At 45.1% G+C, this 71,271-nt stretch overlaps 3 protein-coding genes across 3 annotated transcripts in view; 2 read left to right on the forward strand and 1 right to left on the reverse strand.

Annotated features, from left to right (window-relative positions):
* Positions 1–28,323: 28,323 nt before the first annotated feature.
* Positions 28,324–44,885, reverse strand: HIF1AN (hypoxia inducible factor 1 subunit alpha inhibitor). The gene is made up of 10 exons (XM_080641482.1): positions 44,234–44,885; positions 43,972–44,065; positions 39,689–39,907; positions 39,158–39,408; positions 36,267–36,415; positions 33,076–33,221; positions 31,990–32,096; positions 31,617–31,680; positions 31,275–31,385; positions 28,324–30,437 (listed from the first exon to the last, which is right to left on the reverse strand). The coding sequence occupies exons 3-10, from the start codon at positions 39,863–39,865 to the stop codon at positions 30,393–30,395; spliced, it is 1,050 nt and encodes a 349-aa protein (XP_080497608.1). The 5' UTR covers positions 39,866–39,907; positions 43,972–44,065; positions 44,234–44,885; the 3' UTR covers positions 28,324–30,392.
* Positions 44,265–49,237, forward strand: NDUFB8 (NADH:ubiquinone oxidoreductase subunit B8). The gene is made up of 5 exons (XM_080641483.1): positions 44,265–44,403; positions 44,671–44,797; positions 46,322–46,421; positions 46,846–47,001; positions 49,051–49,237. Exons 1-5 carry the CDS (start codon positions 44,319–44,321, stop codon positions 49,141–49,143), a joined length of 561 nt encoding a protein of 186 aa, XP_080497609.1. The 5' UTR covers positions 44,265–44,318; the 3' UTR covers positions 49,144–49,237.
* A 4,942-nt stretch (positions 49,238–54,179) lies between these two features.
* The window catches only part of SEC31B (SEC31 homolog B, COPII coat complex component), a 30,169-nt gene continuing 13,077 nt past the window's right edge, over positions 54,180–71,271 (forward strand). Inside the window, exons 1-10 of the mRNA XM_080688470.1 lie at positions 54,180–54,276; positions 54,650–54,773; positions 63,417–63,612; positions 63,823–63,918; positions 64,834–64,977; positions 65,337–65,479; positions 66,330–66,429; positions 66,560–66,721; positions 67,252–67,386; positions 69,758–69,988. Coding sequence (XP_080544596.1) covers positions 54,198–54,276; positions 54,650–54,773; positions 63,417–63,612; positions 63,823–63,918; positions 64,834–64,977; positions 65,337–65,479; positions 66,330–66,429; positions 66,560–66,721; positions 67,252–67,386; positions 69,758–69,988 — 1,410 coding nt within the window. The 5' untranslated portion in view covers positions 54,180–54,197. The remainder of the gene's footprint in view (positions 54,277–54,649; positions 54,774–63,416; positions 63,613–63,822; positions 63,919–64,833; positions 64,978–65,336; positions 65,480–66,329; positions 66,430–66,559; positions 66,722–67,251; positions 67,387–69,757; positions 69,989–71,271) is intronic.

A 71,271-nucleotide genomic window follows, 5' to 3' on the forward strand; every position in this document is an offset into this window, starting at 1 on the left:
AGACTCTGCCACTTTTACCTTTGTTGCCCTTTCTATGGCACTTAGCTGTGTTGGCTGGTACCTTTTGGGTCTCATCCCCCACATCTTTCATGACAGCAGCATCTCCTTGTTGCCTCCTGCTTCTCTGAAATCTCTTCTTTCTCCCTCTCCAGCTCCCTTTAAGGATGGTGTTCACCACAGTTCCATTGTCAGCCCACAACTCTTTTCTTTCCACATACTCACCCTGGGGACCTCATCAGGCCCATGGCTCCTCTGACCACCTTCACACAAATCACCCACACAGTTCCAACCGCCCCCACCCCCCATCCAGCCTTTCTCAGAACTAAACTCTGAATAACGCAGAGTTCAGCTCTGAATAACTGGCAGTCATAGAACCCAGGCAGTCATACTTCATCTGGATTCCTCAAGAATCTCAGTTTCAACTCAACCACAATGAACTTACCCCCGCCCTCTCCTGAATCCATTTGTATGTTCCCAGAATTAGTCACCCAAACCAGAACCCTGGGAGTCATTGTGGATGCCATCTTTTTCATGCAGTTATAAAAGCTGAGCCCTCTGGACCAACTTTGGGAAAAGGGCCAGTCCAGCTCCAGAGTGCCTCAAGGGGTCAGCTTCTGCCCAGTCCTGATTCCTCCCTCTCCCTCCAAGGTTTAGATTCCAAGAGCTTCCTGATACCGCCCTGCACATTAACCTCCATCTCATAATCTGCTTCCTGGGGAAGCCCCCAGGGCTCGTGTCTCCCCAGCTCAGCTCCGAGCACCCTAAGGACGCAGTGAGCCAGGGCAAGGGCACTACTGGGGAAAGGCAGCAGTCCCCATAAGCCCCAGCCCCAGGGCTACAGCTCTTTAAATGTGGGGCAGTAAGTGATAAAAACTTCTGTCTCCATTGATCCACCTGGTCATGGTTTCTTAACCAGATAATTCATCCCCAGGTGGACTTCCTGACCCCAGGTGGGTCATTAATTTGGCGATTCTTGCTGTCCTCCAGTTTTTACCTGACTCCCACCCTCCAGCAGCCCCTAATTCATACTGTGAGGCCAGAGCATTGATTTCAGAGAGAGGGTGTTTGGCAACAAGGTTGTCACACACTGTGACCACTCTGAAAACAAGTTACTCATACTCAAACTGCTCCCTGCTAAGATAACATGGACCCCCAAAGTACCATCACTCTCAGACCTCACATCCTTGAATTAAAAACTCTAAATCCTATGCTCCGGATCCTAAAATCAAAGAAACAGTGGTGTCTTGGGAAAGGTCCAGATTTGGAATCACGTATATCTGAGTTCAACAATAACAACAGGTTTGAGAACCTGTCAGTAGTTGTCACCTGCCCATTTATTTGTTTTTCTATCTGTTTTTGCGTTATCTAACCATTTAGCTGACCATCCATTTATTCCTCCATCTATAATATACCTGCCTGCCTGTTAGTGATCTATTTTCATCCATATTCATTCATATTCTCTCTCGTTCTCTCTCTCATCCATTTGTCTATTTACTGATCATGCTGTTTCTCTGTTCATCTGTCTGCTGTTGGTATACACATGCACATACTATCTATCTGCCTCTCTTATGGCCTGTCAACCTGCTTGCCAAATTGTCTGTCCATTTCCATTTATATATCTGTACAACATTTTGTCTATATTTCTATTTTCTTCCTTCCTCCCTATGTCCCTCCTTACCTTCCTTCCTTTCTCCCATCATCCAGCTGTTCATTTGATAAATATTTATCCAGCACTTAATGTGTGCTCAGCTTTGTGCTAATCTGGGGATAAGATGTGATTCCTATCCTCAAGGAACATGTGACCTGGAACTTACCATGAAGAAGAGTAACAACAAAACAATTTTCACCACGCAGCGGGTAAGGGCTGATATGGTGTTGTGTAGAGGTGGCTGTGGGAACACTGAGAAGGAGATTTCAAAACAGATTGGGGTCAGGGATGGTTTCTGGAGAAGGTATCGGGGGCCCGTTTGTCTGCATATGTCTCCATCTGTCAGTCCTTCCATTCATCCCTCTATGCTCCAACCCATATTTCCATTTGTCTAATCCAGGGGTGGGGAACGTCCGGCCCAGGGGCCATATAAGGCCCATGGAATCATTTGGTTTAGTCTTGCCAAGGCATTAGGGGTGAGTTAATTAAATGTTTGACCAAATATAGCAGGCTAATTTTTAAGTTGATAATTTTGTATGGCCCGTGAATGATGTTATAAATATCCAAATGGCCCTTGGCAAAAAAAAGGTTCCCCACCCCTGGCCCAATTCACCTCTGTCCATCTGTCTACTTACCTAGTATCCATCTACAAACCATCTGCTTATCTCTTTGTCAGTTGAAGAGTCTTTTTACTAGTATTGTGTAGCTGTTGGTCTACTGGTTATCTGTCTGTATGTCTTTCTGTCTACTGGTTGGTCTCTCCGTTCATGTATCTCCCCAACTCTCCATTATTTGTCTGCCAATTTGTCAGTTGATTTGTATAGTAATTGGGATGCTTTTAGCTGTGAGAAACAGATAACCCTACCCAAAATGGCTAAGATGATTAAAAAAAAATATTATCTCACATAACAAGAAGTTTGGGAGGGAGATTCCCAAATTGGATAATGTGGCCCAGTGGCATCACTCAGCACTCATAATCTTCTCACATCTCTCTTCTGCCATCCTTGGCATGTCAGCTTTTGATTCAGGAGAAACCTCAAGGTTCCAAAAAGGCTGCAGCACCTCAGCACTTTATCTTCACATAGAAAAATCCAAACTCCAGAAGGGGAGAAAGGAGCACATCTCTCCCCTGGGTCCTTCTATAAGTGTGACGTAAAATTTCCCCCAAGGAAGTCTCCTTTACAGACGCCTTCCCACATTAAAATGGTCAGAACTGTATCATCTGTCCATTCTAAAATGAATCCCCAGCAAGGAGAATGGAAATTACCATGATTTTCCTGGATCAATGAAGAGTATCCTCTAAGGCAAGAGAGGGGTTCAACCCTACCTGAAGGAGTTGGTCTGCAAACACCAAACAAAAGAGTGGGTTCCATTAGCAAGGAAGGAGGCTAGAAAGTGGGGCCTGGCTGCATGCTAAGCTATTCATCCATCTTTTCTGTGCAATCAACTGCCCATCTAGCTGGCTGTCGATTGGTCTGCCTGTCTGTTGGTCTGTCATTCACTCCTGGAGATTGTCTGCCTGCCTGACTATTCATGTCAGTCTGTGTGTCTATCTATACATCTATTTATCTGTGTCTCTATTTGTCTTTTGGTCTGTCTATAAATAAATCTATTTATCAGCTTGTGTTTAGTCAGTATGTCTATCTGTCTCTGTCCATCCATCCATCTTCAGTTTCTGTCCATTACTGCCTTTCTCTCCTTTACTTGCCCCACAGTTAACAAAATGGCTAGTTCATTTCCTTGTTTCCACCACAGAACAGTCTGAAATAACTCTTGAAACTCATCGCTCTGAACAAAGCACAGACCACAAGGCCCACATTCCCGTCCAGAGAGATGGCAGCGGGAAAAGATCAGCAGAGTTCCCACCCAACTACCCCATGGTTCAGTGTCTCCCCTCTTTCCAGGTCCTGCCCAGAGTCTGGGCCGCTCATGGTCTCTACCAGTGGTGGTCAGGCTCTCCTAAGCTGCCTGAGTTCCCAGAGTGATTTTGTGTATTCATTCATTCTTGAATGAATCTTTATTGTGTACCTACTATGTGCCAAGCCCTTTCTTAGGTGATGGGGATACAGAATGGATACATGGTTCCTGTCCCTATGCATAGGGGCTTATAGTGTATACATAGACACAGCCACACTCATATAGGCTTATACACCATGATGGATGCTCCCATGTGTGTGCACACATAAGTTCTCCAATATATATTTATAGACATGCACAGCCACACGCAGACCCTGCCAGCCTCTGTTGAGTCTAATATGTGTGTGGCCCTTAAGTTAGTGCTGTTCAAAAGCACATCTTAAAAAAAAAAAAAAAAAGCACATCTTATACACATACGTGCACACATTTACACAGTCGCCTGTTCTGGAACCGCAATAGCATAGCATAGGAAACTGGTAAAGGACTATTTCTGTCCCCACATCTAGTCTTATTTATTTATTATTTTTTAATCCTCACCCCAGGATATTTTTTCCATTGCTTTTAGATAAAGTGGAAGGGAGGGGGTGAGAGAGAGGGAGAGAGAAACATCAATGTGAGAGAGACACATCAACTGGTCACCTCCCTCACGTGCCCCGACTGAGATCAAGGATCGAGCCTGCAACCGAGATACATGCCCTTGACCCAGAATTGAACCCGTGACCCTTTGCTATGCGGGCTCTAACCACTGAACAATCAGCCCGGCCACATCTAGTCTTGGCTCCCTGTATAACCTTGAGTAGTCACTTCTTGACCATGCCATGTACAAAGGGGCAATGCCTGCCCCAGAGATAACCAGCCCCCTCATCCCCTTGAGCTGCTCTACTCATGTTCCTTTATGTGTAAAAGCTGCTTCTGACCTGTCTCTCTCCGGGAGCATGTCTCTCCGTCCTCCCCTCTCTGCCTGTCTCGTTCCCATGTTTGAGTTCATGTCTGAGTATACGTTTGAACTGCTGTATATGCCCATGTGTGTCTGCTGTAGCTCTCTGAGTATTTTTGCCCAAGTTCGGGGCACACACACACACACACACACACACACACACACACACACACACGGATGCGCGCTTGGCTCCCCTAATATGCTGAACGGGCCATTACGCCTCTTGCATGTGGGGCTGGGGGTAGGTGGGGAGGGGGAACACAGGGAGGCAGCAGGATTCTGTAAGAACATTAAATCCCAAATAAAGTAGAAATATTTTTTAAAATTACCGACTTCCCGTTTTCTCCGAAATGGAGTGAAACGAGGCTGGTCCCGAGGCGGGGGCTCCGCGGGGCCAGCCACTGGAAAGGGGCAGCGCTTTATTTTTTATTTTTGTAATAAGAGGAACTGAATTAGAAAAAACCGGGAAGGAAGAGCAGAGTCAGATTGTTAAAGGATTCAATGAGCTGTGGCCAATGTATTCGAAAGGTGCTTAAGGCAGCAGAGCCGCTCACCAAACACACACTCGCACGCAAACGCACACACACACTGTCACACACACAGTCACACACAGCCACACCAAGGCACCACATACCACCATCACACTCACACCACCAAGACAAAGGCACATCAGCCACACTCGCTCTGGGGCACCCCCCGGGAGACACACACAGGACACGGAGACACACAAAAACCACCCCTCACACAGCCAGTGCGCTCCCCAAGATGCACATGTCCATCTCAGGTGCCAGAGAAACTCGCACGCACCTCACAAAACCATCTGCTGCAAACAGATACACACACGAGGCTACCACCCAACGCCAAACACACACAGTCACAGTCACACAAAGATATTCACACTCACCACTCTTGGATCCACACAGATATTTTTGTATCTCTTACTACAACTACCAAATACACATCTAACCCCTGTACACTCACTCGAACAACAAACTCATTGCAAATAGCTCACACTTACTCAAATACACGTCCTCCCACCCAGGCACCCACTATGACTGATACACAAAGACACTGAGTCCCCCAGACACACCCACACCATCGCACTGTCACCCAACAGGCCCCACATGCAGTTATTAACAAGGAAACCGCACTCTCGGAGAGAGATTTACAGTTGAACATTTATTTCCGTCTATTTAAGCCCCATGATTGTCCTGTGAAACAGACACCCTTATCTCTCCTTAGAGGCACTGCCACGCCGCTCAGGGGTTAAGTGACCTGCCCACAGCCGCACTCCTGAACAGGCCCAGCCAGGATGCAAACTCCTGGTTTTAAAATTTAAATTCCCACACGCGGAGAGCTGAACTAACAAAATACGGTCTCATGAACCCAGCCTCGCGCTCATTTCTTCACGCAGATGCACTTTCACGCCCCCGACAATAACCAGTGTGTGGCGCCGCACACAGTGTCACACAACCTCCCGCACAGTCACCCCCTCCTACCTCCCTTTCTGTTTGTCTAGGTGCTGCCTAAGCCTGCCTCCCTGGGTCGGCTAAGCTAAGGTAATGTTTTAGGGGCACAGAGGGGGCATGAGCCAGGCTCTTCCTCTCAGTTACACCTCTGAGCCACATTCCTCCCACTGCCCGAAGGAAAGCCCGCCTGGTGGCGGCCCCAGCCCCCTCCTCCAGGGCCTGGGAAAGGTGAGCTCCAGCGTCCCTCACCCCACCTCCCACACATTCTAACCAGGGGACATTAAAAAGTGCTGACAGGGCTGGGGAGAGGCCACCTGCCTGCCTGCCGGTAGGGCCACTTTCATCTCTGCCGCCTCCTACCACAGCCACTCTCCAGGCCTTCCCTCCCCCAGGTCCCTCTTTATTAATCTGGCCCTGTCTAGCCAACCCGACCCACCCGGTTGCCCCCATCACCCTTCTCCCCGCCAGTGCCAGAGGGGGAGGCTCCTCCCCCCCAACATCCCCAGCCCGGCCAGGCAGAGGCTCCACGCCCCACATCAATCATCCCAGCGGCCATGGCGAGTGCCGCCAACAGCCTCGGAGATGCTCATTCTCCTGCGGATTTACAGCAGGACCTGGGGGCCACGCAAGCCCCCCAGACACAGAGACACTCACACCAGCCGAACCTCCCCAAGTCAGGGCACGAGTGCCACACCGACAGTCCTACGTTCACACTGCACAGCGGCACCCAACCTCCCACCCAGTCAGCCACACCCGCTGTTGTCACACAGAGTTTACACAACACCCACAAGGTCACACACAGTGACACCTCGAGGGGACTTACACCCATACCCATACGTAACAGTGATGACACCCACAGTGGCCATCATTTATAGCACCACAGTCAACACATTCACATACAAGCACTAGAACATATTATCTCCCATCAGGTGGGTTGCCCATAATGATAATCAAACAGTTACTGGGCTCACAGTGGCACTTAATAACTTAATATTTATTGAATGAATAAATGATGGAGTAACAACACATTCACACACTACACTGCACACATATACCTTAGAGCCAAAATGCAATGCCACAAAAAGCAGAAACAAGCCCTGCTGAGAATGCCCCAAGCAGCATGTGACCGATGTAAGTAAAGCGGACAGAAGAAGGAGGTGGAATGAAAGGAACTCAGCTTGGACCGGGTGGGAGACTTTTGCAACTGGAGACATTATTTTTTAATCCTCACCTGGGAATATTTTTTTCATTGATTTTTAGAGAGTGGAAGGGAGGGAGGAGGGGAACATGGGGGGGAAGAGAGAGAGAGAGAGAGAGAGAGAGAGAGAGAGAGAGAGAGAGAGATGACATAAGAGAGACACATAATTGGTTGCCTCCCACACACACCCCAAAGGGGCTGGGGATCAAACCTGAGGTACATGCCCTGCCCTTGTCCAGGAATCAAACTCATGACCATTCAGAGCACAGGTTGACACTAACCACTGAGCCAAACTGGGCAGGGCAAGAGACATCTTTTTGAAACACAAATCTAATCCTAGAATAAAGCTCTTGTACTTCTAAAATATGTATTTTTTTATTGATTTCAGAGAGGAAGTGAGAGGGAGGAGGCAGCCAATCAATGATTCTCTCTCATCATTGATGTTTCTCTCTCTCTCCCTCTCCCTTCCTCTCTGAAATCAATCCTATATAATAAAAGGCTAATATGCAAATTGCCCCCTCAGGAGTTTGACTGACTGGGAGTTCGACCACTCGCTATGATGTGTGCTGACCACCAGGGGGTGGCGTGGAACGAAGGAAGGTCCTGGCCGGCAGCTGGCAGCTGGGGGAAGGGAGGCCCCAGCCTGCAGCCAGCAGCTAAGGAAAGGAAGGCCCCAGCTAGCAGCCGGAAGGCCCTGATAGGCCCTGATCACCAGCCAGGACTAGGGACCCTACCCATGCACAAATTTCGTGCACCGGGCCTCTAGTAAAAAAAAAAAAAATATATATATATATATATATATATATATATATATATATATATATATATATATGACTCCAGAGCCCTCCAGAGACCCTCCCATGATGTGAGGATTCAGTGAGAAGACAGACATCTGTGAACCAAGATGGGCCCTCACCAGACATGAAATCTACTAGTGTCTTGATCTTGGACTTCCCAGCCTCCAGAACTGTGAGAAATCAACTTCTGTTGTTTAGAAGCCACCCAATCTGTTGTTTTTTTCTTGTTCTAGCAGCGGGATCAAACTGACACCCCACTTACAAGCCCTCCTTATCACACTGCTGATCTCTCCTTTATGGCCCTTTTCACAGTAGTTTTCTGGCCCCACTGCTAGACTGGAGCCTTATGAGGGAAGATAGTGTCAGTTTTTACTTCCATTGACTCCCATAACTGGTACCTACTGGTCCTGATGGCCTACTGTGTACCCAGTGCATAGTAGGTGCTCAATGAACATTTGTTAAGGCATGAATGACAATCACAAAGTATATAAACGAACACTAGAGGAACAGCTCAGCTAGAAGTTAATAAGTCCTAGAATGCTAGAACTGAGAGGAATTTGGGACAATCCTGAGTTTTTGTGAACTTGTGCAAGTCCCTTCATCTCTCTGGACCTCAGTAAATTTTCTCATCTGTAAATAAAGACATCAGACTTTCAGGATGTGCTCTGTGGAGCTCTAGGGGTTGCCAGGAGCATCCAGAGCTGCTATGGACAAGAGCTGGAGCAAAGGTAAGTGTAGGGAGCGGTTATAGGGTTAAGCCTTGGACTGACCTGCTGGCAAAGCCACAAACAAGTCCCAGTTTAGGGGGCACAGCCCTCTTAGCATAATTAAGCTTGATCTTGTGACTGCTCCCTAGATCTTTCCTGGGTAGCTAATGGGCTGTGGGAGGTGCAGCAAGAGCTGCCAAAACAAGTGAAACTTACAAGAACATTGTAAATTACCTTGTTTACCTCTGACTATAAAATAAAGCATCAGCTTGCAGTCTGGATCTGTTCTGTGGTCTCAGTCACACACAGAAGATCCACTAGACCCAGTTTATTCTCTTTGTCTGTTTTTTCTTCATCCTTCGCCCGCCCTCCTTCAGGCTCGCTGAACCCTTGGCTGTGCTGGCGCGGCACAGGTAAGCAGGCTGCAGCCACAGCATTTCTGCTTTTATCTCTGTGAGTGCACGGATGTGTGTTTTCAGAGTTGAATAGAGGTCCTAAAGTTTAAAATATTCTTTGAAATCCCTGGGCTAGGTGATCTCTAGTTCCCTTTCAGAATATGAAGCAAAATGGTTCTGAAACAGTAAGATACCAGAGCACCTGCTGCTTTTTATCTGCAACATTATCTAAGTGGACCCCCCATCTGCAGAATCGACAGAGGAAAGGAGCAATAAGAATTGAATGAGCCCAATTGGAGGAGGAGTCCTAGAGGAGAGGAGTTTTCAACATCTTCTGCTGATTCCTGACTCTGGTGACAGACTCAAAGAGACCAGGGAGCTGGGGGGAGGGACCAGGGCATTGCTTCCCAGAGGGGCTGTGATCAAAGCAACAACCAAAAAAGGCAAGTCTGGCCTGAGTAGGAGCAGAAGATGTGGGGGGAGGGGAAGAGGGCACAGGGTGGTTCACACGCTTTCTAAAAGGCCCACATGCACAGAGGATGGCCAACATGAAAACTCTAGGCACATTGCCTTCCAGGAGCTGAACTCTCTTGGGGAGGGAAAGCTAAGGGCGCAGGAGTTGGAATTGCTGAGTCTGGAGGGCAGGATAGGAAAGTCAGAAAAACCAGGATAGTTACAGAACAGGGCTGTTTTTCCGTGTTCCCTGAGGCTGGGACAGGGGGATTAGCCTAAACTGGGTACTTGGGGGATGGGGGATGGGGGTGGGGGAGGGGGTGGAGCACAGAAAGGCCAGAGAATTTAATTGAAGAAATCCTCTACTTTGTACCTTAGTAGGGGAAGATGGGGGTGGTACCTTGGGAGCCCCTTAGCTCAGAGAACCACCCCCTCTCCTACTCCTTTCCCTCTATCAGCTTCAATGTCTCCTCTCTCATATACATCCTCTTCAACCTGCCTTCAGAATCACACTCCTTCCTTCTTTCCTTGAACTCCTCCAGCCCACCAGCCATCTTCACCAACCGCCTCCTTCCTTCTGTGGCTCCACTGTCTATCTCTGCCTCCACCTTACCCTTGTCTGGAAGTCACTTGTTTTGGAAGCAGCCAGCCCCTAGGCCTCTTCTCTGCTGTGATGTCCTTCTGGAAGCTCTCTGCCCCCTCCTAGTTCTCTGACCTTACTGATTCTCTCCCAGCAGCTCTTCCTCCCTCATCTGCATAAAGGGCCCGGCTCAGTCTGAAGGTTTTCAGTGCTTCCCCCTCCACACTCTCTTCCCATGACCAACTTATCTACAAGCAGGACTTCAAATTCAACTAGCAACCAATAGGAATGACCCTCAAAGGGCCCTATTTTACTTTATTATTAGTTTTTGGATTTTATTTTATTTTAAATCTTTATTGTCGAAAGTATTACATATGTCTCCCCATTTCCCCCCTCATTGACCCCTTCCAACCACCCCCACCCCAGGCCTTCACCACTGTATTATCTGTGTCCATGGGTCATGCATATATGTATACAAGGTCTTTGATTGATTACCTCCCACCCACGCATCCTCCCCCACCTTCCCTCAGAGATTCCGAACTCTGTTCCATGCTTCCATGTCTCTAGATCCACTCCATTCATCAGTTTATTTTATTCATTAGATTCCACATATGAGTGAGATCATGTGATACTTATCTTTCTCTGACTAACTTATTTCATTTAGTATGATACTCTCCAGGTCCCTCCATGCTGTCTCAAAGGGTAAGAGATCCTTCCTTTTTATTGCTGCATAGTATTCCATGGTGTAAATGTACCACAGCTTTTTTATAAAGGGCCATATTTTATATGTATATTGAGCATCATGGGTCCTCAATGGATGTGGATTAATGACTTCCAAATTGGCACTTCGGTCCTGACTTCCAATTGGCATCTCCAGCTCCTCACCAGACCTTCCCTCACCAGACATCTCCCAGACTCTCCATCATCACCGTAAACTCACTGTGGTCACTTAAGCCATTAACAAGCCCATCTCTCCCAGAATTCCCTCCCAGGTCAGGCACCTACCAGATTTGGCCCAGCCCCCTCTCCATTCATGCATCTTTACACTGGGCTTTCTTTCAAGCGACCCACATTATTGCTACTTATCTGCACACTCCAACCCCAAACCCAGCCCAAGTGCCTTTCCTGCCAGGGTTTGGCCCCACTCTCCTAGTTGGTGCCTAGATTCTCCCCTCCCTTGAGTGATCTTCCTAAATATGTCATGCCCCTTGTCCAGAACCACATGGCTCTCTACCTGGAACACTTTTCTCTCTTCTAGTCTCCTACTTTACCGTTAGCTCCTGGTTCCAGGTCACTTTCTAACTAAATGCTACAGACTGAATGGTGTGTCCCCCAAAATTCATGTTGAATTCTGCTCCCTGTCCAGACCCCTCAGCCTGGCCTTCTGGGTTTGGTTCCAGCCTACTTTTGCAGCCTTCCCCCAGCCCTCCCCTCCAGGAAGCTTTTCTTCCAATGGGGTCTGACTCTTCCCAGCCCTTTATAGACCTCCAAACTCATTTCAAATGCCCAACACTTGCTCAAGCTGCTCTAATCTCTGAAACTGCTACCCTTCTGAGGAGTTAAATCCCGAGCATCCTTTCCTGTTGAGTTTCTCCTGCACATTCTCAACTGGGACATGACTGACCACTGGCTCCTGGCTCCTGCCCACTGAACACCAGTAGCTCCTCCAGGCCATTGCGACAACAAAAATGTCCCTGTTTGAGAACCACTGGTTGGATGCTATTCTCTCACCTTTCCCTCACTAAATTACCAACATGAAGATATTGAAACTACTGGAAAGGGCAGATATGGAGAATAGTCAAGTTCTAAAAGGGAAAGGAAGGACAGAGAACCTCTCAAAATTACCAATATGCACCAGAACCTTCTTTCACTTTCCTCAGAGTCCTTAGCTTCTGGCTGGAGTAATGATAATAATAACAATAACAACAGTTATAATGATAGTAATAATAATACATAGCATCCCCTTAAGTAGCACTTTCACTAGATACTGTTTTAAGTCATATATATATATATATATATATATATATATACATATATATATATATATATATATATATATATATATGATTTAATCCTTACAAAAATCTATGTAATAGTATTACTATTAGTCTCACTTTTCAGATAAGAAAAGTGAGGGAGAAATTAAGTACTTGCCCAAGGCCTACCTACCTAGTAAGTAGTTGATAAAAAAGGCATATCAGCCAGGCCAGTGTGGTTCAGTGGTTGAGCATTGACCTATGAACCAGGAGGTCATGGTTCCATTCCTGGTCAGGGTACATGCCCAGGTTACGGGCTCAATCCCCAATAGGGGGCAGCCGATCAATGATTCTCTCTCATCATTGATGTTTTTATCTCTCCCTCTCCCTTCTTCTCCGTAATCAATAGAAATAAAAGAAATAAATAAAAAGAATAATTTTTATAAAGGCATATCAGAAAGCACAGACTTTGGAGTCAGAAAAACCTTTCAAATGCCACCAACTGGCTGTGTGACCTTGGCCAACTTACTTCTTCTCTCTGAACCTCAATTTCCTCATTTGCAAAATGGTAATAACAATACCTAATTCAAGCACTGTTTATGCCTGGTGTTCTCTAAAGTGAGATGGCAACCCAGCACCTCCTCTCTGAAGAGTGTAGCATTGCTATTAATCACGTGGCATCTTATGAGCAGCACGTCAGTGATGCTTATTTACCTGTGGCCTGTTATTACATTGAAGGCCCAGGAGAACCTCTTTTTGCCACATTCTTTGAAGACCAAGCTGAGGTGAAGACGGAATATGGAAAGCAATTCATAAGACATCTAAGAGGACATGCGAGTAAAATCTGCCTTCCGGTGATTAAGAGGCCTGAGATAGATGAACCGGCATAAAACTAGAGTCTGCTCTGGAACTGGAGAACAAGTTTCCCAAGCTCCTGCTGGGCCTGGTGACCACAGCTTCTGCCAACAATGAATCTGATCTCTTACACTTCATAGGAAAGCACCTGGATAAACAGAAGAGGAACACAAACTACCTGAAACGCCAGCTTGTACAGCCAAACTTCGATTCTCGAACGTCTCCCATCTCGAACAATTTGCTTCTCAACCTGACAATCCTTTCATGCTGATACCTGTACGACCAGTCACGTGTCTCAGGCAACAAACAAAGGAGAGAATGCAGAAGTATGAATCAGTTTACCACTGTTAAGATTGTAGGATATTGTGCTGTGCATGTTTTCATGTTGTTTTGCTTTTGTTGCTGCTTATAATTATTATTAAATTTTCATTTTTTACTGTACATTTTCTTTCCTTTTTGTTAAATTTTCATTTATATTTCATGTCCTTTTTGTTTTTAAAACGTTTATTTATAGATTAAACAGTACATTAGACATGTACTGTATATAAGAAAGGTTAAAACAGGGAATCATGTGGGAGTCTGGAATGGGTTAATTCAATTTATATTATTTCAAATGGGAAAAAATTATTTGGTTTTTGAACACCCTTCCGGAATGATTTAAGTTCGAGAAATGAGGTTCCACTGTATATCATAAGGAATTAGAAAAGCAGGCCCAGGAGGAGGAAGATCCATTTAAAAACCCTGTAGAAGTGTCAGGTGAACAGACCTAACATCCGAAGGCAACAAAGCAAGTCTTCCCATTGCCGTGGGCCCCAAATCAGCTCCTTAAGAATCTTAATCTTCTCTATTTGACAGAAGACTGCTTTCCTTCATTGGTGTGTATACAAATAAATCTGGTTTTGCATTATAAAAAAAAAATCTAATTCATGGGGGGGGGGGTGTCTTGTGAGGATTGTTAGTTAATATAGAACAATGTTGGGCACAAAGCATTGCTTCCTTCCTGCATCTCTTCATGTTCTTCTCTCCTCTCAGAGCCCACCTCAGATACTTTAAAATAGTAATGGTAATGCCTCACATTTGAACTCAGATTCTTGACCCCCACACTGCATGGCCACCCACATTGTTCCATGAAGCCCTCCAGGCTGGGCTCTGGAAGCTGCCCCTCCTTTTCCCAGGGCAGGGGGGTAGGGCGGGGGGGCACTCACTGCTCTCATGGTGTCCTGGCCTCTGGGCTTCTGAGACTATTGTAATTTGGTTGTACCGTGGCTTGCTGCTCCATCCTTCCACCCAAATGCAGAGCATCAGACCTGGTCCAAGGCAAATCCCAGTCCAGCTCCACTGGGTCCTTGGCCTACTAGGTAATACATTGGATGTCCAGACTGCTGCTTTGATTCCAGCTCTTCTTCTGTGTCCTTCCAGCCTAGCCCTACCCTGGCCACCCTTACATGAAGGACAGACCTCAACCTTGACTCCTACTTTTAGACCAAAGCCTTCGTTCAACCAGAGCCCCAGGACTTCACCCCTTTCTTCCCACCCTGAAGCATTGACCTCTTCCAGGCCCTGGCTCCCTATTCTTCCTTTTCCTTCTACAACTTGGCTATTGTCCGTGTCTGCTCTTTCTAGTAGTTTCAATATCTTCCTTTCCAATGGCTCCTTCTCCTCTGTCCTCTGTCCTCTTTCCACACATTTGCTCCTCTCCTGTTGACTAACAAAGCTTTGCTGCCAACTTCTTTTTTAAAATATAAGCCTGTCTCCAGTCCTCTGTGTATTTCCCAAAGGATAACTTACAGTTGTCTACACTTGCTGCCCACATTTCTTCTCCACCAACTCACTCTTTAACCCCTACCATTCTGTTGACCTCTTAATCGCCAACTCTAACAACCTTCACTGGGTCTTCAGCCCCACCCTCTTACACCAAACTCTTCTCCAGAGTTTGAGCCTGTGACCATCCTCCTGTGTCCCCCTCCATTTCAATGATCTCCAGACTCTTGGTTCCACTCCTGCTTATCTGGGAAGTGCTTCTCTGGCATGTTCATACCTGCCCCTGAAACCCTCTTCTCTCCATCTCTGTGGGTGCTCTCACCTGATCCTCTAGTTCCAATCCTCACTGCCCATACTATGAGCCCAACCCTGAGTTTCTTTCCTCTTGCTTCCAGCCTGTACCTCCTGCTGTAGCCAGATCTCTCTGCCCTCTTTCTCACTCTGCTCTAACAGTGGTCCCAGCCCCCTACCCTAGCTGATCTCTTTACTGTCCTCCAAACCTCAGATGAATTGAGAGCTCTATAGCTTTCCTCCCCTGTAGACAGACCAACATGCCCCATTTTTTCACCCCAATATATTTTTCCTTCATTTTCCATAAAATCATAGGGAAAAAAAAACCACTAAAAAGAAATCCTTTCCATTTTAAGGTGCAGCTCCAGTTGCCCTTGCTCTACGAGGCCTTCCTATGTAGGTGCTCAACACCTCTGACCTCCTAGGTGTTTACTGGCAGAGCCCACAGCCTACTACTGATTCTACTCTCCCTCCTACACCAAAAAATAACAGTCATAAGGCTGGGCTCAAGTCTTCACCAGGAACCACAAAGCATGGCTGCCCCCATGGGGCTTCATTGAGCATTGCAGTCTCCGTCACTCTGTCTTCTTGGCTACATCATGATACAACAACCCCCCATCTCTAGCCCCCCAAGAAAATGCCAATGTGCTCCCCCTTATCCTGTCAGCTCCTTTCTCTCCCTGTACAGTCTGATCTCATGTCCTTCAACAACCCATTTAACTCAACACTCCAGTATACCAACACAACCCCATTGCTCCACCACTATGTGTCCCTCATCCTTGGTGCCAGCACCCCAACGACTCTATGGACTTCAGTACATTCAGTCTTTCCATTTTGTCTTAAACATCCATTTGAAGTTAAATATTGTGTCCCATTTCCAGACCCTCTTCCCACCATCTTGGCTAAGTCCCCTGGGGAGCAAGCCTGTGGACTCTTGTCAGCTCACCACCATGATCGCCATCCCATCCCTCCTGTGGGCTCCAAGAAAGAGAATTAAAGCCTTGTATGTCCTAGGTCAGTTTCTCAATATGTGATCAGAGGACCATGGACATTAGAACCATCTGGAAAAACTGTTTTAAATGACAAATTTCTGAGCTCCATCCAGAACTACTTTAATGACTGATGGCAAGGCCAGAAATCTGCAATTTCAAAAAGCTCTTCTGGTGATTCCTGTAACAGTCATTGCCTTAGATGCCTTATTCATTCAGTCCTCACAACTCCATGGACTTGGAAGTGTTGTTCTACTTCAGACAATTAAGGAATGCAGGGAATTCGGGCTTGTGCATGGCCCCACAGAGAGGTGCCAGGGGGAACCCTCCTGCCATAGGAGCAGCCCTCTGCACCCTGGGCTCTGCGTTGGGGCAGACAAGAGGCCCCGTGCAGAGTAGCTCAGGCAGAATGCATGGCCCTAACAGTGGCCACATCTGGATTCCATGTGTCTGTGCTGCTGGCAAGCTTTTCCATGCCCAGTCATCTTGCCACACTAGAGGTACCCTACCCCCACCCTCCCCACCGCACCTAAGCAGAGGCCCCACGGGCTCCCCCCAGTGGGGAGTGCGGGAAGTACAGCTGCGGCCTAGCGGCCCAATCCTTTCCTGCCACAGGCTCAAGATCCCCGCATGGAGCGAGGGCGCCACACTGTGACCAAAGTGAGAACTGCACGAGCCGGGGGAGAGTGCTGGAAAGATAGTACTTGAGGTCCAAGTTTGCAGGTTCCTCCTCACTTCACGCCCCATTTTCAGCTCACTCCCACACTGAACCCCATCCTTAGTAACTCCTAATCCCCTGACTTCAGGAAGGCCTGGGATGAGATTCACAGACCAATGCCTTTGGGTATCCACAGGAAGTGAGGAAAAGCAGCCCCCATATCTTCTCCCAAATCCCAGAAAATTGCTTCAGATACAATTGTATTTCCCCCCCACCCAGGGAGCGGGGTGTGTGTGTCAGATTACACAACACTGCCCTTCATTCCAGAACCTTAGTACTACAGAATTTCTGGAAATTTTCTGGTAGTATTCAGGACCATTGCCATGCTGGCTGCTTGTCCAAAATATTCTCTCATTTGTCACTGACCTTTATAAAAAGGACCTCAGCATTGGACCCAGTATTCCAGAGGTAGTCAGACAATCTCAGAAAGCGCCTCCCTTGATCTGGCTGCTCCTTTTTGGTTAATGCAATTCATGACTGTATTAGAGGTTTTAGCAGTCACATCACACCATTGACTCATATTGAGCTTGCAGTCAACTAAACCCCCCAAGTCTTTTCATCATGAACTGCTGTTAGGCTGGGCCCACCCCCCACCCAGTACTTATGTCATTGATTTTGTTTTAACCTAAGTGCAGGACTCTACATTTATCCCTATTAAATTTAATCTTGTTGGTTCCAGCCTGTTGAAATCGTTTTGAATCCTGGCTCCTTCATGCAAAGTATTAGCTGCCCCTCCTAGCTCTATCACCTGCAAACTTGATGAGCCTGCTGCCTCAGTCAGTTGTCAATAAAAATGTCAGACAGGACACAGGCCCAGACTGAGCCCTAAGGCATACTGCTGGAGACTTCTCTCTAGTCTAGGCTGACATGGCTCCATTAATCAACTCTCACTGGGTCTGGCTCTTTACCAAGCTACATCATCATTTGATTCAGATGTTTCTGCTACATCTACAGATATTTTGAGAGGCTGTTGGCTGCAATGCTGGAAATTTCTTCTGCCCCAGGCTGTGGCCCCAACATCATGGACATGTCCTCTTTCTATTCTCCAAATCTTTATCATCATTTATTTAACCATACCTTCAGGAGATTATAGATTTCCAATGGTGCTTCCTCTGGGATCTCTTGAGTTGTTAAGATGTTTCTGAGCTTCAGGATCTCCCTGGTTATAAACAACTGTTGCTACTTCCTATCCCATCACCCTGGTGCCTCCTCTGAGGCCTTATTCGCATGCGTAAAAATGCTCTCCTGCCGCCTTCTCCTCTGCCTACAAATAGGTGCGGTGGCCTCTCTTACCTAAACAGCCTTCTACTAGCTGCCCTCTTAGACTATCTTGGCTTCTGTCTCCCAATCCAATAACTTCCAACCTCATCTCCCATGTCTCTTGAACCTTCAGCAATCTTCCAAGCCTCAGTTGAGTAACCACATTGCCCAGTGAGCAGTGATGGTGAAGATGGGTTCGGGCTTGAGAGTCAGTCAGAAGATTCACAACCAAACTTGAGAGATCAGGTATAATTAGGTATGGGAGCTTCATAAAGCAGAGAGCCTGGGAGCCCTCACATACCAAAGTGAGGCTGTGGTCAAATTATGAGGTGATCAGGAAGCTCACAGGAACTGAGACATGGGGTTGGAGCCTAGGCAAACTGTCTGGGCACGGACAAGTGCAGCAAACATGTAGAAGTCCAAGCCTGGAAACTTTTTTCTTTCCCCTTTTTCAATCATTATTGTGGAAAGTATTACATATGTACCCTTCTTTCCCCCCTACCCCCACATTTTCCCCCTTCCATAGGAACTTCTTACATACTTCCTATAGAGTTGACACCGGTCCTGGGCCCAGGGCAGATGGGAAAAGACAGCCCAGCTGGAGTAGGGAAAAAAATATAGAGGAAGGCAGGGCCTGGCACTTTTCTCAAGCCCTTATCCCAGGCTATAAATCAGCTGTTAGGAACCTCAGAGAACCTCTAGTTCAGGGGTCACACATTCAAAAATCTATGTGGGACAGACAGGTCACAAAAGTCAGACAAACCAGATATAAAGTACCAAAATGAGGAGTGGTGACAGTGGTAAGCTGGAAGGAACATGCCCAAAGGAGTAGTAGCTACTCAGCTCCAGCCAACTGTAGTTGCATGGGAAATGGGATTTTATTGTTGCAGATCTTCTGATTTTTCAGAGAAGCCAAAAATCTAATTTTTTAGATGAAAAGTTTATCTTAAACGTTGCCAAGTACTTGGACAAGCTTAGTGACGGGTTTGTGGTAATAGTGTACTTGAATTTCCATGTGAGAAATAACTCTGACATCGTAAGAGTTATTTTTGTGCATAGAAATAATTATCCAGAAATTACTTGGTTTTAAAAGTTATATGCAATTTTCAAAGTTACATATTCAAAATCCTAGTTCTTGTCTAAGCTTTTAAGTTCACCTTTTACAAACTTTGTTTATAAAACAAAGCAGTTTAAGATTAATATATTTTATGTCCTTAAGTACTTCATTTATCAGACTAAAACAAATCTTTGCAAATAATTACTGTATCTCCAATAAATTAAGTTTATTAAGTGTAGCAAATCTTTAATCATTTTAAATATTCCAAAAGTATATAGAAGACTTCAACTTAAAATTCAAGTAAAAATAAATTACTCAACACTCTTTAGTTGGTATTACAAGGTAAACCTATTAAACTTGAGGCAAATTCTCTTCCACATGTCAAGGATATAAAATACAAGCAGTATATATTTCTTAAAGCGAAGAGTAATACTGTGGATTAGATGTTCTTAAACATGTCTATCCATCATTTTAAGTCCTCCAGCATTAAAAGATGCTTATTGACCAAGGAAACAATTGATGGAGATCTTTTGAACATTGCCTTCTCAGATGGCTGAGGTTGTAAAGCAATCAGAAACATGGGCCAGGCCACTGACTGGATTCTAAGAAGGGACCCAGAAAGTCATCGTTGTGGGCCTGTGTAAAGCCCTATCACAGGGCCTCCATTACTTAGTGAGGTGGTCACCCAAATCATACTCCTGGGTTTGATGCTCTTCAATACCTAATTGCATTTTCTCACAGAAGCCTAGAATCCCACCTAGGCTTCCATATACCTTCATTGGGGATGCATTTCCTTGGCTCTGAAAACACAAATCTTTTCATCTTGATTTCTGCTTTATTTTTATATTTTTCCTTTAGAGGAAGACCACTCTTCCCGGTATTAAGATGACAGCGGGTTGAATGCAGCACTTCTCTCACAACTGACTTGTAGTCACAAATCCTAAGATTCTCCCACAGATCTGCCCTGTCCTCTATTCTACACTGCCCCTTGACTGGCTTTTCCCTCTTGCACTCAGCACCTACCTTCTTTCTGAAAACTCTTGTCTCTCAACAGCCTCCTTTCTTCACCCACCCCCATGCCACCTAGATGACCATAATAAGACCCCTACTCTATCTCCAATATTGTAGAGTCCTGCCCCCTGTCTCCATGATTCTTCCCCATTCACACTCCTATTCCTTTAGGGCAGTGGTTGGCAAACACATTAGTCAACAGAGCCAAATATCAACAGTACAACGATTGAAATTTATTTTGAGAGCCAAAATTTTTAAATTTAAACTTCTTCTAACGCCACTTCAAAATAGACTCGCCCAGGCCGTGGTATTTTGTGGAAGAGCCACACTCAAGGGGCCAAAGAGCCGCATGTGGCTCACGAGCCGCGGTTTGCTGACCACTGCCTTAGGGCAGCAAATGTCAACCTTTTTCATCTCATGCCTAATTATTAAAGTTCTGTGGAACACCAAAAAAATATATTTTTGCTGATCTGACCAAAAAAAAGGGTATAATTTTGATTCATTCACACTGGACAGCTATTGTTGTGTTGGCTGTTGTCATGTTTAATTTGACAATGTAACGGAAAAGAGGTCAGTGCCCCTAAGTAGTCAGGTATTGCATGTTTTAAAAATTCTTGTGACACACTGGTTGAAAATCGCTGCTTTAGGGCAACTGATCTCACCTTAAAAAAGGGAACCCCTAGCTGATGTTGCTCAGTGGGTAGAACGTCAACCTGTGGACTGAAGGGTCCCGGGTTCAATTCCAATCAAGGGCACATGCCTGAGTTGCATCCTCAATCCCCAGTGTGGGGCGTGCAAGAGGTAGCCAATCAATGATTCTGTCTCATCATTGATGTTTCTCTCTCTCCCTGAAGTCAGTAAAAAATTTTTATTATTATTAAGGGAAAATTGGTATTACTTGTTTACACCAAGGCATGGGCAACGAAGCCCCTTTTATGCTGGGTCAATTGGATGCATCACAAGGAGAAATAAAAGAAATGGAGCTAACATTTACTGGACACTTCCTAGGTCGGCACTAGGTACTGGGTTATTTCACTTAAGGTGCATCATTCATTCCCAAGTCACATGAAACCTGTTGAGAAATCAAAGCTCAGAGATGGTAAGTAATCAGACTATCTCAATTTTGGAATGATGAACACAAGATTCAAATCTAGGCCATGTAATTCCAAAACTTATGCTCTGACCACGCTGCTTTTTCTTCTTACATAAAAACAAAATCCTTGCTAGTCAAATGTTAGCAAAGTGGAAGAACAATGTTGTGGTGGGAAATGCCACTTTACTATTTCCTACCAAAAGTGTGGGAGGCTTGAGTCTGTGAACTCCTGCAATTCTGTGGCCCACCCACTCTGGAAAGAGCTCTCCTAAACCCCAAGGTTCACTGTCCCAAACCTTGTTTTTTATTTTTGTTTAAAGTATTACATATAGCAGTACATATATCTCCTTTTTTTTCCCCACAGCCTCCCCTACCCCGTCGCATGCCCTCATCCCACCTCCTGCCCAGTGTCTTGTGTCCACTGGTTGTGCTTATATGCATGCATACAAGTCCTTTGGTTGATCTCTTTCCCCCCATCCCCAACACTCCCACTGTATCTATCTTTTTGTTCATCAGGTTATAATGTTCTTTATTTTCCATAAATGAGATAATGTGTTATTTTTCTTTCATTGTCTGGCTTATTTCACTTAGCATAATGCTCTCCAGGTCCATCCATGCTGCTGCAAATGGTAAGAATTCCTTCTTTTTTATAGCAGTGTAGTACTCCATTGTGTAGATATACCATAGTTTTCTAATCCACTCATCTGCTGATGGGCATTTAGGCTGTTTCTAAATCTTAGCTATGGTGAATTGTGCTGCTATGAACATAGGGGTGCATATATCCTTTCTCATTGGTGTTTCTAGTTTCTTGGGATATATTCCTAGAAGTGGGATTATTGGGTCAAATGGGAGTTCCATTTTTAGTTTTTTGAGGAAACTCCATACTGTTCTCCACAGTGGCTGCACCAGTCTGCATTCCCACCAGCAGTGCACGAGGGTTCCTTTTTCTCCGCATTCTCCAAACCTTGTGTTCTTTCCACTCAACCCTAGCGTCTTCCTCAGACCCCCTCCTGCCCCACTGTCTTTGTCCTTCTGGGGACTAGGTGGTAACCTAGAGCCTAGGTCTCTGCTTCTGCTCAAGACCCCATCTAAGCATCTTCGTCCCATCATTCATGGATTTTCAGTCCTTTCCACAACCCTAGGATCTTTACCATTTAAAAAAAAAAATTTTTTTTATTGATTTCAGAAAGGGAGAGGGATAGAGAGAGAGAGAAGCATCAATGATGAGAATCATTGATCAGCTGCCTCCTGCAGGCCCCACTCTGAGGATGGAGCCCATAACCCAGGCATGTGTCCTCACTGGGAATTGAACCTGGACCTCCTGGTTCATAGGTCAACGTTCAACCACTGAGCCACGCTGACTGGGGCTCTTTCCCGCTTTGCTTCCCCCACCCCAAGTCATCTCCTCTGTGATTCCACTTTGAGCATCTTGAGAGTCAGAGTAGGATCAAAAAAGCCCCGTTGCTAGCACTTTCTTTCTATTCAAGCACTAAACACTGTTTAGACAGTTTTTCTAATAATCTATTTTCTAGTGCCCACACTGAACAGGATGTTTTAAAACATTATCCTAGGCCTAGCTGGTTTGGCTCAGTGGATAGAGTTGGTCTGCAGACTGAAGGTTCCAGGGTTCAATTCCAGTCAAGGGTGCATGCCCTGATTTTGGGCTCAATCCATAGTGGGGGGCGTGCAGGAGGCAGCTGATCAATTATTCTCTCTCATCAATGTTTCTCTCTCCTTTCCTCTCTAAAATTAATAAAAATATATTTTAAATAAAACATAATCATAATCCTCAAAACAATGTTGCAAGCCATTTGCTATTTCCCACACCTCACAGGTGAAGTGGCCAAGACCTAGACACTTTAACTTTCCTAGGATTGGTCAGGGAAGAGGCAAACGGAGATTGCATCTCAGGAGTCATATCTAAGGCCTCATTCTTCTCATGACATCACACAAACCCTTGTGGGACAATGACCACACTGATTATAAAGTGTGTGGGGTTTTGCTCCAACAATATAGTCAAAGGCTCACTATTCAAAAACTTGAAGGGGAGCATTTGAGATCTTGCTTCCTAGCATGTCATCATTTTGACTCAAACTCATATACAAAACTTAAAGGGAACCTCCTCAAGCCGTTCTGTGGTACACTCTAGACCAGCATGGCAGCCTCTGCACCAACCTCAATTCCTGTGTCTCCGCCTGCTGTGTGCCAGCTTGCACACACCTTCAGTGCCTCTTATCCAGTAGTGGCAGCAGGTCTGATGCCTTCTATTTTCAGTGGCAGAGTGGTTCACATATTTTTTTTTAATTTCAATGTTAATCCTTTCTCACCCAAGGACATTTTTTAGATGGATTTTTAGAGAGTGGGAGAGGGAAAGACAGAAAAACATTGAGGTGAGACAGACACATCAATTGGTTGCCTCCCCCATGTGCCCTGACCAGGGCTGGGGATTGAGCCTGCAACAGAGGTACGTGCCCTTGACTGGAATCGACCCCCGGACCCTTCAGTCCAAGGGCTGACACTCTATCCACTGAGCCAAACTGACTAGGGCTGGTTCACATATTTTTAACATTAAAAAAATTTTGGGAGAACATTCCCTAAATGATCACTAAGAAGGGATAGGGACTGATAACATAAGCAGGAAAGTTAACCTCATCCCTCTGCTTTGCTGATAAGCTGACAACTACACTTGCCCTGATACTAGAAGCAGGACCTTAAGTCAGGAAGCTAGATAGGAAAGAAAGGTAAAGGCTTTGAGAGAGAGAGGGCTGGCGCCACTAGAAGCCATTGATGACTGGGCCCTTCCTATGGAAGTCACTCTGTTAAGTCCTTAACACACTTCATGTAACCCTGACAAGGTAGGTAATGTTACCCCATACATATGAAGGTGAGCTTCAGGCAGTTTGTCATTTGCCCAAGGTCACATAGCAAACAGATCTAGGATTCAAAGACAGGTATGTACAGCCCTCATTTTTAACCAATATCCTATATTGCTATATACTCAAGGTAATAAAAACCTCAGATGTAGCTTAGATTTTGGGTTAAAGAGCAGAGCTTCCTTGAAGGGCAGGATTGACCTCAATGACTACATGAATAGATTTTAAACAATGTCTTCTGGGGCCAAAGAAATCTAGAAGTAAACAGGTGAATGCAAAGTGACTTACAGAATAGCCTATAGTCCACAATTAGAGGGGTCCTTTTCACCTATGGCTAGGGACCAGAGTCAGAGGCAAGAGGATGTGAGTAGCCACAGAGGGGAACTGTAAAGAGGCTTAGTCCGGAGTGGGGAGGGGAGAGTGGCTACTGGTGGGAACAGAACCTAAGAGATCAGAACCTAAGAGTGGGGTACGTGTGGAAGAGGCAGAGAAACTCAGGCAGCCAGAATATATCTCCAGTTGAATTCTGAATTCACTGAGTCCAGCAGCTCTTCCAAGTAGGATGGCAGGGCAGCTCCAGAGGCCAGTCTTCTGAGGAAGAGGGACTGCAAACGACCAAGTCCAATCCACCTGCACCCCAGGATGAACCTGGGCCAAAAACCAAAATGACTTACAAAGATTTCTTTGGCTAACCAAAAGGCTTTCTTTTTGAGGTCCATTGCCTGGCTGACAGTCCCTTCCCAAGAGTGATTAACAAAACCCTTAAACATAGAGGAACAGAGTGTTTATTTTGGAACTGGGAGAGAAGTCAGAGGAGAAATTCGTGCCTTTTACTACTCCCCAACCCCTGGTTATCTTTCAAGCATATCAGCTTAAATATATTACTTCCTGCAGGAAGCCTACTGAGCTTGTCAGGTGTTTCTCCTCTGTGCACCTGTAATGCTAATTGCCTGCTTGTTGGCCCCACTGAACTGCAAGCACAGGGTCTGAAATAAAAATGCTCCAGGGCGCTCCACAAATGGTAGCTATCAAGACCCCTGTCTTATATTTTTCTGAATTCTCTTCTGAATGCCCCTCTGTCCTAGAACAATCCAACTTAAATACATCGCGGGGCATGGGATAAAAATGAACCAAGGGGACTGGATTTGACTGCCAACGTGTCTCACAGTGTGAGGCTGGCAACAGCTTCACCAGGTGTAAGGGGAACTCATTCAGTGTAAAGAGCACTCTTACCTGAGGCTTCCCACCCTGTCCCCGGGCTGGTGTAGAGAGCAGTAAAGCCTGGCTGACAAGGCAGAAGAAATCAGACACGTTCCTTTTTTCCCTCCCTCTGGAACAGGGTTAGGTAACAAGGCTCTTCTGTCTGACCCCAGCTCAACACGGGTTTCTCCAGGGTATTTTCCTTATTCTTCCCTATGCTTTAATTAAGGAAGGAATCACTGAAATCGAGTTTCTAAATAAGTCACACAATATAACCACCACCACCATTACCCTTCCCTACCACACATACCATTATAGTTGAGGAAACAGGCTCAGAGAGGTTAAGTCAAACCCAGCTGGCAAGTTAGCAAAGCTAGAAATCTGAACGAAAATCATCGGATTCCAAAATCCATGATTTTAAACACTGTGTTAGAATCTTTCTCACTGAAGTTAAAGGACACATTCTGCTTCCCAAAATGTTACTCGAAGACCAGATTTTAGGCCCATAGTCAGCTACTGTAATTAAACACTTGGGAGGAGTGAAGACAGTGTGGGTATAAGCTAACCACTGGGTCCCTGTTGCCTGCTGCCCAGCTTCCAGGGCCTTTCTCACCCAAGATCTCCACTCCTGACACAGGACTGCTCAATATGCCGTTTCCTTCCAGAAAACACTGAAATGAAAGGTAAGCTAAACTTGGTGACGCGGGGCATCGCCAAAAACACCTGAGAGCCCTGGCTGGTGTTTAGAGCATTGGCCCATGCACTTAAGGGTCATGGGTTCAATTCCCAGTCAAGGGCACATACCTGGGTTGCAGGTTTTGATCCCCAGCTTGTTGGGGTGCAGAAGATAACCAATCTATGTCTCTCAAATTGATGGATGTCTTGTCTGTCTCTCTCTCCCCTCCCTCCCTCCTACTCTATCTAAAAATCAATAGAAAATAATATCCTTGAGTGAGGATTAACGACAAAAACAAATTTTTAAAAACACATCTGAGAAATGCCCCCATCCCTGAAATGCTTGACCTTAAGGCACAGATGCATTTAAATGGAAAAACAAACTGGTTCTTCCTCTCTCCCTGACTTGCCAGGCCTTACTACCGGGAAGTCTCCTACCCAATACCCTCTCATTGGTTCTCCACTGTTCACAACTCTTTAAGCACCCTCCCTCACCCATCTCTGGAGGCCTCACTGACCATCAGCCCCTGGACTTCAAGGCTGCCAATATCTGAGGCTTCATCCCCCAGAAATGCACCAAATGTTTTCAGCAGGACTCTGCTGAGGATCTCAACACCTGTGAGGATTAAACAGAGCTGGCTGAAGACTAGCAGAAAGAACCACCAGAGTTAGAAAAGCTAAACTGGGAGGTACAGAATGGACAAAACAGCAAGAGGACAGAGCACACAGAGAACAGATGGACTAACCTTGAGTAAAGAAACAGAACTATCACAGGTCAGAAAAGTAAGAAGATCCAAACTGGCACTCTCCACTCCAAAACTGAGCCTTTTAGTTAATCTTATTACCTGCTCACACATCTGGGCAGGGGCCTCAGTGCCTTCCATGTAACTAAGCTGTACTGTGGGGGGGATCAATGTTGCTGGGAGGCCCAGAATCCCTTTCTGGGGAGTCCAGGTGCTTGGAGAAGCCTGGAGGAAGAGCTCTGCTTTCTGCTGGTCTCCCTCCTTCCTCAACAGCCTCTAATCTTGTCCTCAGAGCGCACACTATCCATGCTCTTGTAACTTCCGGTGGTTTCTTCTCCAACTAGGCAGAAGCTCAAGGATAAAGACCAGGTTTCCTCCGCTCTGCAGGGTTGGAATGTAATAATTACTTGCCACGGGTTGGGCACCTGGAGAGTTGATTACAAAAACATTTTTCACAAATAACACATTATCAAAAGTACTCCATATTCTTTGCTCTATGGTGCACTTGACACCCATCTCTCCGTGCTGGCTCACGCCTGTACATGTCTTTCTGTGTCTACCTCAGGCTGGGGACTGGGCCCAATCATCTGTCTTAAGAAATACCACCTCAGCCTGCTTGTGGGAACAATAAAAGGGTGTATCTCTGGGGGGCAGAAGGAGGGTCTCCCCATACTGGCTGGCCCACTGATAAGGATCCTTCCCCTCTCTGTCTCCTAACAGATTCAGATTAATGATGGCTCATTCCTAATTGTCAAATTTCTTTTCCTTCATCCTGTGTCTAATCACCAGTGACAGAAACCATTACGCAAATGAGCGCAGACGACGTCCCCCAACTGTTCGCGTTGGTAAAAACCTTGTAATTTAGAGCTCTGATTTGTAGGGGAAGCTGGTCTCCCCCAGGCATCCTGGGCATCTGCTCAACTGATGCCCACAACAGCCCCTCCTCCATCCCCCAAACTCCAATCCCCCAACAAGTATCTGACTTCACAAAAGAGTAGTTTCCTCTGTACCTACTGGTGTAAAAATGGAAGCCTGCAACATGGCTGACCTCCATACAGACACAAACCCCCACCTTCCCATGGCGTCTGCCTCCACAATAGGGGCAACACAGCACAAACGATTCCTCTGTCCCAAGTAGAATTTGAGCCCCTGTGGCCCTAACCTAGGCAAGTAAAGGCAAGAGACTCAACCTCCTCCTTGGGGGATAAGGAGACAGCAGAACATGAATCAAGGTTCTTAGTGAGCACCTACAACTGGGTCTTCTATTCTATCAACGCAGAAGCAAGCTGGGAGAAGTTACGAACCTCCTCAGGGACACACTAGGAACACAAGGGCATCTAGAACTTGTCTCCCCAGAGCTCCTTGCAGCACCCTGAACTCATTATACGGTTCCCCGGCAGTTTTCCCCAGATGTCTTTAGCTGGAGCCCAGGAGAGCTGTCACCCCCTGCTGTATCTTCTGCACTCTCTTGGGCTAAACTTGCCAGCACCAGACAGTGTCCAGTGGAATGAGATCTGAGGTAGCACAAGGGAGGAGGTAAAAGAATCAACATTGGTGGAAAAAGAGCAGCAGGGGTTTGTAGCCAAACAACACAGGTTGGAATCCTGATTGCCTCAAATCACTTAACCTCTCTAAGCCCATTTCTTTAGCTATAAAATGAGAACATCTATCTTGCAGGATAGTGAGGAACACAGATAAAAGCATTACGCACACATGAGGTGTCTGATAATCAGGGGTCACTATTATATTACCCAAGGATCACAACCAATCCTGTGCAGGCCCCTGCCCCCCATTCCCTGTAGGTCAGCACAGCACCCAGCAAGGACCAGCTTGAGTGGCACACACCTCCCTATAGCACACCACCCACATCTTTGCAGGCTGATCCAGGAATGCAGCAGACTTGCTAAGGAGAACAAAAACAATCTGCTATCTTTCCAAGTGTGGTTGTGATCCAGTTTACCCTCCGTTTGCCTTGGTTTCTTTGTGTGCTCCTCTTTCCCAAGAAGAGATGGAGAGATGGAGATCACTGCAATCACATTTTCCAGCATTGGCTATATTTGAAAGAACTACACTTGAGAAGGTACCGTGTTTGCACGCACACACACATTGCATCAGAGAACCCAGAATCGGGTACTAAAAATAAACACCCCTCCCTAAAATACATCCACAGATGCACACATACAAAAACACGCATCCTCAGTCCATCAGTGCACTGTTAACTGTAAACTGAGCTTTGGGGGTTAAGAGCCATAGCTCAGACACTGGAAGTAAACCTTTGGTAGGAAAAAAGAAAAAAAACACATAAATCCCAATACTCCAACTCCTCTTTCCTTCCAGAGAGAAGGGACATGAGATGGAAGTGGAGGTGACAAGACACAGGGCCACCACACTGCCCAATTCCACTGAATAGATGTGAATGACAGCCCTTCGAGTTGTGCAGTGCACAGCTGCCCAGTTGTAAGCTGCAGCCCTGAGGGGTTCCCCTAAGTAGCTGTGAAAAGGAAATTATACTTCTGTGCTCCACCAGTTGCCCTGACTTTTGAGGGTGTTTGTGGAACATTACAGTGGGGTCTGGCAGAGGTGCTGGCTTTAAGAGACAAGGCTACATTTTTGTCCTTGCCATGAGGTGGATGACAGGTGTTGAGTTAGCTGCTAAAGCTTGACCCCATTTTGTCTACTGAGCCAGGAAGCTCCACAGACACAGAGCATGTAACCTGCCTAGGCAGAAAAGGTTCTAGCCAGTCAGCCTCAGGCAGGTTGCAGTGAGAGCTGACCAACATCCAATGGCTGAAACTGAGTTTAAAATCTTTAGGTTAGGTCAGGCAGTATTGCCCTGGGGTTCCCACTGCAGTAGAGTTAAGCAGTAGAGAGACTTGGTAAGCAGAGGCAGGCCAGTGTGAAAACATGTGCGCACACGTGCACGCACACACACATACACACACCACACTGCACAGAGGTGTGCACCCACAGAACCTAGAGAAGCCAATGCTAGGAGGACTCCCTTAGTACTCAGCACAGGGAGTAAGAGCTGGTGCTGAAAGAGAGGAGCTGTATGTATCTGCAATTTGAAACTTATGCACAATCCTTGGTTCTTGTGTCCCAAGGCTCCTTTCTATGTATGGCTTGAGCATGAAGGTCCAAGTTGGAACCTAATTCTCACTCATAGGAAGCTCTCCAGGCTCTCAAAGCAAACCTCCTTCTCACTCTCCCTAGTAGAGTCCCAGTAGCTAGCCATTCCCACCCACCCTAGAACCTGATTCTGTGAAACCTGAAGGAAGCCGACCAACCTAAACATCAGGATAGCTCTGGCCCTGTAGCCCTGATGTAGCGGGCATCCAAGAGCATCTCCTCTATCTCAGGCTGAGGCACGGAGGTTGCAGGAGATAGGTCTGAGCCAGAGTGGGGTCCTGATCCAGAAGGGCGCAAGGAAGAGACACACATGGGTGTGCATGCACACACACGCATACACACATCCCAAGGTTGACGGACTGACACACACAGACATGATGAAAACCAGAAGCTGGAACTCCACACACTGAATGCAGAACTTTAGGGGGGCAGGGAGAGAAGGTGCTGGGGCACAGAGGCAAGGGCACCAAGTCCCTCCAAATGGGAGTGGCTTGCCAACCACCCTGCCTTGTCCCAAACACCTGCCTCCAGGGCCATGGCAAGAGTCCAGTCCATTAAGTGCTTCGTGCAATACTAGTGCTTGGAGTCTCCTGTCCTCATCAATGAAGCGGTGTGGATGAGCTAGCAGTCACCTGGCAGGAGGCCTCAACTCCTGGCAGGCTAGTTGTATCGGCCCTTGATCATTGTGTTCAACAAGGGCCCCACCTGCAAAAAGACATGAGGAGCCAGTTAGAACTGCCTGTTCCCAGACCCTGGAGCCGGACAGGGGTGTGTCTAGAAACATTCAATGTCTAGCCAAGGGCAGGGAGAAGGCTTTCATTCAATCTTGTAAACCCTCTAACCAACTCTCTTCCTGAAGGTCAACCCAGTGTTCGGGGGCATGGCTCTCTTCTTTGTGTTCACGTGTATTATCTTCCCTCTCACAATACCCTGTATCTGTAAGCAGCACCAAACTGACAGACAGAAGGTCAGAGGACTAATAATCCTCAAACACCTAAGAGTGTTTGCATGTTTCTTAAACGTGCCTTAGGAATGTTACATGCCTTTATATACTGAAAAGATCACCTGCAATCGAGGGTAATGCCATCTCGAAACCCCACAGGTCCTTTGGATGCTGAGGATATCCACAGGATAGAGGCAAGAGTGTTATGAATACAAACCTCCCCCATTTGCCTGATGAGCCACTGGCACACCTATGTGGGAAGCAGGTCTCAACCTAGAAGAGCCTTGGCACAGCTGGGAGAGTGTGAGGAGATGCTTTACTGCTCACTTCCTGTTCCAGAAGAATCCCCTCGGGGTCCCCAGCTGGCACACAAGCCTCATGGGGAACATTACTACTAGCATGGAACAGATTATAATTGATCCGCCAGTCAAGCCCAGCTCTCAGCAGAAAACAAGGCTTTTCTGAACATAACCATAACCTCTATGGAGAGGATACCAGATATGAAACAGAGGAGCTATGGAGAATGTGACACCAATCCTGACTTCCCCTGATCACTGCCCACTGAACCATAGGAGTGCCACCTTGGGGCAGCCACATACCTCTTGTGGGTTCCCCAAGGCCTCTCCAAGCATCTTCTCAATGTTTCTCATTATGGCCACTTTCTGATGGGCTTTGAGAGGATATTCAATTCTCTTAGGGGTGGGGGCTCCCTGCAAAGGAAGCAGCAGCTCAGGAAATGTCTTTAGCAGGAACCTTCAGTGTCACCCACTATTCCTAGGCACCATCCTCCCTTCTAAGAAATACAGTTCAAGCCCATTCCTCTTCCTCTCCCCAAAGACCTGGGATCACTCCAGAAATAGCCAACCTCCCCACCCTGCCCCCAAATAATCTATTACACCTACCTCACCCCAGCCCCATCTAGGGAAAAAACCCGTATTCACCTTATACCAGAAGTTCACAGTGATGGTAATCCCCCCATTTAGTAATGATTCTATGTGATGCCACCTGCAAGAAAATAAACAGGCTCCTGTTTGCCACCAATACTTTTGAGAGGGAGGGATGGAAAACTAGGTAGAGTCCAGCTAAGAGAAATAAAGAAGACAGTCTCTTCATGCTCATCCTCTCAAACACACCATGGGGCTAGAGACAGGGTTGTGATTTCCCCATGTTCAGTATGTTCACATCTGGATATGCCAACCTTCCTGTAGATCACATAAGACCAATCCTGTCACAACTCAAGGGACACAGATAAGGCTTTTCAGGGAATGGGAAAGAAAGCTCCCAAGAAGTCCTCAGTCCTAGCCCCTTCCTCACCAGTACATTGGGATGTAAAGAACATCACCAGGACCAACCACTGTTTCGTAACCAACCACGTTCTGGAAATTGGGGAACCTCTCGTAGTCAGGATTGTCAAAGTCCACCTGAGAGGTTCAAGAGAAAGAAAAAAAAAATCAGTCGATCACCAAATTTTTATCATTAAGGCCTATGTGAAAGTTACTCTGGTAGTCTACAAAGATGCCTTAAAAAAAAAAAAGACTTAAAATTTATATCCAGCAGAAAACACAACATACATTAAAAATACATCGAGTCTCTCAGAGGACAATGTAAGATAGGCCATACTCAATACTGAGTGGTAAAGAATCCTAGGCTTCAGGGCTCCTGAGGTCAGAAGCCAAACATCACAGCTTGCAGGTCAGAAAACCTACTCATTGCCTGCAGATATGAAGAATGAGGACTCATCCTTCACTCAAACCTTCAGGAACTTTCTCCCAAACACACACTCTAACCAGTCAAAACTCCTACATGAAGTAACTAGGCAGCTTTCAATTTAAGAAGTAAAGGACCTCTTTGTTTGGCCACAAAGTCAACCATATACTTCACTTGGATCCAGAAAAGGCATTAAGTGACATATCTCAATTCTATTCATCCTCCTTTTTATCAAAAAGTGATACCATCCATGACAAAAGAAAACAATTATTAAATCCAATAGAGACATAAACACATTTTGTTCCATGAACTCATAATCCAATCAAACAGGTGGTGATCTGACTCCATCTGCATCAAAGATAGGGTCTGCCCTCCAGAATTAGCTATACGGGGCTGTTTATATTTATAAGCATGTGGGGACTGCCACAGAGGCCTGAAATATACAGGTTGGGACAAAAGTAGGTTTAGAGTTGTATGTCAAACAGTTTATTCTTGTATTATTATTTATTAATTACTGTATTATTTTCCATATGAACAACTGTAAACCTACTTTTGCCCCACCCTGTATGAGCTACACTGTGAAATTATCCTCTGAGTTTGTCCAAACCTAGTGTACCACTACAAGGAAAGGGAAAGTCATGACAACCTTGTATCCCCAAGGAGTTCTATACCTTCCTCAGATCAGGAGCTCACCTGGCTCTGTCTGTCACATGGATGATGAACAGGATATGGGTAGAGGCATTCAAACTGATCCGGAGGGAATAAAATGCATCGCTTGTAGCCCTTTATCTGAGCAAAGAAGTTCTGTTGTTCATCATAGTGAGCAGGTGTCACATTTCCTGGAAGAAGAAAGACATTTTCTTATTCAGAGCAGTGCCTCTATTGCACAGGCTGAACACAGGGCCCAGTGCTGGAGAGAATCCGGCCTGCCCACTCAGCTAAGGCTTCCTAATAAAAAAATCAGGCAGAATCAGGGAGGTGGCAATTAAACTCTCAGCGAATTAGGTGTTACACTTTTTTAAAAATACATATATTTGAGGAAGTATTTTTTAAAAATATATTTTTATTGATTTTTGAAGAGGAAGGGATAAGGAGAGTGAAAGAAAAACAGGTGTGAGAACAAATCATCAATCGGCAATCCTGGCATCAGTCCTGACTGAGAATCAAACCACCGGGAATCAAACCAATAATTTTTCGGTGCATGGGACCATGCTCAAACAACTGAGCCACACTGGCCAGGGTGGTGTTACACTTTTAATCAGTAATAAGTCCAGCAATAAGGATTCAACATTAATTAGCAAAGTAGACTTTCTTAAATGATGGCTGTTGCCCTTTATTTTTTATTTTGAGAATACGTTTATTAAAGCTGGGGACAGTGAAACAAAGAAGGGCCTACTAGAGAAGAAGCAATAGGAGAAAGACTAGGCAGGGATGCTTTGGCTCTCTAGAAACGTTATGAGAAAGAACTGAGCCAAGGCACAGCTGCTGTCAGCTCACTGGAGAGTCAGAGAAGAGGAGACAGGTTCTGGGGGTTAGCCCAGGATGAGCTGCAGCTGCCCACTGCTCCCCTGGCTGCAAGTCTCATGGGAACCTTTAGAGTTTGGGAGATAGACACCTGTGGGGGAAGAAGAGAGGGGAACGCAAAGGCCCGAACATACTCCCAGGAGAGCGCGCCTGAGTAGCCCTTTTGGAGGGCAAAGATTCTCAACCTTTCCTCCCACTTCAACACACCTGTGAGGTGCAACACTTCTTAGAGCAACACTGGAGATGCTGATTCTCATAGGGCAGTGGTCGGCAAACTTATTAGTCAACAGAGCGGCAAACCGCGGCTCGCAAGCTGCATGTGGCTCGCGAGCCGCAGTTTGCCGACCACTGTCATAGGGGTATGAGTCAGATTCCTAAAAGAGAGCTATACAACTTGAATAAGGAAAATTATTTTAAGTACCACCTTAAATTAGTTTTGCCCTAGTATGTGCTCTATCTACTCATTATAACTGGGGCCACGTATGTTGTTTATCCTTCCCACAATCCTTAAAAACTTAAGGGCTCCTGCAGGGCATGGAGTGTAGAAGACATTCTCCAGGTCTACCTGGGTGGGTCAAGATAGCTGCCTTCTGAAATGCTGAGAGTCCCTGGCATCCCCAAAGGGAGTCTACTCTCTCAACTCTACCTGACAAATCCACTTGCCTACACTCTACCAGAGGATAAGGCAACAGAAAAATGCAGTAAAAAAAACAAACAAAACAAAAAAACCCCAGCTGATGTGGCTCAGTGGTTGAGCGTTGACCCATGAACCGAGAGATCTCAGTTCGACTCCTGGTCAGGGCACACATGCCCAGGTTGTGGGCTTGATCCCCAGTGTAGGGCGTGCAGGAGGCAGCTGATCAATGATTCTCTATCAACATTAATGTTCTATCCTTTTCTCCTCTCCCTGAAATTAACAAAAATATATTTAAAAGCCGTGACCGGTTTGGCTCAGTGGACAGAGCATCAGCCTGCGGACTGAAGGGTCCCAGGTTCTATTCCGGTCAAAGGCATGTACCTTGGTTGCGGGCACATCCCCAGTGGCGGGGTGTGCAAAAGGAAGCTGATCGATGTTTCTCTCTCATCGATGTTTCTAGCTCTCTATCCCTTTCCCTTCCTCTCTGTAAAAAAACAATAAAATATATATTTAAAAACACACACACACTGAGTGGCCAGATTATTATGATCTCTGAACGCATAATAATCTGGCCACTCGTGTATAGCCTATATAATAAAAGGCTAATATGCAAATTGGCCCCTCGACCAGGAGTTCAACCAGCAGGCCAGCCAACCACCCATGTCCCCTCCCCCTGGCCAGGCTGACCGGACCCCACCCATGCACGAATTCATGCACCGGGCCTCTAAAAATACATACATACACACACACACACACACACACACACATATTGAGTGGCCATATTATTATGTGTTCAGAGATCATAATAATCTGGCCACTCAGTGTATTTAAAAGAAAAAAAAAATGCAGACTCAAGTAAACTAGAACTGGCTCCTGACAGGTCAACCAAGGTTGGTTTCCAAGGGACAGGTTAAGAGTCAATCCATAAACTGCGCCTAAATCTGAAGAAAGGATAATCAAAGGGTGGAGAGATCTGAGTCCAGCAGTGAACAACAATGAATAATTACTCTGCTTCCTTGTTCAACCCAATTTATTCACCATTTATTTAGTATGAGCCTGACACCAAGCTAGGGCTGGAAATAATAAGAATGAGATAAGTAGCTCTCCTTTTTCTGACTGGAATTTAAAGGCTTCTCATTTTATTCAAAAGAAAAAAAAACACACACAAAAGAACACATTCACATATTTGCTTGTGTGTGCCTAAAATCCTCTAGCAGGATACACAGTCAATTAATAACGTGGTGCTTCCAGGGAGAGAAACTGGGAGTGGAAGAGAGATTTATCATTACATACCTATTTATACCTTTTGAATTTAACCCCATGAATGTATTATTTGTTCAGAAGTTAAGGTTCAGCTTATATTGGAAAAATACATTCCCTCTTCTACTGGATAAAAATCTTCTGAATACAAACAGATACAATAGAGAAGAGCAATACTGCAGAGATCCCTAATATCTGAGTATACACATTCACACAATAACTAAGGAAGGGAAAAGAAAACTTTTTAGAGGACATGAAACTAGCTTAAAAACAACATAAATTATCTTATTTCACCTTCACAGCTACTTATAAAATACTATCATGGTCCTTTTGCAGATGAGGTGGCTGAGGCTTGAGAAGTTAAGTGACCTGTTCAAAGTCAAGGAGGGAATATAGTGGACACAGGATTAGGAACCGGGTTTGTATGACTTCAAGCTATGCTGCTTTCTGAAAGATTTCTTACCTTCCATGCCGATGAGCAGCAGATTGGACGTCAGCTGCCCCCAGCCACGCTTTCCCTGTTGCTTATTAATCCAGTTCCAGTTAAAACCCAAGAAGTCCATGACAATCTTCCTGCCCACAGTGTCATTGAGTGTTTGCTGCAGATACAACCTATGTTCCCCAAGAAGAAGATCCCATTAGTGCATGTACACACAGTCCCTTGGCATGGCCTCCCACATCTGGAAATCTAAGCTAAACCCACGTTATCATCGCCCACAGAGAACCACCACTATCACGCGAATCTTAACCAACATGGATTCTCACAGAACTGAATCCTTAACTATCCTTCTTTGGACACCAAACTTATTAAAGAAGTGATTAAGTTTTTCTGGGTCACAGCATAAATCCTTTAAGAATCCAAGGAACGTTCCCCAGAAAAATGCACATACACAGAACTTTCATACAATTTCTTTCATAGATTCCTCAAAGTCTATCCACAGACCCTACAATGATGGATCACCCTTGTTCCAGAGAATCTCAGGACTCAAGGCATCCCCTTTGGCCCTCAATGGCCATTGTAACAAATCATATTACTATTCACCAAGAATATTACTAGTTCCTTCCCTGTGGGAGAGTTATTCTTCTGTACCCTCTTGAAGCCATTTAACTTGCTTTGATCATTTAATTTGCTTTGGCCAAGGAAATGTCCACAGAAGTGACTTGTGTTGCTTCCAAACTGTAATTTTAAGAACCAGTACACACTACCACCACAGCAACTCTGCCACAGCAACTGCAGTCTCAGATAGTAGCTACTGGGCCTATCTGGGCCCCGAAGCGAAAAAGATGATGTTAAGAGCAGAGCTTCCTCCTATGTTCGCTTAAGCAGCACATAAACTAAAACTGGAACGATACTGAGATTAGCATGCCCCTGCACAAGGATGACACACAAATTTGTGAAGCATTTCATATTTTTTAGAAAAGAGCACAGCCTATTCCAGGTGACCCGTGATGAACATACAGTGTGAGTGAGAAATAAAGTTGCGGAGCTCTGGCTTGAAGCCTAGTTTATCTTAATTGATTCAGCCACCTCTCTGTAGCAGCTTTCTACAGCTGAAGGAAGATGCCTCACCAGGCTTTCTGCAGGCCCAAGGCTCCTCACACACCTAAGGAAGATCAGAAGTTACTTAAGATATATGAAAACCCAGACACACTTAATCAAGCCCACAAGACACATTAATAAGGGGACAAGCTGGAAGTTAAGATACAGAAGCAGTCCTTTCCTGGTCCTGAGAATATTACTTCAAAAGGCTCAAAGGTATCAGTGCCTAGAAGCATGATGTTTAAGGCCACTTTAACTAGAAATCTCAATAAGCTAGAAACATTAGCTACCTTTTTGGGGACAAGGAGCCCTCATGACTCAAATGCAACCTCTGGACTCTTCCCAGAGATTATAATATACATACACATACAAAAATTTTGCAAGTAACTTTAAAAGAGGCATGACCATTCATGAAACATTATACCTAAACAGTAAATATCAAAAGAGCTCAAAGAGGATGTTAATAGCCTTCATCCCAGAATCACAACAACCTGTACAATTATGCAGTGGAGTTGGTTGATGCTCAAGTCAGCGGATAGGGTAAAACTTGCACATAGGAAAATTTTCCTTGAATCACCCATAAAGGACAGACTACACTCATAGCTCATACTTAGTGAGGGGAAAATGCTCTCACTTATAGGATAAGAAATTTAAAGTGAATGAGGAACCAGGGGATTCATGTATTTTATCTCATGCTTATTCTAGTACATATGTTCATTAAATGGAATTACACTCCACCAGCACTATTTAAATAGCTCTCAATCTGAACGTTGGATGTGTCTATGTGTATGCACGCCCATGTACATGTGTTAATTTTGAGGAAATTAATGCATGAGACAACTCAACTAAATCAGTTATAAGACAAAAATAACAGCTCAATCATAGTTTAGACCCTGGAAACTCTTTTAGTCAAAGTCCTATCATTGTGTAACTGCTAAGTGTCAGGAAGATGGAAAAAAGATATTTCAAATTCATTCACTCAGCCACATACTGTTAACAGGGAGTAAGAAAGAGAACCGAGGCAGGAAGGTTAAGATTGGGCACCAAATGTGAGATAGAGAGGGTCATTCACCATGAACTACCTAGTGAAAGCAATTCCCCATATGCAATGCTGTCTGGGACCTACCTAAGAGGCTGTCTTCATACATAGGCATAAAAGCAAAAGAAAGAAACACCTCTGTGTGTGTTGCATTTGCTATTGCCAGTACAACCTGGAACATCAATATATGCCCCTCCCCCAATCTAATCTGATCTTCCCTAAACTAGAGGATCCTTATATCCTTCACCCCAGAATCACATTTATATAACTCTTCAGCCTTAACTATCCCCAGCCATTAGGCTGCAAACTGATCATCGCAAGGCTAAATCCAACAACAGACATTTCTGTTTGGCTCCTCGAAGCATTTTTAAAGATTTGAATTACCTGTGCACAGTTAAGTAAAAAGATCTTAAATAAAAATCCTCGATTTCTGGCTTCTCTTGAAAAATCTGAATATCTGGCAATCCTAAAACTGAACTCCCAACGGATTCAAGTCAAGTAATGACTTCTGACTTTGAATGGGGTGTATACATTTAGCCTCATGGTAGTTTTTACCCAAACAACTTCATTTTGTTCACCTACCTGACCCTTGTAGGCAACTGTGACTCTCACTTTATGAAGATGACAAAGAACCAGAGAATCACTGTTCACGTGTCATCATGCTCTCATCCCTCAACTTTGAGAACTCACCCAACTCCTCCATATCCTCTAACAAGTACAGGCAAAGAAAACATATGCCTTAGAGCCAACAGAAAACCATCATCTGAGAACTTACCTCTCTTCTCCTCCTCGCTGCTGTATATCCTGCAGTTTCTCAACAAACTCATGGAATTTCATTTCCTCCCTGTTGGACCTTGGCTTAAAGTTCTGGAAATTAGCCATCTTCTTCTCATCATAGTACAAGAACTTGTGAGTACTGGCACTATATACAGAGAAGTCTCCATGGCCAATATTCTCTTGCAAGTATTCAAGGTCCCATTTCAGGGCAGGATACACAAGATTAGTGTCGGTCAGCACCACAGGCTCCTAAGGGAAAACATCAGGTGAAAAAACACAAATGAAGTCGTCCTGAGGACTGGTGGGTTCTGGTTCCATAATTCCAACTATTTCCCAACTTCAGAATAATTTCATGTTAACCAACATGAAGCCCTCAAGTCCCATTTCTCCTCGCCTCCCTCTCTAGCTCTTCTCAGGTCCTAGTCCACCGCCCAGCCAGGTCCCCACCTCCATCAACGTTCGCCTTTGACCTCTCATCCCAACCTGCTCCCTCCCCCGCTCCCGCTGGGGACACGGCCCCGCCCCCTACCTCATTCTCGATGAACTCCTCCGCCCGGGGGTCGCTCTGACTCAGACGCGGGATGGGCCGCGTCGGGAAGCTATAACTTCGCAGTTGGGACTCATTCCAGGCGGGGCTGGGGGCTTCAGCCTCTTCCCGGGGTCCCGCAGAGCCTGAGGCCGCGGCCTCCGCCGCTGTAGCCGCCATTTCCGCCGCTAGGGACGGCCCCGCCGGAACCGGAAGCTCCGCCTATTACAGATAAAACACAACGGAAACCATAGAGATGGGCTGCGAGAAAGAGCGGCCGAGAAGCACAAAAACAAAAACAAAAACGCGGAGCCAAGATGTGGGGGAGCTCCTCCTAATGGTGACCAACAGCTCTACACCCTAGGCTCCGCCCCCGAAGACCTGGGCTAGATGTTAGTCCCACTGATTAGATTTGCTAACCTGGTTAACCAATTCACAAAATATTATTGCTGCCTCAGTGTGCCCAGGCCTACACAAAAGGCAAAGAAGGAGGCAAGTTTAGTGAGGAGAGAAACAAATTATTGACATACTTAAGGAAGTCAGAAGGAAAAGCAGTTGTCAGATTGATAGATGCTGTGGAGAGGGGAGGATGGGGCGGGGGTGGGGGGGTGGGGGGGCAGCATGTGGGCAAAGGTTGCTTTGAAGGCCTTTGCAAAAGATATATGGCAAGTTGAATTCTTTTAAGCAACGACAGGGTTGCTTGTTTGTTTGTTTAGCATCATTTGATTTTTCTACCTGTATCACCATCTCTCCTACTTGAAGGTATTTTTGCTATGGGACCAATGTTATAGTCAAGCATGAGCATCCCACATATTCAAAAAATTTATATTGATTATTAAAGGCCCTATTGATTACCTCTATTGCTTACTTAGTTTTTTTTTTAATATATTTTATTGATTTTTTACAGAGAGGAAGGAAGAGGGATGGATAGTCAGAAACATTGATGAGAGAGAAACATCGATCAGCTGCCTCCTGCACACCTCCTACTGGGGATGTGCCTGCAACCAAGTTACATGCCCTTGACCGGAATCGAACCTGGGACCTTTCAGTCCGCAGGTTGACGCTCTATCCACTGAGCCAAACCGGTTTTGGCGCTTACTTAGTTCTTATGGCTGGCTGTTTAAGGTCAAATTCTAAGATAGATCCAAAGACTTCCATCCCATGGGTTACATGCCCTATATAATAAGCCTCTCCCCTTGAAGAAGTGCAGGACTTATGACTATGATAGGCTATCATTCTGGCAATGAGGTTGTATAGCAAAAATATAATCAATGTCCCCAATAAGTTCACTCTGAGTTCATCAAATGGGAGATTTACCCTGGGTGGGCCTGACCTAATCACTAGCTCTTTAAATCTGAGTCTAGAAGGCAGAGACAGAAGTTAGAGAGATTTGAAGGCATAGATGATGTCCTGTTGGCCTTTAAGAAACAAACTATATGTGGCAGAGAATGACAGATAGATTCTAGGAGATGAAAAAGGCTCCTGGTTGAGGCACGTCCAGGAAGCAACTGATCAATGTTTCTCTCTTTCCCTCTCTCTAAAAATCAATAAAACAAACCCTCAGCAGAGGATTAAAAAAAAATAAACACCACAATGAGATACAATTTATATCCACTAGGATAGTGATAATAAAAAAGATAGACAGTGACAAGTATTGTTGAGAATTTGGAGAAATTGGAACCCTCATATATTGCTAGCAGACATATAAAATGGTGTTTCTTTGAAAAATAGTTTTGTAGTTCTGCATAAAGTTAAACAGAGTTACCCTATGACCCAGACATTTTACTACTACTACAAGAGAACTGAAAACATACATCCACACAAAAACTTATGCAAGAATGTTAACAGAAACATTATTCACAATAGTCAAAAGTAGAAATAATCTAAATGCCCATCAACTGATGAATGTATAAACAAAACGTTATATATCCATATAATGAAGTATTATTTAGCCATAAAAATTAATGAAGAACTGACACATGCTACAACATGAACAAACCTGGAAAACATTATAAATGAAATGTGACACAAAAGGCCACATATTATTATTCCATTTATATAAAATGTCCAAAATAGGCAAATTCACAGAGGCAGAGAGTAGATTAGTGGTTGTTGAGAGGGGAACGGGGTGGGGGGGAGGGGTGGGAAGGGGAAGAGAGAAAGGGAGGGCAGGATGTGCTAATGGTATGGGGTTTCCTTTTGGGGTGCTAAAATTTTTTAGAGTTAGTGGTATAATTGCGCAACTTTGTAAATATACTAAAAATAACTTTATTATATACTTTAAAAGGGGGAATTTTATGGCATGCAAATTATATCTTAAAAATAAATTAGCCAAAACCGGTTTGGCTCAGTGGATAGAGCGTCAGCCTGCGGACTGAAGGGTCCCGGGTTTGATTCCGGTCAAGGGCATGTACCTTGGTTGCGGGCACATCCCCAGTGGGAGGTGTGCAGGAGGCAGCTGATCGATGTTTCTCTCTTATCGATGTTTCTAGCTCTCTATCCCTCTCCCTTCCTCTCTGTAAAATATCAATAAAATACATTAAAAAAAAATAAATTAGACCAACTCTGTTTTTTGACCCAAATTGGATCAGTTGACTACAGATGGTGTCCAATTATCCTGAACATCAACTATTGATACTTATTTACTAACCAGAGGCCCAGTGCACGACATTCGTGCACTGCGGGGTGGGGGTTCCCCTCAGCCTGGCCTTTGCCCTTTCACAGTTTGGGACCCCTTGGCAGACGTCCCCTGAGGGGTTCTTAGCACTACTGCGAAAGTGGGAGAAGCTCCTGCCACCGCTGCTGTGCTTGCCAGCCACGTTGTGCTTGCCAGCCGAGAGCTCTGCTTCTGGCTGAGCAGCATTCCGGCGATCAGGCCAATCTGTGGGGTGACCGGCAGGGTGATTGGTGGGCGGCCGGGGGGAGGCTCCTGCTGGCACCCACCTTGGCTGGCCTGGGGCTTGCGGGCTGGGGGCAGCTCCTGAGTTGAGCATCTGCCCCCTGGTGGTCAGTGTGCATCATTTCAGTTGGTCCATACCGTTCAGTTGATTTGTACATTAGGCTTTTATTATATAGGAAGGGCAAGTTGCTGTGATATAGTCCTCCCCAAAATTTATATACCAAATAGTATATATCAGTTGTTATTGCTCTGATATATATTTGAGAATGTCTATAATAATGAATTCTGCTCCAAAACAGTAATCACCCTAAAAGTTCCTGGGAATATGTGCATATTTACACTGTGTAAACCAAGCATGTCAAACTCGAGGCCCACAATGAATATTTTTGTGGCCCAGCCAATATAATGGTAAGAAACATTTTAATAAAATTTATATAACTTAATTTTTACAATATCCATGTTTACATAATTATTAATAACAAACTACAACGTTCGCTAATGACTGATTACTGTAATTGTGTTGCATTCATTTCCCTTACATGCCTTATGCGCAGGCACACCATTTCTCTCCACTAATACTAGCAGCGAATATTTTAGCAGCTGATTGTCACGTCATTAGTCTTGAACTGACTTGTTTGGTGTGCGCAACAGGAAATATTTCACTTTTGGAGAACAAGAAAAATAGGTTTATTTGCGTTATGTTTATTAATTTGTGCAGTTATTCAGTGTCTGGTAAGTTAATGTTCAAGAAAAATATTATTTTTTATTAAAATGATCTATTATTTTATGTTAACGATTACTCATTTATTTCACCCCTTGGATTCAGCATGTCTCTATGGAAATAAACCTACGTTTCTATGAAAATTTAAGCTTTTTTTTTTTTTTGCGGCCTACATAAACTTAAACCTTGTTTATTTGGCCCGGATTAGCCTATGAGTTTGACATGCTTGGTGTAAACTATGCAAATTCCACTTGTTTAAATAAAATGAAAACATATTCATATGCAGACATAATAATGTTCCCTCCCCCCATTCTTCTAATATTTGTTAATTGTGTTAGTAATGTAATTATCTGAATACTGGCAAATCTGAGCCTTTATTCGAGCTCCTAAAAGCTGCCTCTGGTGATAGCATTGGTTTTACATTTGTTGGGTAGAGGTGACTGGGACATTCCTAAATTAACACGGACTGAAAATGAGGAACCAATTCGAGGCCTATTTACCTGTTGCACCGCGCATCAGGTGAAAGATATCAACCAATTTGGAAAACAACAAAAACAAGCAGGACCAAGGGCTGAATGTGAAGAATGATCATGTTTGGGGATGAATGGAGCAAGTGCCAGTAAAGGAGAGGAAAAAGCAAGCAGTCAGAGATGAACACAGGCTCACTTCTCTTGTACTGCTCTTGCTGGAGGTGGGTCAGCTGTCCACATGCGATGCTCAGGTTCTGAGTCCTCATTATTCTTGGATGCGTCTAAGTTAACTTAGAGAGAAAAAGAGACACAACAATCTGAAATATCAAAGCAATGACCTGCTTGGTTTTCTCCAAGTTTTCCCTCTCCGCCTCTGTCCCTCTGCACATCTTGCCTCTGGCTTCTCAACACCCTTTAAGCCCCACCCTTGTTGAACCCTTAAGACTTTTCTTCACTACCTGCTGTCTCCGTCGCGTTTGGCCCAGCTCAGCCGCCGTGACAGGCCTTTGCGCATGTGCGGAGTGAAACATCAAGAAGGTCAAGATGGCGGCGGCCAGGGCGGGGGTCCTGGGAGTCCGATGGCTGCAAAGGGCAGGCCGGAACGTGGTACCGCTGGGTGCACGGACAGGTCTGCGAGAAAGGGCGAGGCCTCAGTGTGGGAAGGGGATGTCTGAGGGTTGGTGTGTCGTGCGGGAGGTGGGTATCGTGGATACCGCGGCGGCCGTGTCGGGGCTGGGGGGCGGAGGTGGAGTTCGTGTATCCAGAAAAGCGGGCGGAGGGTCTCGCTGGTCCCTGGAAGACTCGGGCTCCGGCCTCCGCTGCCACTGCAGCTGGAAATCTTCGGGGAGGCAGGCGGAACGGGGTGCCCTCTGACCTGCCCTCGTCTGCCCTCTAGCCTCCCACATTACCAAGGACATGCTCCCGGGGCCCTATCCCAGGACCCCAGAAGAACGGGCCGCCGCCGCCAAGAAGTATAATATGCGGGTGGAAGACTACGAGCCGTACCCAGATGATGGCATGGGGTGAGATAGAGAGGGTCTGCTCGCACTGGGTAGTGATGGGAGAAGGCGACTGGGTTAGGTGGCTCGACTCTGACCCTTCCCCCCTCTCCCCCCCCAACCTTCCCATGACCCCTCAGAGTCAATGGTGTGGGTGCTTTTCTCGGTGGAGGGAGGTGGGAGGGGGTGGGTGAGCAGCTGCAGCCGAGAGGACTTCAATTTTCTCCTTGGCTCGGGTTATTTCCTCAAATGAGGAAGCGAGGTTTTAATAGCTCCCCGAGGACCCGTGAATAGCAGGAATCTTCCTTGGCTCCATCCAGAGCGCAAGGTTTCATTTGGATTGAGCATCTGCTGGGCTCAGGTGCTGTCATCCAGGCACGTGACCGGGCTGGAACTGGACTCCTGTCTTGAGAACCTTATTTGTAGATGGAGTACTCTATATTTGTGTATATCTCTCTTTTAAAAAAATCCGCTATCATTGCCGTTGGGGCTGTGGAAATCCTAGCAACTGTAGAGCCGATTAAATAGCAGATTAAATTCCCTTGCTTCAATTAATGTTACTCCCTCCTCCTCTCCTGTCCCCATAGCTACCGCACATCTAACATCTCTCGGGTTAATTATCTGAAGTGATTGCCAGCACCCTCATTTTCTATCCTAGCATCACTCTTTCTGTGTGATTTCAGCAGCTCCTATTCGTCTTGTTGTTTTCCAAGCACTTTTTGTAGTATATGTCTAGTTGTCATCATTCCCTATGTCTTTTATTGTGTTGTGGACAAGAGCAGCCTTGACAGCCATCTGTATAAGTTGAACCTGGATTGGTTGGAGGAAAACCCGGCTTGGCAAGAAGTCCCATGAGGTGTTTGGAACATGAAGATGTATGCCAACTCGGCTGAGGAACATAGATGCTATGAAAATAATACTTTTCTAATCTGTACCCTTTTTGTTTTTATTCCAATTAGTCACGGGTTTAGACCCCATACTTCAGTTTCATTTTCTGCTCATGAAGAAATCAGAGTGACTGATAACGCCTTCCAGGCCTAGCATTATAACACTATGTGACTTTTTTCTTTTTATTGAAAGAAGGTGAGAAAAGCTTATGATGTTATAATATTTCAGAGTTTGATGTGAACCTTTTTTGAAAAAAATGTATTTTTATTGATTTCAGAGAGGAAGGAAAGGGAGAGAGAGATAGAAACATCAGTGATGAGAGAGAACCACTGATCGGCTGCCTCCTGCACACCCACACTGGGGATAGAGACCAAAACCCAGGCATATGCCCTGACTGGGAATCAAACCATGATCACCTGGTTCATAGGTCAACACTCAACCACTGAGCCGTACCAGTTGGGCTGACGAACTTTTAATTACAATTTGGGCTTCTGTGGTTAATTCTTTGCTTAGTGACTAGAAATTGAGATCTTGATTTGAAAGTCAGTTCCTCTGTCCTTAGGTGAGGCAGTTATTTCTGTCAGTTGGTTTCTTATCTTTGAGATGAGGATACTCTGAATTATCTGAGAGACACTGTTCAGAATTCTTGCTATCTCTCAGGTATGGCGACTACCCAAAGCTCCCTGACCGCTCACAGCATGAGAGGGATCCATGGTATGACTGGGACCACTCAGAGCTGAGATTGAACTGGGGTGAACCGGTGAGAGAACTATATCCCATTTAACCTTTCTTCCTTCTCCCTAATGTACTCCTGGGGATTTTTTTGTGTTTTTTTTTAAGCTCAAATAGCACTTCTCTGTCCAAATAACACTAAGGTTTTCTGCGCAAGGAAGCCAAATCCATTGATCTGAGATCTGATGTTCCATGTGTGGCATGTGGAATGGGACCCCTGGAAATTAACAAGCTCTGCAAATTTCCATGATTGAGCTGTCTCTGGTCAGTGGAAACTAACCATAAACCAGCATCTAGTCCTGTGGGCCAGAGTATCTCAGACCTGGCTCTCAGAATATTGTTCAGGGCAGTAGAATGCCTTTGTCAAGCCCTGTATCGGGCTCTGACCACTCTGGACTGGCTACTTTCGTAGGAAGAGCGTCATGTGACATTTATCTGTCTTTCTGCCTTAGCTTCACTGGGACCTAGATATGTATATCAGGAACCGTGTGGACACGTCCCCCACACCTGTTTCTTGGGATGTCATGTGTAAGCACCTGTTCGGCTTCGTGGCCTTCATGCTGTTCATGTTTTGGGTGGGCGAGATTTATCCCACCTACCAGCCAGTGGTGAGTATCTGAAAAGTGCTTTCTTGTGCACATTTACTTAGCCCTGTTTCCTGAGGGAATGAAGTCTCTGGAGTAGGGACAGCCTATGGAGGGCCTTACACATTGGCCTGGCACAAGTACCAGAGCACTGCTCCATGCCTACATCTTGGATCAGTCTGAGTGAGGAGAAACAGTTCAGGACTCTGTGAGGAAGGAGAATATGGAAGCCATCTAGTCTCTAGAGTTGCCATTTGGGGACTGTACTTATCAATTATATTTCCTCAAGTGATTCACGCTAAGGTAGAGCCATGGAATCTGGAGTTGAAGCCTTATCCTTTTTGAAGGTGTGAAGAGCACCTCCTATGAGGTATTGGACGCAATTAAATGTTTACTATAAGCATAGACGGTTATATTTTGGAGAACGTGAAAGAAAAAAATACTGTCTAGCTTTAATGAAGTTGAGTTTGAATAATAAGAAAATTCAAATGAGCAACGTTTGAACAAATACAGGAATTTGGCAGATTTTGTGTATATATATGTGTGTAGTGAATGTACTAATGGATATGAGGTGCTGTTAAGGAGAAGGGTTACCTAGTAAACTAGATGCTACAAATACATATACACTTTGGGTGGTAGGGAGAATTTGGAGAGAACATGTGGGGCAAGAGAAAACAGAAGGAAGGAAGGACAAGGAGAGAGTTAGCTGGAGTGGAGCAGGCATATAAAATAATTCCTAGATAACTGGCTGCATTGGTTACCTGGAGAGCTGCTAAAAATTCAGATTCCTGGGCTCCACTTCCTGGAAAGCCTAATTCAGTAGCTCCACAGTGGGACTCTAGAATCAATATTTAACAAGTCCCCAGGTAATTCTGATGTCCTGGGAAATCAGATGTGGAAATTGCTCCCTTAAAAATTATTGTGAGGTGAGCTGATCAGTTTAGGTTGGACAGCTTTTACTGTATTGCTAAGGGATTTGGACTTGATGGTGTAGTAACACATTAATTCAACAAATATTTATGAAGCCCCTGTTGTGTACCAGTCCAGACCATGCTAGGGGTTGGGGATACAGTGATGACTTGGTCTGCCTCTAGGCAACCAGAAGCCATGTTGAGTTTTTGAACAGAAGAATGACATAGTGAAAGCTAGGTTTTTAGAAAGGTTAATCTGGGTGTAGCCTGCAGCAGCGGTCGCCAACCTTTCAGACCTCACGGACCACCAGTGCTCCGTGGACCACTGGTTGGCGACTGCTGATCTACAGGATAGATTGTAAGGAAAGGAACGGAAAGCAGGGAAGCTGCTGTGTTTGCAGTTGGCTGCTCAGTGCTACCTCTGCAGAGATAATCAATGTCCTGATGGTAGCTGGTATGTCTGTGTGCACTGACACGAGCCTTCCTACCAAGCCCCAGGGGCCTCAGGCTGGAAAGTGCACGTAGGGCTGGTGTGAGCACTAACTTCACTTCAGGAGAGCAAGAAACACAGTGTGGCTCTTCCATTTTTCAGTTCTGTAAGCACATCACCCTTTTCTCCTCCCCTTGAGCTGTGTTCTCTGACAGCTGTTTGTTGGTAAAGCCAGCAGCCCCTAAAGCACGTCCCAGCCGTGTCTCCTCTGTGCTTTCCCTCACTGCTGCTCCTGCACGCCTCATTTGCTAGGCCACTTTAGTGGTGGAACCATTAGAGGCTGAGTGACTTAAAGGAGATTGAGTCTGTCTCGACCCCGAGAGAGTGGGATGGATGGATGCATCGTCTCATTTAGAAAGCTCTCCCTGGTGCTCTCCCTCATTCATTCTCTCTCTCTCTCTCTCTCTCTCTCTCTCGCTCTCTCACACACACACACACACACACACACACACACACACACAGTGTAGGCACCATTTCTCTTACAGTCTAGGCTTTCTCTCTGCCTTGGGCTGAGCAGCGAAGAGGAGTGCTCTTCCTGCCATTCTAGCCCAGCTGGGTCTGACCAGAGGCTACCGCATACCCATTTACTGTGCGTGACTGTTAAACTCAGAGTGGGATGTAGCCAGGTATTGGCTGGATGTATGTTCTTGCTGACCTGTGTTTTTTCCTTAGGGGCCAAAGCAGTATCCTTATAATAACCTGTACCTGGAACGAGGCGGCGATCCCACCAAAGAGCCTGAGCCTGTGGTTCACTATGAAATCTGAGGAGGCTTCATGGGCTTTGTGCCCGCTGACTGACAATCCCTCATTCCTAGAGATTTAACCTTAATGAAATCCCTGATTAAACAGTGCTGTGGTATCTGTGCCTCATTTCCCCAGGATTAGCCACTGCCTGAGGAACCTCTCCTTCTTCTGTCTGCTGTCGCCCCTCCTTTCCCCCCAGAGATTGGAAGGATGGGAGGGTGGGGGGAGTTAAGCACAAGAAGATGTTAATTTGTCGTCGCTGGGATTGTGAAAGTAGTTGAGGGTTTCATTTGTACAGCAGGTGCTAAGAGTAGCTTCTTATTTATAGGGTTGAAGAAGAAGGAAGATATGTTCCTAACTTCCCAAGTTGGAACAAGAATTATGTCCCATTAAAAAACCTTTTTAATAATGGTGGTTAGCTAACAAAAAAATTGTACTCTAACATGTTGTAAGTATATTATAGGACAAATAGGTAGTGTTTTTGGACTGGGCTAGGACTGTGACTGCCTCTTAATTTTACTTCTGTTATATAAACATGTATTTCTCATTCCAAAGCAACTTCTGAATCCTAGATTCTTATAAGCTAGCATTACCTATATTTATGAATTAGAGGACAGTTCAGTGAGTTACTACTGAACCTATGGCTTTTGTTGCTTTAATTCATCCAAGCTCCTATATAGCCTTAGAAAGAGGAAAACCATATTTTTGAGAGTCTATCTCAATGTATCTGTTTTTAAGTGAACCAACTTATGTTCTTCCTTTGGAGACATTTTCTTAAATTACAATAATATTGCCAAAAATCTGACCCATTGAAAAGCATACATTCAACAGACCTATAGAAGCAAGTCTATTCAAGTTAGTTAAGGGGTCCTTTAATGGTTGTCCAGGCAATGAAAGACTTTTATGAGATCAGGGAGTGAGTACTTCTCATGAAATGCCTTTCTTTTAAAATCTCCACTGTCTTTTTCTGTCTTCATTCTCTGTCCTTTAGAGCAGTGGTCGCCAACCTTTCGGACCTCACGGACCACCAGTGGTCTGCGGGCCACCAGTTGGCAACCTTGGCGACTGCTGCTTTAGAGCATTGCTAATCATTTAACATTAGTGTGCATCATATATAACAGACACTGATAGGCCCTGGGGATATAAAGTTAAAACAAGACAAAATAATTTTCTTTTTAAGTAGTTACCTAGAAGAGGAGACACAGTTAAAAAAAAAAAAACAAGGTGAAAAGAATTAGGGAAGAGTACACTTAAAAAAAAAATCCTGCTTGAAACTGACCTTATGCCTTTGGTTCAAATTTCTTTCAGAGAATTTGATCAGTAACATTTCTGCCTCATTCCCCAATTTGAGGTATTGCCTGAGGTTCAGTTATCAATCCTGTTTACTTTCCTCAGGTCTCATCCACTGTTGTGGTGCTAAATTCAAGAAATAGTACAAGGAATGGGCAGGCATAGACAATGCCCTAAATGGTCTTCTGTCCTGAATTGGAAACTCCCAAGTCCACATGAAAGGAAATCTAGGGTTGTGTCACAATGACTTGGGGGCTGTCATAAGGTAACCCGGTCACCACCTTTGGAGGCTATCAAGCAGGAATACAGTGGGATTTATGCATTAAATGGAAGTTTTGAATCAAAGAATTTAGATCTAAGGCCTACAGGTCATTTTTATTTGGAAATGCCATAATTCCCTCAATGAGCATAAGAAATATCTTTTCACCTCCAATTCCTTTATCACTCACAAAAGCCTGTCCAATTTTGCTTTACAAACATTGCCACTGTATTAATCCAGGCTTTCATCGCCTGATACCTAGGTTCTATTAGTCTCCTAATTTGAGTCCATGCCTCTAGCCCTCTCTTGTACCTCCCAGAGTGGATCCATATTGCTAGTCTCAAAATACAATCTATATCTTATTGCATCCCTACCCATAATTTTCAATAACTCCCTATTACCTGAGTTGAATTGGTATTTCTCAGTCTGTAACCAGCCTACTCCCCCAACTTCTAGCCTCTCATTCATGTTATGAGAAATGGCAGGGTGGCTATTAGCCCGTTGGGCCCCTTTCTCCTCGCTGAGACATTACCTAGGGGGCAACTCCAAGGTATACGGCCTGTTTCATGTCCCTGAAACCTTCCAGCAAGCCCCTGGTTTACAGTACCTTGCTCTCCGCACACCTATAGCCTTTATCAACCAATAGTTTTGGGCACTGGTTACCGGGCTGTGTGTGTCACAGGTAATTATGGCCTCGATTGCTTTTTACCTTTTCAGTTAGGGTTCTGCTGAGCCCCAGTCTTAGCTACTTAAGTAGGTAATGAATTAGTGTTTTCCCTTTTTAAGAGGCTGGCTCCAGGTCTAGCTCAAATTGAATAAATCAGAATTTCCTGGTGGTCGGATCTGAACCCCTGTGGCAGAACTGGGCAATCAGGACAGGTGAGGGAGGCCCATTAAAAGCCATCGTCTTATTACATCCTCTCGGTGGGTCGGCTCGGCCCGGCCCGGTTTTCCGCTCCCTGCTCCGCCGCGCGCAAGGGCTGCGATGCCCTGCCGGCCAGGACTACTTTTGGCCCTCCACAGCCGCCGTCCGCAGCGCCCGCGGAGCCCCGAAGCCCTTCCAGAAGACCGGCCCGGTTCGCCGCCTGACCCCTGACCTGGGCTCCCCCGGCAGGTTGGTTTCCTCGCCAGTCTAGGGCCCTGATAGCAGACAAAGCCCGAGACTCGGCCGCTGCTCGCCGCGGTGGGAGCGTGACCTCCGCGGAGACCCTGGCCCGCCGGCTCCAACCCTCGCATTGGACCCAGCTCCACGCCACCTGTCGCCAGGTCGCTCTTCAGCGCAGCCCCCGCACTTCCCCGGTCCGGGCCGCTCTGAGTCTGCGTCCCGCTGGACAGAGGCCAGTCATCACTGACCCCCACGCGCCGCGTCGGGGAAGGCGGGGAGAAGCTGTGCTGACCGCCCTCCGTGGGGACGGGACTGCCAGGGTAGCTGGCGCCCTCCGTCACTGCAAGTCTGTTCAGCTCTTGCTTGAAGGGTCATAGCTCTCCCAACTTCAACGCCCCGTCCCCCAGCCATTCTGACCCCATCCAGGGCCCTATTTGTGAACAGATGTCTCTGAACAAAGTAGATTAAAAGCCCATTTCCCCAATTTCTAGACTGTCAGGATTTAAACACTTTACGGAGTTTCGTTTACTTTAGACCAGTAGAATGGTTAAAAGTACTGGGATATGGAGGCTGATAGGGGTTCACATCTTGACCTACCCTGTTTTCTTCTTTGTAAAATGAGGGTGATAATAGTATTTATCGAAAAAAAAAAACAACCATAGTGAGAATTAAGTCAGTGATACATGTCAAGTGCACAGTGCTAATAGCAACTCCTACTTTTGTTACGGGATCTTTTCCCAGAAACATGAAAATGGCTTTGACCAGCAGGTGGCACTGGTAACTATAGTATGATGTGTAGCGAGCTGATTAGAAGATTCCTGGTGTAGCCTCAAGTGTTCAAAGGCCTCCTGGAAATGTCGGCTAAACTTAAAGCTGGAAAGTACATTAGAAATTAAGTAAGACTACTCCCTGGTTTGGTAAGTTGAGAGTAATCTGAGTGTGACTTGCTAAAGCAGGTTGCAGTAGGTCCCAAGTTTCTTCCCACAAGTTCAGTGTCACTTTTTTTCCTTTTAAAAAAAAAAAACCTTTTCTGCCTCCTTGTGAGCTCATTGGGATGGTACCTTGAATGTGTGTTAGAATGGATTGGAAGCCACAGAGTTGAAATGGATGTCTTCATTCATTCAGCAAATATTATGAAGCACTTACTATGTGTCACGTTGCTCTGGCACTACATGATGAACAAAGCAGACAACAGTGCTAGCTCTCATGATGTTTACTTAGTGGATGAGACCACTGTAAATGTAGATAAATATATGATTATAAATTGCTACAAAGAAAAATATTGAGGCTGTTTTTGATTGGGTGGCTTACCTCTGTCATGAGATGAGAAGCTGAGCCCAGAAAGAGGGAATAAAGAGCCAGTCAGGCAAAGATTGAAGAGGAGAGCATTCAAAGTATAAGGAACAGATTAAAAAGGCTCTAAGGTGGGAAAAAGGCAGGAAATGCACAAAGGCTAATGCAGCTGGAGCACAATGAGTAAGGAGGAAAGTAGCGAGAGATAATGTTGAAGTAGGCTGGAGCTTTTGAGTAGGGCCATACTAAGGGGTTTGAATTTTATTCTGAATGTGGTAGAAGCCATTGAAAGATTTTAAGTATGGAACGCCAAAATCCCATTTTTTATTTTAAAAGTTCACTCCTGATGCTATGTAGAGAATGAATTGAGTGATGGTATGGGTAACAGGGAGATGACCAATTGGAAGATTATTGACGTAACCCAGGTGAGAGATTTTATCTTCAAATAGAGTGGTGATGGTAGAGATGAAGAAAAGTAGATAGATTAAGATATACTTTGAAGGTAAAGTCTGGAAGACTCAATAATGGGTTAGAAGGAAATAAGGGAGGAGGGAATCGGGTGATTTTCAGGTTTCTGGATTGAGCAATTAAGTGAATAGTGGTATCATTTACTGAGCTAAAGAAGACTAGAGAAGAACAGATTTTGGGGGGAGAAGATGTGTAATAGAGAATTCCATTTTAGATAGACTAACTTGGTCTGCTATATCCAAGTGGAAATATTTGATTAGCTGTTTGTATGTAAAAACTTGGAGCTCAAAGGAGAGATTTGTATTGGTCTTATAAATTTTGGAGTCATCAACATATGGATGATATTTAAAGCCAAGGGAATTGATAAAGTCACTGAGAGATTATCTGGTTTCATGGTTATCATTACCATGGGGCCTGTGGCAACCATACTTTTTGGATTTAAAGCATTAGATTTTAGTAATTGAACTGTCCTTACAGACATGCAAATGGTCATGTGTTTGTCACTCTGTGTTGCCCTGAGATGCCCCATCCCGTGATGTTGAGAGTGAAACAAGATCTTGTGTTCACAGGTGCTCCCTGGATCAGGCCCTTAAGCTTGCTGGTTTCTATTTTCAGTGAGCTGAGGGCCATGTCAGATTTCTGCCACCTACAGGTCAGACCATGAAGTTGAAGGAAATTGAGAGGCCAGCTGTCCAAGTGTGGAGCCCAGCCAGCCAGTACCCTGTGTATCTGGCCACAGGTATGGTGATTCTGTGGACTAGGAGCCAGGGGAAGTACATAGGTCCAGGGAAGCTTAATATGCAGAATTCTTTATTGAACATCAGAGGAAGCTTTAGAGTCATGGGGTTGGCTCGCAGCAAAGCAAGGGGATGTCAGCTGGTTTGGGTACCTGACGGTAGCCTTGGACTATGGCTCAAGGCTAGGCACCTCATGCTTTTTTGCAGTTACCATTTGAAAAAGGACCTTTCTTTGCAGTTGCCATTTGAAAAAGGGTGTATGTACTCAGTCTTTTCTTGTTTCTCCTCCTCTCCACTCCCTATATAAATATACCCCAAATCCATGCATATTCTGTTGCTCATATGCTGCCTCTTCCTAATTTTTCTTGTGCCTAGGAACATCTGCCCAGCAGCTAGATGCCTCCTTTAGCACAAATGGCACATTGGAAATCTTTGAGGTTGATTTCAGGGACCTTTCTTTGGACTTGAAACGCAAGGGAGTCCTTTCTGCCTCAAGCAGGTACTATGTCTGAAGTGCTGATGGGTATGCAGGGCAGATCCTGATGTAGACCCTGATGGGGAATCCTGGGAGTAGTGTGTGCTTCTCAGGGTTCATGAGGAGACAAGTGAGGGGAGAAGGATCCTCACCAAGTTGGAGAGAAGTTAACTCTGGGTTTATTTTGCAAAACTATTTTAAAAGCACCCACTCCTTTCTGGTCAGCAGCAGCAGCAATGTTAAGCAGAATCATGTGATAGAGATGCCTCCCACAGGCCTAGACCTAGGAGTATCTGATCTCTCTGAATCCAAAGATGTTGACTCCTTCCTCCGTTGGCTCTTGTGAAGATAAATACCTTACACAATATCCCCCTCTTCTGCCAAAGGGAGGAGAACGAATGATCCTTCCCTCACTGCTGTCAGAGACTAATTGGGACTCACAGATTTCATGGCTCTGGCAGGCTTACAGGGCTGGCATTCACTTACTAGCATTCCGTGAGCACATGTATACATGCCAGGCACTATGCTAGGGGCTCTGTATATCTTATTCATCCCTCGAAATGAGTCTAAGCAATAAATAACATTATTCCCATTTCACATAGGAGGGAACCAAAACTCTGAGAAGCTAGGATTTAAGTCTCCACCTGTTTAATTCCAAAGCCTACCTTCTTTCCATTATTCAGTTGCTCTTTTATAGGTTTTGTAAAGATGAGGCTTACAGTATGAAACAATGGTCTCCACGTTTTTGTACCATTGGAAAAATGTGAATTACTATATTCAAGTCATTCAATATAAAATTATATATTCAATATAAATAATGTACATTTATTATTGTACTATTACTAAAGTGTAATTTTTAAAAGTGTAATTTATATCATTTCTTAGATTAAAAATATAAATCTTTTTCTTACAACCCAGAGAATTATCTTGCCCATCCATCCCAGTTTAGAATACAATGTTCCATCCTCTTGTGAATTTTTTGGTCCATTCGAGAGATTAGTTAAGATGTTTAGAAAGAGGTATCCTCTTCTTTATTTTCATGGTTTAATCTAATAATGAAGATTAGTTATTGTTTCCTTTTTCTTGAACCTCTGTATCACATTATGACAGTATTTGTATTTTGCAGTTTTTTATATATCTTTGTATTGCCAGTATTTGTACCTTTTGAAGAGCAGGCACTAGAGGGTTTACCAATAATGATGAGATATTCTTTTTTTAAAAAATAAATCTTTATTGTTCAGATTATTACAGATGTTCCTCTTTTTTCCCCCATCTGATTCCCTCCCCCACCCCATGCCCTTACCCCCTGCCAATGTCCCCATCCATAGGTGTAAGATTTTTGTCCAATCTCTTCCCGCACCCCTCACGTCCCCTTCCCCCTGAGAATTGTCAGTCCATTCCCTTTCTATGCCCCTGATTCTATTATATTCACCAGTTTATTCTGTTCATCAGATTTTTTATTGACTTGACTTTTAGATTCACTTGTTGATAGATATGTATTTGTTGTTCATAATTTTTATCTTTACCTTTTTCTTCTTCTTCCTCTTCCTCTTCTTAAAGAATACCCTTCAGCATTTCATATAATCCTGGTTTGGTGGTGATGAACTCCTTTAGCTTTTTCTTGTCTGTAAAACTCTTTATCTGACCTTCAGTTCTAAATGATAGCTTTGCTGGGTAGAGTAATCTTGGTTGTAGGTTCTTGCTGTTCATCACTTTGAATATTTCTTGCCACTCCCGTCTGGCCTACATAGTTTCTGTTGAGAAATCAGCTGACAGTCGTATGGGTACTTGTAGGTAACTGTTTTTCTCTTGCTGCTTTCAAGATTCTCTCTTTGTCTTTTGCCCTTGGCATTTTAATTATGATGTGTCTTGGTGTGGTCCTCCTTGGATTCCTTTTATTTGGGGTTCTCTGTGCTTCCTGGACTTGTAAGTCTATTTCTTTCATCAGGTAGGGAAAGTTTTCTGTCATTATTTCTTCTAATAGGTTTTCAATATTTTGCTCTCTCTCTTCTTCTGGCACTCCCATAATTCGGATGTTGGTATGCTTGAAGTTGTCCCAGAGGCTCCTTACACTATCTTCATATTTTTGGATTTTTTTTCTTTTTGTTTATCTGGTTGGGTGTTTTTTGCTTCCTCATATTTCAAATCTTTGGTTTGATTCTTGGAGTCCTCTAATCTACTTTTGGATTTCTATATATTATTCTTTATTTCAGACAGTGTATGCTTAATTTCTGACTGGTCCTTTTCCATTTTTTTGGCATTCTCATTAAGATCCTTGAAGGTCTCACTAAGTTCCTCAGATGTCTCACTAAGTTTCTCAGCGGTTTCTAGAAGATTCTTGAGTAACCTTATAACTGTGGTTTTGAACTCTATATCCAGTAGTTTGCTTTCCTCCATTTCTTTCATTCATGACATGTTTCTTTGTCTCCACATTTTGGCTGCTTCCCTGTGTTGATGGAGTGGCTTTGTATGCTAGGTGTCCTATAGGGCCCAGTGGCTCAGCCTCCCCAGTTACCTGAGGTGGACACTCTTGGTGCACCCCTTTGTGGGCTGTGTGCACAGTCTTGTAGTTAAGCCTTGATTGTTGTTGGTATCACTGGGAGGAATTGACCTCCAGGCCAGTTGGCTGTGAGGACCCGTTGTGTCTATAATGCAAGAACTGCTGTGCTGGAGATACCCTTATGGGGCAGGACTTGCTTCAGTGGGGCTTTGGTGCTCACTGAGTCTGCCTCTTGAGTGTGTCACTTATGTATGTGAGGAGTTGAAATCTGGTGTCATCTCACACTGACCTCTAGGTACACTGGTTCCTGGATCTCCAAGGAGGTGCAAGTCAGCTACTGTCTGAGGCCACCCAGCAGGAGCTACAGGGAGATCTGCAGATTTCTCTTCTTTGCTTGGGGTTTGGAAGTTTTGGAGCTGTCTGACCCAGTTGCAATTTGTTAGGTTAAGCTGCGAAAGGGCAGGCCATTCATATGCAAAAGCCCCTGCGCATAGCTCTGGTGGGTTTGTAAATTGGGTGGGACGGGGTCTCAGGGAATCACTAGGGTGTGGCAAACAGTGTCTCCACATTTCTGTGTCCCGCGTCCCACGTCCCAGCTCAGTAAACAATGATTCCTGCGCGCACCTCTGCGAGAAAGCCACCCTCACTTTCCAACCCAATGCCAGACAGTGCAATTTCTCCTCGTATGAGTCTGGGTCCCCAAAGTCTCGCCGGAAACTGGAGTTCAGAGGAGTCGGGAACTTGTATCTCCCATCCAATTGGAAAAAACAGCGCACCCAGTCGCCAGCTTGATTCGCACGCGCCAACATACCTCTGCTTTTCCGAGCCTCTGCACCTCCTACACAGGAGCTGCTTTCTTTCCTTCTAGTTGTAGAACTTATACTCAGCCAGCTTTCCCGTGGTTCTGGGTGGTAGTCGTTTTGTCTTTTAGTTGTAGTTGTGGTGTGGTTGTGAAAAGCAGCACGTACAGGTGTATACCTTATGCCGCCATCTTGGTTTCTCTCATGATGAGATATTCTTAGCCTCTAAGCAAGCATTTCAGAAAGAGCCCCTGACAGGGGTGAGCTAATTCAATAATGTTTCTATTCCTAGAGGTAAGAAAAGGGGCAGTGGGTAAGGGCTCTTATTCTTGGCAGGCCAAGCAGCAGCTTCAGCACAGTCGTGGCTCCTTAAGATTAGAGTTCCTAAAAAAGGGGCAATATAATTGCTTAAGAAACCTTGAAATGGAATCCTAAGATCCATGTGGGTAGAGATTTTTGTATGTTTTATTCACTGCTGTATCTCTAGCACCTAGAACAATGCTTGGCATTAGGTGTTTAATAAATATTTGTTGAATGAATGAGTGAAATAAGAAATTCCTGCCCTGACTGGTTTGGCTCAGTGGATAGAGTTTTGGCCTGCGGACTGAAGAGTCCCAGGTTCAATTCCAATCAAGGGCATGTACCTTGGTTGCGGGCACATCCCCAATGGGAGGTGTGCAGGAGGCAGCTGATCGATGTTTCTAACTCTCTATCCCTCTCCCTTCCTCTCTGTAAAAAAAAAAAATAATAAAATAAAATAAAATATATTTTTAAAAAAAGAAATTCCTGGATTATCAAACTGAGCATTCTATGTATCACTTCAGTTAGTTATATTAGTCTTCAGTTAGTCTAAGAGCTTTCCAAAGGTGATGGTCTGTTTGTTTTGCAGCCAACTAGGTTGAAGGACCCTTTTTGAAATGTTGGTACTGAACGTGGGCATCATGAACTTTACCTCATTATCCTGCTCCACCCTGCAGGGATTTGTGGGCTATAACCAGCATAAATAGTACAGTTAATTGCACTATGATTGTTTCCAAAGATTGGTTCTCATTCCCAAAGACCTAAGGGATTACCTTTGACACAGTCCTGTTAGGTCCTTTCTGAAGAAGTCATCTTAGCATAAAGCCTAAGACACCCACTTCTTTCTGTTCCAGCCTGGGTTAGGTCACTTACTCAAAAGTCAGTATCACAAACTATTGACCAAGATGATCAGGGTAGACAGAGGGCTACCCATCCTTTGCTTTATGCTTTCCTCTTTCTTTTCTTTTGTATCATCTTCTGCATGGTTTAGTGCAGCAGTCGCCAGCCTTTCGGACCTCACGGACCACCGGTGGTCCGCGGACCACCGGTTGCTGACCGCTGGTTTAGTGGAAAGCACAGTTGTGTTGGGTTGCAGCCCTAATGAGAGCTGTGTGCCTTTGGGCAAATAGAGCTCTGTCAGTGGTCTCAGGTTTCCTCACTTATGTATAAAGAAGAGGCTTTACAAGATGACTTCTAAGAACCTGCTGAGCTCAAAATTCAGGTCTTGTGTTCTTTTTTTGGCTTAGTTTCCTTCCTCGCTCCAACCTTTTTAAAAACTCCTCCTTATGTCTCTTCATTATTAACTAAACATATACTTTTCAAAATCTTCTCCTTTCCTTTGCCTGCCCTGTTCACCAGGCCCATGCCTCAACCACATTTGAATCCTGAAAATCCCCTTCTCAATCCATGATGCATCAGAGAAATATCCATTTAGAAATATCTGACTGAAGAGAAGTGTTCTGAAATACTGGTATGGATGTAGATAAAGGACAACCTCAAGCTATAAATAGACTGATAAATGTCACTGGATGCAATCAGAATCAATGTGGATTAGCATGTGCACTGAAGCAAGCGATGTTTGACTGGTTAGATGAATCTCACTCAAGAGGAAAGGTTTCTGGGAGAATAATACATTGTTTATGTATTGATTTTTGAACTGAGGACATAGCTGCTATGGCTGAATGATGTCAGAGGCCAGTGTGTGATCTGCTTTCCACCTCTATCTACTCTGAGGTTCTAGATCTCTTGAGAGGCCTCCGTAATCTCTGTATGACCCAGCCTCTTCACATGGAGAAAGCAGGTGATCTATCTTCCAGTACTTCCACCTTGGTTCTATTTTCTTTAGGAGCATTTTGATCTCTCTTTGGGTGCCCGTGTAAGGGACAACACCTAGAAGAAAAAAGATCACTTTGTATACTTCCCTTAGTTTTCCAGTTTCTAAGACTTGCCTTCTCTCTAGAAGACACCAAGATCACAGAATAGAGAGAGCATGTGCTTTGCTGTTGGACATACCTGGGTTCAAATCCCAGTTTTGCCATCTACTATCCTCTTGGACATGTTATTTAAGTTCTCTTGCCCTGTTTTCTCTGTTGTAAATCTAGGATGTATAGTAGGCACATAATAGGCTGTCACATACAATGCATTCAGAAAAGTAGTTCTTTCTCAGACAGCCATTGCTCCACTCCACTGTTTTCATTCTCTAGTTTGGAGCACTGCCTTCAACACTCAGTGTGACTTTTTAAGGAAACTTGGAGTTCTTCAGCTATTTTGGACTGGATGTGGAGAAACTCATTTTCACTTTAGTTCACTTGCACAAGGCTGAGATTTTTCAAAAGGAACCTTTCTAAGCAAATAAAAAGCAAACTCCAAAACAAAAAAAGTACATAAATCATAGCAAGAATTTATACAGCACATATTCCTAATCACTAAAGCTTGGCCTCAGAGGAGCTTAGCTGGTGTGGCGTTCTGCTTTCACATGCTTCAGTTTATTCTCTTCAGCCCTGTGTTTTGCTTTTCACTAGAAGCATAGCAATGAGCTGGTTGTTAGGGCTGGTTCTATCTTTATGAAGTTCAATGTCTTCCCTGATTGTTCTAGGCTGGTGTGCAGTCTGATGCATCTAGTACAGTCGTTCTCAACCTCAACCCTGGCTGCTGGTTAGAATTACCTGGAGGGTCTTGCTGAAAATGTAGGTTCTAAAGTCCTGTCTCTGAAAATTCTGCTTCACAAGGTCTGAGTAAGAATCAAAGAACCTATGTTTAGGTGCCACCTATCATTCTGTGATGTCCTAATGTCTCCATTGTTGCCATCATTATCCTGGGAACCACTTAAGCAGAGAATTACACTTCTATTCTTATGTTTTCCTACCTTCCCATGCAAACTTTTCTTCCTAACCCTTCCCTTTAAATCTCTTAGTTTCTATTTTCAGACCAAGGCCATCTTTTTTTTTTTTTTTTTTTTTACCTTTTTAAGTATTCTAACATAGACAAGTTGCAGATTAATACAGTAAACACTTGTGTACCTTCACTTAGTTCATCGGTTGTTAACATTTTGTCACATTTGCTCACATGCCCACATGTGCTCTCTTCCTCTACACACACACACAGCTATCTCTTATCCCCTGTCCGTTTGCAGAGCAGAGCTGATCGACAATCCTTGAGCCTACTGAATGATCAATCCCTGTCCTTGCTTGAATCATCCCAGGTGTTCTCTATCACGTCCCATTCAGTCTCCAGCTTCACCCTCACTCATTAAGAGGCTAACAAAATAGAATGTACCATCTGTCTGCATGCTTACAGAAAGAAAATCATTTTGTCTGCATTTCAACCACTGTAGAGGAACTGGGTCCTCTTCTCAAACCCTTTGGTGACCTCCCACACCTTGAGGTCTCTGGTACCTTCTACTCTGGTCTGTATGTCATGTGCTCTGACCATAATGAAGTCACTGCACCTCTTCTACCATTCCCATGTGAGTTTTTCACTACCATACCCCCCTCTGGTTCCTGTGTGACCTGTTATGGGCTTCTCTAGTCACTCTGTTGACTTGCCCACTGCTACACTGACCTCTAGCCCCAGTATACTAGTAAAGCACATTCTTCTGCCCTATTAAGATCAGACAACCTTAGAAAGCATAGCCTTTCTGACAGTAGCTTTAGACCACCATTTGTGTCACCTCTGATGTTTTTTTTTTGTTTGTTTGTTTTTCAATCTATTGGGGTGACATATATTAATATATCATCTGTATATTGCACTGTGTGCTCAACACCCAAAGTCTAGTCTTCTGTCACCATATCATTTGATCCTTTACCCTCTTTATCTTCTCCCCATATCCTTCCCCTCTGGTAACCACACTACTGTTATCATAGCTCTGCTGTTTTGCTTCAGGTGCTAACCTAGTCTGAACTGGTGCTCAGCTCTTCACTTCTGGCAGGTTGGCTCTGCTCTATGACTGGCCAAACAGGTTCCTGCCTGGTCACCCCACTCACTTTCTTTGCTGACTGTTCCTAAGGTGAGGGAGCATTTTATTTCAGTGAGGGATCTTAGGACACCATTCAGTGTGAAATCTGATTTCTCAGAAAGGCTGTGGAAATATCCTTGGCTAGCAGCTGGGAAATGGACAGACCACTTAGGAAGCTTTGAGGGGTTTCACATGCCTTCTTTAGGGGCTTTGCAGAAGACCCACACCTGTCTGCAGGGGACCCAGGGTCCATCCTTTTTTTTTTTGTAAGACACTGGCAGTATCTTGTTAGAAGCATCCTCAGGAAACCAGAAAAGTGTTTCCCAGAAGGCGTGTTTATTCTTCATGCTTCTGTGTCTCTAAGGCTGGCCCATGGCAGCCATACAATGCTTCAGTGAGCTAGCCACATGGGAAAGGCATGCAGTCCTTGGGTTTTTTCTCACATCCAGTTTGAGAGGGAAGAGGGGACATCAATTCTTGGTCTAGGGAATCTGCTTCTAGTCAAGGACAGAAAAGTTTGGTCTTCCTCTAAACAAGAGACAGTATAGATCTCAGGAATTAAAATAAAATGGGCTTGACTTTGAACCTTGGTTCTGCTACTTCCTAGCTGTAAAATGGGGATAAAATTACTAGCTGTACATGCAGAAGTTTCATAACTTCTCTGGCCTCAGTTTCCTCAATTGAAAGTAGAATCAATAATAACACCTTATGGGGTTGTTGAATATTCAATCAGTTAATACATGTAAAGCACTTAAGACAGTGCCTGGTACATAGGAAGTATTCAATAAATATTAGTTGTTGTTATTTGAGTTGTGAGGATAAGGTGACGTGACCTATTTGAAGTATTTATCATTAGGCCTATTTAATATTAACTTTTTAAAAAAGTATTCCCACAGAACTCTGAGGCAGTGGCTTCCTGGCTTCTAGTGTAACATAGAGGGAATATTTTTCAGAGAAAGGGCAGGACCCGGCAGAGGAGACCTTCATTCTGGGTCTGGGATATGAGGAAGACAGGCAGGCCCCAGCTAGGGGTGGGAATGCCTGCATAATGGCAGAGATACTTGCTGATATGGACCTGAACTGGTGCTGATGCTAGTTCCTCCTCTCTGTAGGTTTCACAAGCTGATCTGGGGGAGCTTTGGCAATGGGAACCTGGAAGGCACCGGGGTTATCGCAGGTGGCGGGGACAACGGCATGCTCACACTATACAATGTGACCCACATCCTGTCTTCAGGAAAGGAGCCTGTGATTGCCCAGAGACAGAAGCACACGGGGGCTGTCAGAGCCCTTGACTTCAACCCTTTCCAGGTACTACATTTCATTTGGTCAGACATGGCCAAGCCCTCAAGCAATAGCTCTGAATGGAAGCATTCACTTAGGACTTTCAGTCTGTAACTCTGAACCCTTCCCAGGCTGTTTTGGGGGAGGCTTTGGAAGCCTCATATATGGGTCTCTCCCCCTCTCCTGCTCCCATCTCTTTATGAGACGGTGGTCTTCAAAAACCTGTTCTTTGTACAGGGCAACCTCCTGGCCTCAGGGGCGAGTGACTCTGAAATCTTCATTTGGGATTTGAATAACCTGAGTGTGCCCATGACCCCAGGATCCAAGTCACAGGTGAGGAGGCTCCGGGGCTGCTGCTTACAGTGTGCAGCTGACTTTCCCAGGGAAGAGTCTTGAATTCTTGGAGGCAGCCAGGGCATAGGAGATTTTAGGCTTTACCACTGGAGGGCAATAAAGCTCCACAGACAATGTGCTACCAGCCATATTTAACAGGGATGGAGCGGAGTGTGTGTGTGTGTGTGTGTGTGTGTGTGTGTGTGTGTGTGTGTGTTTGGATGGGTGGTTTGTGGTCATTAACTGTCTTAGGGGTTGGAGTAAGACATTGAGAGAAGACATTGTCTAGCTTAGGCAAGGTTAAGCCGGCTTGGTGCAGAGGGGACTCCCAGATATACCCTGGTCCTTTTGTGGGGAGGGTCAGCCTTGTCTCTGTATCTGGTTTTCCCATGCAGTCGGGGGTCTCATGTATTTCTGTCTCTCAGTGTACCTATCTGTCAGTCTATAGCTTGGCCTGTCTTTTTGCTTCCTGGCTTTTCTCTGGCTTATGCTTATAGTATCGTGATGTAAGTTAAGAATGAATTTGATAGCATCTGTGCCCTAAAAGTAGCAATGGCTTTTTTTTCCTGCCTCGCTCTCTCTGGGAATCTTGGGTGTTTATGTTCCCCTTCCTTCCTCACTTCCTCCTTCTATCCCTGAGGGTTATTTTAAAATCTTGACTCTATCCTCTCAGGAGCACCTTGGGATAGGAGTGAAACCCAAGTGTGCCTACCATTGTCTCAGCTTCTACACCAGTACCCTAAAGGAACCTCTCTGGAAAATTCAACGCCAGCTGCCTGAGACTGTCTTGGTTTGGGTAGCCCCATATCTACCATTAGGCTTTCTGTGGGTTGTTGGGAGCAGTGGAACAGCAATTGCCTTTTGGTTGGGGGGATAGCAAGTTGTCCTTCACCTGCTACCCCCATCCTGCCTCAGCAGCCCCCAGAAGACATCAAGGCACTCTCTTGGAACCGGCAAGTTCAACACATTTTGTCTTCTGCTCACCCCAGCGGCAAGGCAGTTGTGTGGGATCTCAGGAAGAATGAACCTATCATCAAAGTCAGTGATCACAGCAGCAGGGTGAGTCATGAAGCAAAATATAGGCTTGGGCTGTGGCTTCTCTCTCAGGCGTAGTCATTGCAGCTGCTCCTCCCCAGGCCAGGGTTCTGTTTGCAGCTGTTACACACGTGGATTCAGCCCCTAGCAGATTTCCTATTGAGAGTGAAAGCTTAGGGACCTAAACAGACCTGATAATGGGCACTTCGAAGGGTCTTTACTTATTCATGGTCATCACTTATTTCCTGATGGCTGTGGTGTTCTCAGTCACCTAGAAGAGACACAAAACCTGTCCTCGGAGTGGTCCCATCCCAATTGGGCAGAAAAGGTTCACACTAGAATGGGCAGGTTATGTTACCCATTGGAGTCTGCTTTGTTCACAGATGAACTGCTCAGGCCTGGCCTGGCATCCAGACATAGCCACTCAATTGGTGCTATGCTCAGAAGATGATCGTCTCCCAGTGATTCAGTTGTGGGACTTGCGCTTCGCCTCCTCACCCCTGAAGGTGCTGGAGAGCCATAGCAGGTAGTATCTCAAACTTCATCTGCATCCTTGGTGGAGAGCTGGGGCATAATGACCTGGGTAGGGGGCAATGAATGCCTCACTTTAGCTACCAAACATCCTCCCTGTCTTCAAAGCCATCCCAGTGAACACACAGTCACCCAGTCCTAGCTCCAACCCCAACCAAGAAGAGTTCCTTTAGACCCAGAGGTCATGGAAAAGAGCCTGAGATGCCATCTAACTTCTAGAGATGGGAGTGGAGATAGGGAAATGAGAAATATTGGAGCCAGTGTTTAGCCCCCGAGGAGAGTCCCCAGGCTCCCATCTGGTAATGTTCATTTCTTTAGTGATGAGGTTGCCTTCTCCAAGACTTCTCCGTAATAGAACCGTCTGTCCTGCACACAGGCCTGCCTCTGAAGCTGAGTTCTGGGGCCCATAGCAGAGATAGCAGCCCCACAGTCTGTTCTTTGTAACTGCTGTAAAAGGCCATGTTGCCTTTATACCTTCTTGGGAACTTTTGAGGGTTAGACCTCACTACCCTCCTGAGCTAAAAAGCACCTATAGGATGGGTGCTTCTCTGATTCATGCTGATTCATAGTCCCTACTCTACAATCGGGGAAAAGAAGAGAGCCATCCTGCAGTGATCTATGGAAGGCAGAGTGATACTGTGCACAGTGCATAGGTTCTTAGAATTGACTTGGATTCTGGCTGCTTGACTGCTGAAAATTCCTTAATTTTTTAAAACCCCTTTTTTTCTCATTTGTAAAATGAAATCAGGCTGCTCATTTTGTAGGGATGAGATTTATCAGAGATATATAAAGTACCCTATTCATAGAAGGATTTTAGCCAATGCTTGTTCCTCTTTCCTTTTTAGGGGTATCTTGTCAGTGTCATGGAGCCAGGCTGATGCTGAGCTACTGCTTAGTAGTGCCAAGGACAACCAGGTGTTGTGCTGGAACCTCGTGAGCAGCAAGGTAGGCTGGTCCTTCTGTGGGCGTTCTGGGATGGGAGATGAGATGGTAGGGGAAACCCAGCAGCAGCTATGCATTCTGGGCTGCCTTATCTACGTCAGGGTTTCCCTAATGCTGTGTTCCCTCATATTAGGTGGCATATAAGCTACCCACACAGAGCAGCTGGTGCTTTGATGTGCAGTGGTGCCCTCGGAACCCTCCAGTATTCTCTGCTGCCTCCTTTGACGGCTGGATCAGTTTGTACTCTGTGATGGGTAGAAGCTGGGAAGTCCAGCAGATGAGACAGGTTGACAAGGTTTGAAGGGCTTAGTGGAAAATGCTGGAGGGAAGGGGCTGTCTCTCTTTGTGGGGAGAGAGCAGGACATATGGCCTGGGAAGAAGTGGGGATACTGAAGAGTAAGAGGGCAGGGCCCTGGGTTTGGGAGGGCTGAACTTTTGCTCCAGTGCCCATCTTCCTGGGAGGAAGTCAGTCCTGCCACAATACAAAAGAGGCCTTCACCTTCACTTTTGTTCTTGGATGTTCCCTGTGGTATTTCAGGGACATTGGACCTCATGCTGGGACATTATTTTTGGAAGGATGAACTGTCTTACCTCCCTGGCTCCTACATATCCATTTTGTATCACATTCCTCTGTATACCTTAGAACCAGTAGGCTTTCCAAAAGCCGACTCCATGGGAATCCCACAATCACTATTAGAATACGGGAGTCTCATCTTTGTGGGCTAGATTAGATACATCCAGGATTTCTCCCAACATGAAGTTTGTAGGTGGAGTTCCTGGCTAGGCCATTTCAGGCTGGTGATGCGGGTGTCCTTTTGCCCCCAGATCTCTTCGTGCTTCAGCAAAGGCCAGCCTCTCCCACCATTACAGATGCCAGAGCAAGTGACCCAAGGGTCATTGATACCTCCTCTGAAAAAACCCCCCAAATGGATGAGAAGGCCAGCAGGCGTTTCATTTGCTGTAAGTGTAGTGTGTGTATGTGCGAGATTGTGTGTGTGAGGGCTTGTGAAGCCTACCGTGTGCCCAGCCTGGAGCTACGTTCTGTAGGAGATACTTTTTCCATCTACCTGTGTCTCAGAGTAGGTCCTGCTTTACTGCTCAAGCTTCCCTCTCTGCCCCTTCACCTGCTTGCTGTCAGTCCTGTATAAAAGGAATTGATTGCTTAAGACCTCCTCGTTATGGAGAACTGCCTGAGATTCCACCTGATTTTTATCTAATCTTTATGTGTCTGGACTGGTAGTGAGTCCAGCTATGCAAGGGTTAGCATACAAAGCCGGAAAGAAGAAAAAAAGATTTCATCCTGTCGCTCCTCTGCTCAAAACCCTTGACCTTTGACCCCCATTACCTTATTGGCTCAAAGCCAAGTGTACACAGAGCCCCATTTATCCTTCTAGTTTTTATTCCCATCTTATTCTTATGTGTTCTCTATGGTCCAAATAAATATGACTCTCTTATGTCCCACAAATAATTCCCCAACTCTGCTGCCTCCACCTGTACCCCATCCTTCAGCTTCTCTCTCAGGCTATTGAATCCTGGTACAGCCTTTCAAGGTCCCTCACTTAAATACCACCCCCTTTGGGAGGCCCATCTTTAACCCTCATCAAACTTAACCTCACTTCTGTAATCTCACAGATTTATACTCCTGTAATGATACATTCTAACTGTACTAAACTTATGTAGATGCATGTCTCAGGACCCTACTAAGTAATAGACCCCTAAGGGATAGGGACCACATCTTCTTCATTTTTATCTCTAAAGCAGTGCTTCTCAAACTTTAATGTGCATACAGATCACCTGGGGCTCTTATTAAAATTCTAATTCTGGTTCATTCGGTCTGGGGTCGGGGCTAAGATTCTGATTTTCCAACAGGTTCCCAAGGTGATGCCCTTGTTGCTGGTCTGTGGAGTAGCAAGGCCCTAAAACACCTAGCCCAATGCTTTAAATACTAGGCTTGAATTGAAAGCTGCGGGATAAAAGTAGGGGCTCTTGTTTTCAGAGCCAACAGTTTTATTAGGGAGGTAAGACCAACACACTCAAGAGGCAGCGAAGTGAAGGATTCTGAGGTCACGAGACCTGAATTATTACCTATCTGTCGCTTATCAGCTGTGTAACCTTGGGCAGGTCACTTCACTCAGGACTTCAGTGTTCTGATCTGTAACACAGGGATAGTGATAGCTGCCTAGCTTACTTTAGTGAATTGACTTGAAGCTCAAATAAAAATATATGTAAGCACTTTGTCAAACTCTTCAGTACTATACCAATCCAAATCCAGATGGTTTTGTTTAGCACTAATCAAAGTATAGATTTTGTGCTGTAAGAGTCAAGAGAGGAATTCTGCCTGGGAAAGTTCATTAAGGAGGGGGTCGGAGGAAGGGAAATAGTGAATGGCTAGGGAATAAAGTAGGAGTTGTCAGCCTTGACTGTAATTGGAATAACCTGAAGAATTTAAAAATACTGATGCCTGGTCCCACCCCCAGAGATTCTGATTTTATTGTTTGGGGGAGAGCCTGGCAACTCTGAACAGCTCCTCAGGTCATTTTAACATGGAGCCAACTTGGAGAACTGCTAGAGTAAAGGGCCTTTACTAAGCTTTGTATTTATGCCGAGTGCTTTATATAAAGTACCTAATTTGGTGAGAAGGATGCTCAGGTTGAGGTGTTGTGGTGGGTGAGGACACAGAGCAGGAAGGAACTGGGGACTTGGGGGATGTGGCGCAGTCACATAAATGAGCAGGGAGAGAGGTGCTGCAGAGGCAGGTCTGGCCATGGTAGTGAAGGATTTTGTGTACAACGAGCAGAGCAGCTTCAGGTCTCTCCTGTGGCTGTATGAAACCATTACAAGCCCATGAGTAGCAACAGATACATGGTTGTAGGCTAATGCTTGGATTGGAGGAAGGAAAAGCCTAGAGGCTAGTAACCTATTCCAGTACTCTGGTGTGCTAGCACTGGGAATGGGACAGAGGGACCTTCACAAGAGACATTGAACAAGAAGAGGTAAGACTTTGTTGTTGCTTGGCTGTTGTTGTATAAAGACTGATGATGCCAAGGCGTTTGGTCCAGGTGATGGGAAAAGGGTGGTGCCAGGACAGATGAGGAGAAGATGAGTACCATGTGCTGAAGTTTTAAGCTGATGGTACTAAAAATGCAGAGCTGGTTTTGATATGGGGCACATTTGCTACCTCGATTTCTGATTCTATTCCATCCCCAAGAGTTTTCTTATTATTGATTTCCTATCCTAGGGTTGACCAATATAGGCCTGTCCTGTGATCCTGACTTGGTGTTAATTTTTAGCTCAAAGGCATGACCGTTACCTTTCTTGTTTTTCCTCACAGTTTGGGGGGAAGCTGGTTACTTTTGGCCTTCCCAGCACCCCTGCCCATCAGGTGCCACAGCCTTGCCTTCGCCTAGTCTTCATCAGTCAAGTCACCACAGAATCCGAATTCCTGATGCGATCAGCTGAGCTGCAGGAGGCCCTGAGATCAGGAAATCTCCTCAATTATTGTCAGAACAAGATCCAGCGAACGTCAGTGCAAAGCGAAAAGATGCTCTGGCAGTTTCTGAAGGTAGGAAGCCTGAAGGCTGGATGCTCAGCGGTGTTTCCCCAAAGCTGGGTACTGCAACACCAGGAGATGCGTAACCACACTGTGACCCAGATTTCAGAGGCCCTGACTCCTAGTAGATTTTTTCCTACATGACACCCACCCTCCGGACACAAAATCTTCATCCTTTACCAGAGAGAGGCTCAAAGACGATTTGCACTAGGAAAGGTGAGGGGTACAAGTGACATTTGCCCTTTTTGCTACTATTGCTTCTGTCCTGGATACTTTACTGGAGCTGAGGTGAAGACTTTCACAGGGCCATGCCAAAGGGCAGATAAGATGATACGAAGGGAAAAGATGGGAAGGGAAAGGAAGGGAAGATTAGCTGAAAGGATATATCATTATAAGAAGGCTTTGAGTTTGTTTCAAGTAACCCAAGGCAAGTCATTGTGGTGGGACTCAGGGCTCAAGTCCTGCTCTACTCTGGAGGCATGGCTTCAATTACAGTACTGCTTTAACTTCAAGTTGCTTATGACATCAGGAGGAGTGCTATAGATAAAAGGAAGTGAGCAAATGAGAGGAGAGGGCTAACGAAAGAATGATAAATAACTGACCAGACAGACAGTGAGAGGGTTATTCAGATGTTTGGGATTGTAGAGAAGAATGCAATAAGGACAGGGCTTTGTCCCAGCGGATCTGAGAAGGATGTGGGGTCTGTGCTTCAGACCTAGAACTTAATGAAGGTAGACACCCAGAATCTGGGAAAGAGAAAGGGATTTGAGAAAGATCACCAACTATAGAGTAAAGCTAGAAAACATGTGGGAAGAAAAGAGAAAGGGAGCTTTTGTTATAAGCAGGATATAGATAATAGCTCCAGGAATGGTGGGATGGGAAAGAGAATAGAGGGAGTGATCAGGAGTTCAGGCAGCTATGTCCATAGGACAGAGGGGAGACTGGTTGAAAAGCTACTCAAGAGCTGTCCAACAGAATGGTCCTGAAGCTGAGTGCAGATGAACATTTCCAAGGGAAGAGCATCGAAGAAGGAAGGGCCTTGAGAGGCTATGAAAAAAATGGTAGTCATAATTCATGATTCAGTATAGGATCAATGAAGGACCCAGACCAGCGAACCCAGGTTAGCTTGGCCCTCAGTATCTGGTACACTGAGTGGGAAACTGACTTTGTTTACTATATCCATGCACCTTCCAGCAGGAGTCTTCTGAGCCTGACATTTAGACTCAGAAGACTCACTTGGTGTCATCTCCTCAGAAAGATGTAAGGTAGAAACCATAGCCTGTCAGCAGGGCAGC

The sequence above is a fragment of the Plecotus auritus genome (genome assembly GCF_963455305.1).
Source record: "Plecotus auritus genome assembly, chromosome: 9".
Classification (NCBI taxonomy): Eukaryota; Metazoa; Chordata; class Mammalia; order Chiroptera; family Vespertilionidae; genus Plecotus; species Plecotus auritus.

Coding starts and splice junctions, on each gene's coding strand:
- HIF1AN (XM_080641482.1), bottom strand. CDS start 39,865: ATGGCGGCTACAGCGGCGGAGGCCGCGGCCTCAGGCTCTGCGGGACCC. Junction 33,222..36,266: donor GCTGCTCATCGGCATGGAAG/GTAAGAAATCTT, acceptor TTCTTCTTCCAG/GAAATGTGACACCTGCTCAC. Junction 30,438..31,274: donor CCTTGGGGAACCCACAAGAG/GTATGTGGCTGC, acceptor GTCTTTTTGCAG/GTGGGGCCCTTGTTGAACAC.
- NDUFB8 (XM_080641483.1), top strand. CDS start 44,319: ATGGCGGCGGCCAGGGCGGGGGTCCTGGGAGTCCGATGGCTGCAAAGG. Junction 46,422..46,845: donor GATTGAACTGGGGTGAACCG/GTGAGAGAACTA, acceptor TTTCTGCCTTAG/CTTCACTGGGACCTAGATAT. Junction 47,002..49,050: donor ATCCCACCTACCAGCCAGTG/GTGAGTATCTGA, acceptor TTTTTTCCTTAG/GGGCCAAAGCAGTATCCTTA.